This window comes from Bos javanicus, chromosome 6 (genome assembly GCF_032452875.1).
Source record: "Bos javanicus breed banteng chromosome 6, ARS-OSU_banteng_1.0, whole genome shotgun sequence".
In the NCBI taxonomy this organism is placed as follows: domain Eukaryota; kingdom Metazoa; phylum Chordata; class Mammalia; order Artiodactyla; family Bovidae; genus Bos; species Bos javanicus.
In genome coordinates this window covers 2,717,480-2,789,568 of record NC_083873.1, presented here as the reverse complement: position 1 = coordinate 2,789,568, position 72,089 = coordinate 2,717,480, and the positions used below count along the sequence as shown (strand labels likewise).

Below are 72,089 nucleotides of genomic sequence, written 5' to 3'. Positions count from 1 at the left end.
TCGGTAATCTTGGGAACAAACTGTGTGAACAAGATAGCACCTGAAGAAAGGCAACAAGGAGCTGACAAGCCTGCACACTGTGGGGGATAGTGATGACTCTGACTTCCATCTCAATGATTAGCTGGGGTCACTTGCCTGTTTCCTTTTATAAACCTTCATGGCCCAATGGAATCTTCAGAGATGATTATGGGGAACACCGAGTCCACCATCTCCCGGATGTCGGCATTCTGATTAAAAGCAACTTTACTTTCTACCAACATTTCTCTCTCTCATATGCTGCTTTTCAAGTGGCAAGCAGTCAGACCCGAGTTTGGTAACACCTTAGTCAAAGGAAGGAGGGAAAATTATCAGTGGAAAGGGATGTAGAAGAGTTAACTACTTTGGTCTTGCCAAGTTGTCAACCCATTTGAAGTACTGAAACCCAGAGAATTTCTCCTAGGATATTGGAAAGTAGCTTGCTTCTCTACCTTAACCATCATTCCCTCCCCATCTCTGAGCATAAAGTAAAATATGCAATCCGTACTGATTTTCTCTTTGGCTTGTTTTGAATCAGGTATCTGAGGCTTGAGTCACTGGAAGGATGGAGTTATCACCACTGAGAAAGCAGACCCTTCTAGTGGAGCAAGTGAGAACAGATAACTCAGAGGTGGTGCATTAAGGACACTTTAAGGTGCTGATAGGTCATCCAAGTGGAAATGTCAGGAACTCTGTGAAATTCCAACATGGAGGGAAGTCTGGGGGAGAGATGAGTATAACTGGGGAATAGAAATGCATCAAGCACAGAGCTCTGTCACTCTGCCCTATAAGACTCAGAGCAAAGAGCAAACCAGCAAAGGAGACTAACAGCAAAGCCCCTCCCTACACATTTCCAGGACACCGGGTGCTTTCATCCAGGCAAATTGTGGAACAGGTGCCCCATCTGAGAAAGCCAGTGGCCAGTGAGGTAGCATAAACAAGAGAACCTGACATCCTAGAAGCCAACTGGAATAAGTTGCAAAAAGCAGAAAATTATCAACCATGAAAAGAAGTGAAGTATGAAGGCTGAGGTCAGACCATGGTAGTTGGCATTGTAGGAGGCATGGGATGGTTTTAACAAGAGTGGGAATATCAGTGGGAGCAAAATCCTGATTAGAATAAAGAGAGATGAGAGAACTGGGGACTGGGATTATAAATCATGTTTAAAATCTTTTTTTTTTTTTTCTTTTTTTTACAAAAGAGAGCAGAGAAATAGAGCAGTAACTGGTAAAGTGGGCCAAAAGAATGATTTCTTTTTAATTATAGGATGGGACAGACAATAGCAATTTTTTCAATAAGGAAAGATTGATGATGTCAGAGGCGAGAGGAGAGAATTGCTAGAGTGATGTCTGAGTAAGCAACAGAGCACAAATGATGTGATTGTTTTAAATAAGAGCTCTACTTAAAGAAGATAGTCATAGGACTTTGCAACGGAAGAAGTGCAGTAGATGGACATGGTGATGGGAGTCTGGATGCTCTGTGTCACAGACAGTTCTCAGGAAGAAAATTCAGTTGGAGTTTGGAATGCTGAATATTTATGAGGGATCGACAGCTATATAGAGAAGCGGGAGGGAACAGGATTGGCTGGCAGGAAAATTCAAAGTACAGTGCATGCCTGGCAAAGCCGTATCAACTCCAAAGACAACTTTGGATTTGTCCCTTGGTGAAAGACTGATGTTGAAGCTGAAACTCCAATACTTTGGCCACCTGATGTGAAGAGCTGCCTCATTGGTAAAGACCCTGATGCTGGGAAAGACTGAAACCGGGAGGAGAAGGGGATGACAGAGGATGAGACGGTTGGATGGTATCACCGACTCAATGGACATGAGTTTGAATAAGCTCTGGGAGTTGGTGATGGACAGGGAGACCTGGCGTGCTGCCGTCCATGGGGGTCTCAAAGAGTCGGACATGACTGAGCGACTGAACTGAACTGTCTTTACATTGCTGCTACCCATTTCCCCCAAAACTTTTCTTTTCTTTCTTCCCTCTTCCCTCCCTCCCTCCCTCCTTCCCTTCCTTCCTTTGCTGTCAGGTCCTAGTTGTGCCACATGGGATATTTGATCTTCATACGAGATCTTTAGTTGCAAACTCTTAGCTGCAGCATGTGGGATCTAGTTCCTTGACCAGGTATCAAAACTGGGCTTTCAATATTGGGAGTGTGGCGTCTTAAGTCCCTGGACCATTGGGGAAGTCTCAATGACTCTTCCTGAAGGGATGATGTGGATAATACATCTGTATGTCCACCACAAAGAATTTTTTCCATTTTCTCAGTACAGAGGCATTCAAAATCGGTATCCAGGACAGTGAAATATGGGGTGAGGGAAGTGGAGGGCTTGGAGACTGAGTGTTGTAAAATTGCCACCTAGGTGGGACTGGTGAATAGTCTTGGGAAATATGGTGCATTTCCAGGCAGCTCTAAGGGTGCATTTTAGGGGTAGTACTGAGGAATTTCAGCATGATAGTTTGGTTTTCTCCAGTCACATTCATGTGCAGCTTCAGGAACAGAATGAGAAAAAAGGAAGAACTGAGAAATCATTTGGGGGGGGGGGGGGCGGCAGATCATTAGGGACTTGCAAGTCATTTAAGGACCTTGTCTTTTTTCTCTGAATGGGATGTGAAGCCATCCAGGGTTGTTTAATCCTTTTGACTTTGAACAATAATACACACATCTGGAATTTCATAGAACATAAATGTACAGCCAAATAAATTATCACAGAGCAATCACCCACATAACTCTATCCGGAGGAATAAACAAGGTATAGCCAGCAACATAGAAGGGCCCCCCCACCCTTGCCCTTCCCCAACAGTTATTCCCTTCCTCACTGTAAATGACATTTACTTTCCTAACATTCATAATTATTTTCTTGCTATCTTTTTTCCCCCCATTTTTAATAGCTGTGCTACCAAAACTTGTATCCCTGAAGTCTAAAGATTCGAATAGGTGGTTTTAACTTTGCCTTTTTCATCTTTTCTTAAGTGGAATCAATGTACTTTTACTCTTTTTGTATATGGCAGTTTTGCTTTACCGTTTTTGTTTTTCTTTTTAATTTTTTAGATATGGGCCAATGTTTTCTAAAGTCTTTATTGAATTTGTTACGATACCATTCCTGTTTTATGTTTTGTGTTTTTTTTTTTTTTTGGCCTCAAGGCATGCAGGATCTTAGCTCCTTGACCAGGAATCAAATCTACACGCTCTGCATTAGAAGCAAAGTCTTAACCACTGGACCATCATGAAAGTTCCTACAATATGTTTCTGAGGTTCATTCACAGTGTTGTATTTTTAAATTCAGGCAACCACAGGATCAGTCCTAGGTCTGGTTTCCAGCAATCCCAGTGTTGCAGTTATCAGGAGATAGCTTTGTGAAGGCAGTTGGCTTTGTCTTTGTTTACACCAGGATAAGAACAATTTTCTTGGTCCTTACTCAGGTTGAAGGATTAGAACTTAAAGCCCTGAGTTTATCTCTTTTTTCCTGCAAACTCTCCAGTCAACTTACAATAATTGCCTAATGCAAAGTCCTTAATCTTTACTTCCACGGTAATGTTTTCTGTCAGCAGCTACTTGATCAATTAAAACTTTGTCTTCTCTAGACACCAGCTGTTTAGTTACCACATGAACTATTGTTTTGTTGTTCTTGTGCACAGGCATTTTTTGTCTTTGTAGAATGTTCTTAGATTTTGCAAACACCCAAATATCACTCCTCATCACAGTATGCCCGGAGAGAGCTTTTTAAAATGGAGACTGACAATTAAATTTGTTAAGCTATAGATGATTCTCCTTTCTTTTAGTGTAAGAATGACTTCCTGTTCAGTCTAAATCATAAATTCACCATTGGGCAGAAACATTGGGAAGACATTATCTAGATGTGTAAGACCATTAAATATTTCCTTTTTCCCTGGCTACAATTATTTGGAAGTTTTGCTTATAAAGCCATTTGAAATCCAACATTGTTCAGGCCAACGTTTCTTTAATTTGAATGTATCCACAGATACAGTTTTGCAGATATAAAAATTCTGTAAGAAATCAGAAGCATTTTTATAGAGATTTTAGCTTCGTAATTCAATGTCTCCCAATGTAAACTGTGAATACAGCTTTGGGAGTTCATAATTTTTTTTTTAAAGGACTTGTGAACTATCAAATCTAAAAACCATTTGTTATATATACTTGCTCTAAAAGGAGAAAAACTTGAGACTCTCTCCAGCCCCTTCTCTCTTTACAAACAAAAGGAAAGAACTGCCTGAACAGGCAGAGCTACGGAGAAAGACTGGACAAAGAGGCCTTCTGATCGCCAGCTACAAGAGGCTCAAGAAAAGACTCAGATAGGGCCGTAATTCCTGTGGTAGAGGCAGGCTGTGTCGCTATACACTTGGCACTACCAGGGTCCCTGCAAGCCAAGCAGCTGCGCCACCTTCACACTCAACTCTCACTGGGGCACAGCTGCCACAGGCAAAAAAAAAACATCTTTTGTCTATACACACAGGGTCACTTTGGTCGTGTCCAACTCTTTGTGACCCTGTAGACTGTGGCCCTGCCAGGCTTCTCTGTAAGGGGGGGTTCTCTAGTTAAGAATACTGGAGCGTATTGGCCAATACTGGTTCCCATACCCTTCTAGAGCACTATATTTCCTATTGCCCTAGCCACCAATTCACCTGAATATCTGGTACTGCCAGAACCCCTGCAACCCAAGCAGCTGCACCACCTCCATACCTGGCCTGCACAGAGGCAAACTCAAGTCCTCCAGGGCAGCCTCAGGAGCAAACCCCAGTGGATGACCCACATGCAGAGGTGGAAATAAAACAACTGAAACCCAGGGGCAGTGTGGCTAACAAAGAAGATCCAAAACCTTCCCACCAGCTGTACAAGCTGCAGATTAAATCCACATGATCAACTAGGCTTAAATCCACATGATCAACTAGGCAGACTCTGTGTCTATGGAATATATAAAAGGACATTGAGAGCTCCCACAAAAAAAAAGGCACTAGTTCTGAGAGCTGTGGACACTGGAGGCAAGAACACACAGGAGTAGGACCAGATTAGAATCCGAGCTGCCCCCACAGCAGGTCCAGAGATCAGCACAGTGTTGGGGGGCATCCTAGGGAGGTGAGGTGGATTGTGACTCCCAGAGAGGGAAAGGATTCTGACAGCAGTGACTCAAGAAAAACATTTATTATTCTTATGGTTTCACTTGTTCTGTAGATTCTTGTGGATTTTTTTCTTTTCTCTCCCTCCCTCTGTTGTGGTTGACGATTTTATTGGCACTACAAAGTCTATTAAGCTTTTGAGCTTTTTCTTAGTCACACTTTTTTATTGTTATTATAAACCTCTGCCTCTACTTTGGGCTTTTGCAGTTCTGTGGAATCTTTTTTTTTTCCCCCCTCTCTTTTTTTAATTTTTTTAAAACCTATTATCTTTTCTACATTTATTACTGTTTGCTTTTCCTACTCTTCTTTTCCCCTTGCAGTTAATCTTCAATGTATATAAATCTTTATCTACCTCTATTTAAATTTATATATTTTTCTTTCTTTTCTTTCATTCCTTTCTGCTCAACATATTTGTTAGTTTTATTTTCATTGCTTTACTCCCCAATTGGCACCTTACTTTAGTTTTGTTTTCCAGTTTGTGCTTTAGTTTTGTTCTTAACTGGTAGATATAATCTTTGGTTTCCTTTGTTTACAGGGTCAATCTATTGTACTTTATTTTTGTTGGAGTGTTTTGACTTTGCTTATGGGTGTATATGTATATTCCATTATTTTAATTATTATTTATCTGATTTTGTAAATACCATTTGTCTGGGGCTCATCTTTGGTTTCTCATTTTTGGATATTTGTTTTAATCTCACTTAATGCCATAATAAACCACTTGTGGAATCTTCGTTCCTGATCAGAGATCAAGCCCCGAGCCTTTGGAGTGGGAGCACTGACTCCAAGACCTTAAACTACCAGAGAACTAACCCTGCTGCTGCTGCTGCTAAGTTGCTTCAGTCGTGTCGGACTCTATGCGACCCCATAGACGGCAGCCCATCAGGCTCCCCATCCCTGGGATTCTCCAGGCAAGAACACTGGAGTGGGTTGCCATTTCCTTCTCCAATGCAGGAAAGTGAAGAGTGAAAGTTAAGTCGGTCAGTCGTGTCTGACTCCTAGCGACCCCATGGACTGCAGCCTACCAGGCTCCTCTGTCCGTGGGATTTTCCAGGCAAGAATACTGGAGTGGGTTGCCACTGCCTTCTCCAGAACTAACCCTAGGGAGTATCAAATAGTGAGGACTCACACAAAGGAAACCACTTGAAAATAAGACCCAGCATCACACAACCACCAGTAGCATCCTGTGCAGGATGCCTCATCTAAGCAACAAACAAAACAAAAATACAAACCCAATCATCAGCAGACAGGATTAGCACCTCACTCAGCCTTGCCCTTTAGAGGAAAAACAAGCAAACCAACAAAAAAATCTCAGCACAAATCTCATCCTATATAAAGCTTACAAAAACCACTGGACCAACTTTCAGAGGGTGGAAATTAAAAGGAAGAAAGAATTCAACCTTGAAGCCTGGGAAAAGGTGACCTCAAACACAGTAAGTTAAATAATAATAATAATAATAATGAAAAGGCAGAGAAATACTACACAAATGAAGGAACAAATTAGAAACACAGAAGTCAAAAAAAAAAAAAAAAGAAGAGGATCTAGGCAAACTACCTAAAAAAGAATTCAGAATAATGATAGTAAAGATGATCAAAAGCCTTGAAAACAAAATGGAGAAAATGCAAGAATCAATTAACAAAGCAAACAACACAATTACTGAAATTAAAAACTACTCTGGAAGGAATCAATAGCAGAATATCTGAAGCAGAAGAACGAACTGGTGAGCTGGAAGATAAAATGGTGGAAATAACTTCTGAAGAGCAGAAAAAAGTAAAAAGAATGAAAATAACTGAGGAGGGTCTCAGAGACCTCTGGGACAAGGTCAAACACACCAACATTCGAATGATAGGGGTCCCAGAAGAAGAAGAGAAAAAGAAAGGGTATGAAAAAATTTTTGAAGAGATTATAGTTGTTGAAAATATCCCCAACATGGAAAAGTAAATAGTCAATCAAGTCCAAGAGGTGCAGAGTCTCATACAAGATAAACCCAAGGAAAAACACACTAAGACACATACTAATCAAACTAACAAAGACTAAACACAAAGAAAGAATATTAAAAGCAGCAAGGGAAAAACAACATGTAACATACAAGGGAAACCCCATACGTTTAACAGCGGATCTTTCAGAAGAAACTCTGCAGGCCAGAAGGGAATGGCAGGATATATTTAAAGTACTGAAAGGGAAAAAGCTAAAACCAAGGTAACTGTACCCAGCAAGAATCTCATTCAAAATTGATAAAGAAATCAAAAGCTTTTCAGACAAGCAAAAGCGAACTCAGTACCACCAAACTCGCATTACAACAAATGTTAAAGGGACTTATATAGTCAAGGACTACAAAAGAAGAAAAAAAGATCTACAAAATCAACCCCAAACAATTAAGAAAATGGCAATAGGAACATATATATCAATAATTTCTTTAAATATAATTAGATTAATTTTTCCAACCAAAAGACACAGAGTGGCTGAATGGATACAAAAACAAGACACATATAGGCTGAAGGTGAGAGGATGGAAAAATATATTCCATGCAAATGGGAAGCAAAAGAATGCTGGGAGTAGCAATTCTCATATCAGACAAAATAGACCTTAAAATAAAGAATATTACAACAGATAAGGCAGGACACTACATAATGATCTAGGGATAAATCCAAGAGGAAGACATAACAATTGTAAATATCTATGCACCCAACATAGGAGCACCTCAATACATAAGAGAAACACTGCTGCTGCTACTGCTAAGTCGCTTGAGTTGTGTCCAACTCTGTGAGACTCCATAGACAGCAGCCCACCAGGCTCCCCCATCCCTGGGATTCTCCATGTAAGAACACTGGAGTGGGTTGCCATTTCCTTCTCCAATGCATGAAAGTGAAAAGTGAAAGTGAAGTCACTCAGTCGTGTCCAACTCTTAGTGATCCCATGGACCGCAGCCTACCAGGCTCCTCCATCCATGGGATTTTCCAGACAAGAGTACTGGAGTGGGTTGCCATTGCCTTCTCCAAAGACAAACACTAACAGACATAAAAGGAGAAATTGACAGTAACACAATAATAGTAGGAGACTTTAACACCCCACTCACACCAATGGACAGATCATCAAAAAAGAAAATTAATAAGGAAACACAAGTCTTAAATGATACATTAGATGAGATCTCATTGATAGCAAGAGATCTCATTGATATCTTCAGGACATTCCATCCAAATACAGAAGAATACACCTTCTTCTCAAGTGCACATGGAACATTCTCCAGGATAGCCCACATCTTGAGTCACAAATCAAACCTCAGTAAATTTAAGAAAACTGAATCGTATCAAGCATCTTCTCCAACCACAACACTATGAGACTAGATATCAACTACAAGGAAAAAAAATGTAAGAAACACAAACACATGGAGATTAAACAACACTTTTCTAAATAATCAACAGGTTACTGAAGAAATCAAAAGGGAAATTTAAAAATTTCTAGAAAAAAATGACAATAAAAACACAACACAAAACCGACGGGATGCAGCAAAAGCAGTTCTAAGAGCATAGTTCATAGCAATACAATCCTACCTCAAGAAACAAGAAAAATCAAATAGACAGCCTAGCTTTACATCTAAAACAACTGGAAAAAGAAGGAAAAAAACTCCAAAGTTAGTAGAAGGAAAGAAGTCTTAAAGGTCCAAGCAGAAATAAATGAAAAAGAAATGAAAGAAACAATAGTAAAGATTAGTAAAACTAAAAGCTGGTTCTTTGAGAAGATAAACAAAATTGACAAACCTTTAGCCTGATTCATCAAGGAAAAAAAAGAAGAATCAAATCAGCAAAATTAAAAATGAAAAAGGAGAAGTTAAAACAGACAATGCAGAAATACAAAGGTTTATAAGAGAATATTAAGAACAACTATATGGCAATAAAATGGATAACCTGGAATAAATGGACAGATTCTTAGAAAAGCCCAATCTTCCAAGACTGAACCAGGAAGATATAGAAATTATGAACAACCCAATTATAAGCAGTGAAATTGAAGCTGTGATCAAAAATCTCCCAAAAAACAAAAGTCCAGGACCAGATGGCTTCACAGGAGAATTCTATCAAACATTTAGAGAAGAGCTAATGCCTATCTTTCGCAAACTTTTTCAAAAATTTGCCAAGGAAGGAACACTTCCAAACTCATTCTACGAGGCCACCAGCACCCTGATACCAAAATCAAACAAAGACAACACAAAAAAAGAAAATTACAGGCTAATATCTCTAATGAACATAGATGCAAAAATCCTCAACAAAATTTTAGCTAACAGAATTCAGCAACACATCAAAAACCTCATACACCATGATCAAGTTGGATTTATTCCAGAGATGCAAGGATTCTTCAATATACGCAAATCAATCAATGCGATACAGCTTATTAACAAACTGAAAGATAAAAACCATATGATAATCTCAATAAATGCAAAAAAGCCTTTCACAAAATTCAGCACCCATTTATGATTAAAACACTTCAAAAAATGGGCATAGAAGGAATCTACCTCAACATAGTAAAGGCTATCTATAAGCCTATAGCAAACATTATTCTCAATGGTGAAAAACTGAAAGCATTCCCCCTAAGATCAGGAACAAGACAAGGGTGTTCACTTTCACCACTATTATTCAACATAGTTCTGGAAGTCCTAGCTACAGCAATCAGAGAAGAAAAATAAATAGAAGGAATCCAGATTGGAAAAGAAGAAGCAAAGCTCTCACTGTTTGCAGATGACATGATACTGTACGTAGAAAACCCTAAAGATAGTATCAGAAAAATTACTAGAGCTAATCAGTGAATTTAACCAAGTCGCAGGATGCAAAATCAATACACAGAAATCACTTGCATTTCTATATACTAACAATGAAAAATCAGAAAGAGAAATTAAGGAATCAATTCCATTCACCATTGCAACCAAAAGAATAAAATATCTAGGAATAAACTTACCTAAGGAGACAAAATAACTGTACAAAAGCTCAACATTCAGAAAACGAAGATTATGGCATCTGGTCCATTACGTCATGAGAAATAGATGGGGAAACAGTGGAAACAGTGTCAGACTTTATTTTTTGGGCTCCAAAATCACTGCAGATGTTGACTGCAGCCATGAAATTAAAAGACGCTTACTCCTTGGAAGAAAAGTTATGACCAACGTAGATAGCATATTCAAAAGCAGAGACATTACTTTGCCAACAAAGGTCTGTCTAGTCAAGGTTATGGTTTTTCCTGTGGTCACGTATGGATGTGAGAGTTGGACTGTGAAGAAGGCTGATCACCAAAGAATTGATGCTTTTGAACTGTGGTGTTGGAGAAGACTCTTGAGAGTCCCTTGGACTGCAAGGAGATCCAACCAGTCCATTCTGAAGGAGATCAGCCCTGGGATTTCTTTGGAAGGAATGATGCTAAAGCTGAGAGTCCAGTACTTTGGCCACCTCATGCGAAGAGCTGACTCATTGGAAAAGACTCTGATGCTGGGAAGGATTGGGGGCAGGAGGAAAAGGGGTCGACAGAGGATGAGATGGCTGGATGGCATCACTGACTCGATGGATGTGAGTCTGAGTGATCTCTGGGAGTTGGTAATGGACAGGGACGCCTGGCGTGCTGCGATTCATGGGGTCGCAAAGAGTCGGACATGACTGAGTGACTGAACTGAACTGAACTGAATGAAATAAATCAAAGATATAAACAGATGGACAGATATTCCATGTTCCTGGTGAAAATGACTATACTACCAAATGCAATCTATAGATTCAATGTGATCCCTATCAAATTAACAATGACATTTTTCACACAACTAGAACAAAAAAATTCCACAATTCATATGGAAACACAAAAGATCTTGAATAGCCAAAGCAGTCTTGAGAAAGAATGGAGCTGGCGGAATCAACCTTCTTGACTTCAGATTATACTACAAAACTACAGTCATCATGGAGAAGGAAATGGCAACCTACTCCAGTATTCTTGCCTGGAGAACCCCATGGACAGAAGAGCTTGGTGGGCTACAGTCCACGGGTCGCAAAGAGTCAGACACGACTGAGTGACTTCACTTTCACTTTCACAGTCATCAAGACAGTATGGTACTGGCACAAAAACAGAAATATGGACCAATGGAACAAGATAGAAAGCCCAGAAATAAACCTATGGGCACCTTATTTTTGACAAAGGAGGCAAGAAAATACAATGGGGCAAAGACAGCCTCTTCAATAAATGGTGCTGGGAAAACTGGACAGCTCCATGTAAAAGAATGAAATTAGAACACTTCCTAACAACATACACAAAGACAAACTCAAAATAGATTAAAAACCTAAATGTAAGACCAGAAACTATAAAACTCCTAGAGGAGAACACAGGCAGAACACTTGATGATATAAATCAAAGCAAGATCTTCTTTGACCCACCTCCTAGAGTAACAGAAATAAAAACAAAAGTAAACAAGTAGGGTCTGATTAAGCTTAAAAGCTTCTGCACAGCAAAGCAAACTACAAGCGAGGTGAAAAGACAACCCTCAGAATGGAGAAAATAATAGCAAATGAAACAACTGACAAAGGATTAATTTACAAAATATAGAAGCAGCTCATACAACTCACTACCAGAAAAACAAACAACCCAATCAAAAAGTGGGAAAAAGACCTAAACAGACATTTCTCCAAAGAAGACATACAGGTGGCTAACAAACACATGAAAAGATGCTCAACCTTCATCATTATTAGAGAAATGCAAATCAAAAGTATGAGATATCACCTCACACCAGTCAGATTAGCCATCATCAAAAAGTCTACAATGATTGATGCTGGAGAGGCTGTGGAGAAAAGGAAATGATCTTGCACTGTTGGTGTGAATGTAAATTAATAAAGCTATTATGGAAGATGGTATGGATACTCCTTAAAAAACTAGGAATAAAACTACCATATGACCCAGCAATACTACTCTTAGGCATATACCCTGAGGAAACCAAAATTGAAAAAGACACATGTATCCCATTGTTCATTACAGCACTATTTGCAATAGCTAGAACATGGAAGCAACCTAGATGTCCATCAACAGATGAAAGGATAAAGAATTTGTGGTACATATACACAATGGAATAATACTCAACCATAAAAAGGAATGCCTTTGAGGCACTTCTAATGAGGTGGATGAACCTAGAACACATCACAATACAGAGTGATGTGAATCAGAAAGAGAAAGATAAATACCATATTCTAACACATATATACAAAATCTATAAAAATGGTACTGAAGAATTTATTAACAGGGCAGCAATGGAGAAACAGACATAGAGAATAGACTTATGGACATGGGGAGAGGGGAGGAAAGGGTGAGATGTATGGAGAGAGTAACATGCAAACTTACATTACCATATATAAAATAGAGAGCCAAGGGGAATTTGCTGTATGGCTTAGGAAACTCAAACAGGGGCTCTGTATCAATCCAGTGGGGTGGGATGGGGAGGGAGATGGGAAGGGGTTTCAAAAGGGAGAGGATATATGTGTACCTATGGCTGATTCATGTTGAGGTTTGACAGAAAACAACAAAATTCTGTAAAGCAATTATCCTTCAATAAAAAGATTAATTTAAAAAAAGAGAGGAAAGCTTCTTTTCTAGAAAAATGTAAATGTCCCAGGCTTTTACTGGGTTCTAGTACACTGTGGCCAGAGAAGGCAATGGCAACCCACTCCAGTACTCTTGCCTGGAAAATCTCATGGATGGAGGAGCCTGGTAGGCTGCCGTCCATGGGATCGTTAAGAGTTGGACACAACTGAGTGACTTCACTTTCACTTTTCACTTTCATACATTGGAGAAGGAAATGGCAACCCACTCCAGTGCTCTTGCCTGGAGAATCCCAGGGATGGGGGAGCCTGGTGGGCTGCCATCTATGGGGTCACACAGAGTCAGACACGACTGAAGTGACTCAGCAGCAGCAGTACACTGTGGGGGACAGGGGGTGAGAACAGGTTAAGAACCAAAGAGTCTATATTAAATAGTGGTTTCCTAGCCTAATACAAAGTATTTAACATTACTGCCAGACTCCAGGATCAGCTGTAACTCCAATAAATTGTCTTAGCAAGACCAGGTGTATCTGAGAAATGTGCTCCATCATGAGCTTCCCCAGTGAATGTCTGTGACAGTGTTTCTAAAATGTGTCCTGTAGGATATGGGACAGGGAGATGCTCACTGGAGAAAAATAAATGTGGGAAGTAACACATTCTAGAGTCCATATATTAGATTGAACCAAATGAATTTTGTAGGCAATTTCATAGATTTCAAAAAGTATCTGAACATATTAGTTAATGCCTATAGATTATTTTCTTCTGCCCTTGTATTTTAAACCCCTAATTTTGCTGGACAGGATTTATTTTGAAATTATGATACTGGCAATAAAGTACCAGGAATTATTAAAAAGCAGAGACATCACTTTGCTGACAAAGGTCTGTACAGTCAAAGCTATGGTTTTTTCCAGTAGTCATGTATGGATGTGAGAGTTGAACCATAAGGACTGAGTGCCAAAGAATTGATACTTTTGAACTATGGTGCTGGAAAAGACTCTTGAGAGTTCCTTAGACAGCAAGGAGATCAAATCAGTCAATCATAAAGGAAATCAACCCTGAATACTCATTGGAAGGACTGATGCTCCAATGTTCTGGTCACCTGATGCAAAGAGCCAATTCACAGGAAAAGACCCTGATGCTGTGGAAGACTGAGGGCAGGAGAAGCGGTCAACAGAAGATAAGATGGTTAGACAGCACCACCAACTTAATGAACATGAGTTTGAGCAAACTTTGGGAAATAACGGACAGGGAAGCCTGGTGTGCTGCAGTCCATGGGGTTGCAGAGTTGGACACGACTTAGCGACTGAACAACAACCAGGAATTACAGTTGGTCAAAAACCAAACTGCTATTAAATAAAATTAATCATTTGCTTTGAATGCATCAACCACTAAGACAGCTGGCACACCCGAGGCTGACACTGCCATGTCCTGACACAAAGCACTGCAGGATGCATGGTCAAGCAGACATTTGGAGAGTGGTGCAATGGGGAAGAACACTCTCCTGTGTGTCACAGGAGCACACGTGAAAGGTTTCAAGAGCTGCAGCAATGGTTCTGCCAGTGGCTATGGATACTGAGAACACATTAGTTCACTTCTATCATCTAAACATTACAGATCACCACCATCTATACATCACGTTTTGATAGGGATTCTCTGCTAAAAAGTTTCATTCCTTTGTATCTGTCCCAGTATTGGGCCATATTTTGTGTTAGTCTTCCCTCGTGGCTCAGATGGTAAAGCGTCTGCCTGCAATGCGGGAAACCCAGGTTCGATCCCTGGGTCCTGGAAAAAGAAATGGCAACCCATTCCAGTACTCTTGCCTGGAAAATTCCATGGACCAAGGAGCCTGGTAGGCTACAGTCCATGGATTGCAAAGAGTCAGACACGACTGAGCAACTTCACTTTCATTTTCACTTTGTGTTAGAAACAATGTTTAGCCCTTGTATTTTCAATGTAAATAAAAAGCTTTTACCCTATCACATCAGTTTGCTCTTTCTGGGGGATGTTACAGTGCAACTAACTACAAAATAAGTCAATGTAACATTTATTCCCATTTCATCAACCTTATGAGTAGAAATAAAAGGTACTGAACTAAAATATGCATAATAATCAGGCTTTGGCACTAACTTTCAAATGCATATATTTGCAAGTATACATATAAAATATAATTAAGTATACTTCTTTATTGAATGTGCAGAAGAAACTTTTCATTGTTTTCATTTTCATTCATTTTCATTATTTTACCATTTGATACACAATTGTGTACCTCATTTCCAGAACACTAAGTAATTGTACATGTCTGGAGTGCAGAGTCAAAGATGAGAGAGAATTTTATCGCTGCTAGTAGTTCAAAACAAGTACTTTGGCCTGATAGGTGGTATTAAGAAGGTATTTCTCAACTTTAATTTCAGAACAGTATAGTAAATGTTTCCATGGTTTTCTGGAACATAATCGCTACATAAATTTAGGATCTGGCTGGGTCAGATTGATGAGTAAGGCTTTTGGAATAAGGGCAATTTATCTGCAGAAAAGGACACAAATGTGTACTGCTGTTGCTTTTACCCTGAATGTACTGTCATAAATATAGACAGTATTAAATCATAGAGTACCTGCAACATAACTGGACAATTTCTCATAATCATTTTATTTTCCAGCTTGCATTCATTCTATTGTCTCTCTTTTTTTTTTTATAGACCTGAGAGTTTATTCATTGGAATCAAATAGGCAATGTCAGAAAGATTTTATGAACACATATTGTAAGTACAAACTGACTCTGCAGAACATTCATCTAGTTTTTAATTCCTTTCTTAAAAAGACCTAGTGTTTAACAACATACTTACTTTCCCTTGGGTTTCCCTGGTAGCACAGATGGAAAAAGAATCATATCTCAACAATGGGATCATTAAACCAGTTAATCATATCATCTTAAAATGTTTAAATTCATAGTACTGAAAGCAAATGCCAATGATTGCTGCAATAGAATATATCTAAATGATACATTATGTCCAAGATTTTCTCCCTCCCCAAATCTTTAAGGAAACTTGTTCTTAAGAAACACTAAGATTTTTAGCATATGGGGATTTTAAATGCATTTTTTTTAAATCAAATAGTATTAAATTATAGACTGGAACTCAAGATTCTATTCATTATTAACTGAAGTCTTTACTGAATTTGTTACATCACTGTGTTATGTTCTTAGCTTTTTGGCTGCGGGTTTGTGGGATCTCAGCTCTCTGAACAGGGACTGAACCCACACCCCCAGCACTGGAAGGCAAAGTCTTAACGACTGGACCTCCAGGGAAATCCCTCTACCCTTTTCCTATGTCTTGAAATTTTAATGTACTTGAGTTTCACCAACTCTAAACAAGCAAGGAGAAAGTAGCACAAGACGAGGCGGGGGTTGAGGGTGGGGAGTAACAAGTCAGAATGAATGGGTAGGAGGAGGGGAAAGGAAAGAGGGAAGAACAAGCATCTTGCAGTCTTCAACGTTCGCAAAGGTGAGACCCCTGTACACAGGCTCTGCCAGTGCATCCAACTGGTATGACAACTAGGCCCTACTAATCATTCAGTTACACAGCAGGATGGGTGCATTTTAGAACTTAACTTTATGACTTAACCATAAGGCTTCTGAAATGTATTTTGCAAAGTTCTGTACTGCACCTCCTATTCTAGGTCTACACTAGAGTCTCAACCCAGTTCTTTCAGTCTTTATTCCTAACATGAGGACAAGTCATCCAATTACCAAGGACTTCACTATATTTTCCATTAAAGAAAGGAAAAGGAGAAAGACACTCATCTAATAAAATAAACATATTAGCTTAGGCTATAATTTTTATTTCATTTTATCATTATTTATAACAAGACATGCAAAAGGCTTCCCTGATGGCTCAGATGGTAAAGAATCTGCCTGCAATGCAGGAGATTCAGGTTCAATCCCTGGGTCAGGAAAATCCCCTGGAGAAGGAAATGGCAACCCACTCCAGTATTCTTGCCTGGAAAATCCCATGGACAGAGGCGCCTGGCGGGCTACTGCCCATGTGTTGCAGACTCAGACAAGACTGAGCAACCAACACACACAGACATGCAGAAGCATTATCTGTATGCTATAATGTGAATGACTATCTATTTCATTGTAGAAAAAAGGCTTAAAGAATAGCCTATTTCAGATGACAAATGGCATGTGAAGAATATTCTAAGTATTTATATTGGCTAGTAATTTAAGGATCTAAGACAATATGATTTTAAAAACAGCACTCTAAGATTAAGGTAATGAAAATTATAATATTTTTTTCCAAACTTGGGTTCCTCCTCTTAAACTCCAAAGATGTGTACAGCTAAAAAAATATATATATAACAGAACCAAGTGAGTGAGTTGTCATGAACAATTCAGGCAGCCAGTTTTATTTCTCTCTTCTTCCCCAACTCCCTCCACAGCCTCACTACCACCCTAAACAACTCCCTTCAGTCCCAGAGGGAAGGGTGTAGAAGTTGCAATAGACATGTACCCTGAAATCCACACAGACCAAGAATAAATCCTGAAATTCATCACCTGGGGGTACCTGTTAAAAGTGGTTTCCTAGATCTTATCTCAGATCTACTAAATTTGAATCTTAGGATAAAACTCAAGAATGTGTACTTTTAATAAATCATTCAAAGCTTAGGTCATTTCTGAAGTTTCAAAGGCCTTGAAATAAGTATAGGGAGGAAGGCAAGTTGGACCTAAGTACCTAAGGTAGCAGCTTAATTGAAAGCAGAAGTCAAATGGTATCACTCAGCTCTAAGTTTCTTCAGGTATTAAATAGATATTGTCAAATCTACAGTCTACTTTTGAACAGAGGTCTAAAGATTTTTTACATACCTTGAGGATTATAACAGCTCACTAACTTGTTGCAACTGAATGGCAACATCTCACAATTTCTGTTTTGGGGTTTCCTCAGTGCTTTTAGATATAGCCTCATGTAACTCTTAAAATATTTCATCAACCAAAAGAAGACTGTGTCTTACTATGCTGTAAGACTGTGCTGTGATCTATAAAGGCAACTCCTAAACAGAAACTGCAATAAATATCATTTCAAAAAAGAAACATGAAATACAACACATGTTTAAGCCAGTGTTACCACCAAAGCAAGAACCTCTCATCTCAAGACCCAAGAACCTGAAGAGAGTCTCCTCAGCCTTTGGGGGTGGCGGGGGGAGGGGGAAGAAAATGGGGACCTGCAACTAGAATCCACATGCTTGTGATAAATTACCCGGTTACCCTAACCAGCACACAAGTATTATTTTCTAAGACTGCCAAGGAATGAAAGATTGGAAAACACCAATTTAATATTAAGTACAGGTCTGAAGATCAGAATTCAGTTTATCTTCTTGCTGCCTCACTGGCAACCTTAGTGACTTGACTTCTCTGGAGTCCTTAGGCCGCTCCAAGGTTATTAAATCAGGACTACTCTAGGCTACTTTTAAAGCCTCTTCTATCTCTAAAATTCTAAGATTTCCTTACACTTATGTTTCATGAGTACATAATCATGTAAAATAACATTCACTGGTTATTTAATTAAAAGTCTACATTCAGTCTGTCATTTAATAGGTTTTTTTTTAAGCACTTAATCTGTGCCAGGCATCCAAGAATCTGGGAAATCCATATGGACACACAAGTCTCCTTGCTGTTGGTAAATGCACATTACTGTGAATGAATAATGCATTTTACTGTGAATACTCTTTGTGTCTCTTTAAGCAGTTAAACAGTAAAGTTTACTGGATCATGCCTGAATAATGGAAATCTGCACAGATAATGGAAAGCCTGTCAATGCAAAATAAATAAATATTAACTTTAATTATACACATGACTTCTGCCAAGACATAATAATGCTTTTCTTCTCTGTATTTTCACCTGCTTTAAAAAAAAAAAAAAAAAGGTACATTTTAATTTATTGGTAAACTGCATTTACAACCAGAGTCAATTTTTAAAATATATTTATAAAAATAGTTTATTTTAAAGGCTTTCAATAGGACTTAACATTTTATTTTCAGATATACCAAGAAGATAATCAGTATGGTCAATATATTTTAATCCATGATGAAAGGTGCCCCAGATTATTAAATTGAGGCATACTATTTAATTAGGCAAGGTTCAAAGAATTAATTAAATATTACATAATTGGATTCCCCGCCACAAGTTTAACATTAAATTTTCATAAAGGTTACAATACATATCAACCTAAAACTGAAGGAACTATTTTTTAATTTACAATGCTTTAAAAATCTAGCTCTATAATCTCTTTTTAAAAAATGCTTCCACATATATATGCATGTGTGTACATAAAAGTCCACATTTCTCAGGAATGTATCAGATCAGATCAACCTAATAGTAAGGTCCAAAATGAGCAGAATTACCATCTCCAGAAGAGGAGGGCAGAGGCAGGGGTGGCGGGGGCGGAGGTGGGGCTAGGGAGTAGGGCAGGGGGATTATCGGGTGAGGGGCCACAGCAGGGGCAGCCCAGCCCATGTTTGCAGAGGCAGGCGGTGGGGGTGGGGGGGGTGGGGGGGGAGGGAGGGAGAAGTTATGCATGTCAAACCCTGGAGGAGGGAAGGGATACTGTGGCATCATGGGGCTATCCTGTCTCTGTGGCGCAAATCCTGAAGGGTCCTGAGGGACCATGTGTTCTGCGTTATAAAACTGTGGAGGTGGGGGCCTGCTAGGGCAAGATTGAGGATATCTACCCTGGGAAAATCCTCTTGTGAATTCTCTGTTATGATATCCTTTGGAATGCTCTGAAGCAGAGCTATGAACATTCCAATTGTGATGTACTTCTGCAAAATCTTCACCTTTGAAGGAAAGAGCACAAAGACAAAATTAAAATTAATTTTCATACATCAAAATACAGTGTTTAAAATTTCAGGAATGCCTTAACTTCCAGTATATCTTACAGTCGTTATAATTTTGTAAGGCTTACAATGATCAACTTTAAATGAATCCTAAAGGTCAGAGGATCAGGAGAAGGAAAGTTTATCAAGATAAAACTTTGAGACAATAACCACTTGATTTCAGCCAAATACCACACAGAAAACTGGACACCACTTCCACTCACATGTTCAAAGGTGGTCAAAGAGGCTGAGCAGGGAGCCAGTCAGCACGTCCCCTCAATGACAATGCAGATCACATGGGGAACATAGACTTTTGTCTCTACTGGCAATAACTCCCTAAAAGCCTTCCTCCACTTCCTGCACTTGCAGTGGAGTCAGAGAAAACCCAGGACAGTCAAGACATTCATCACTGCCCAGCATAACAAGGCCAGTCCCAATAGTGTCAGGAGCAGTAATGAGGCACTCTTACATTCAGCAGACACAAGAGGAGGCCTGCCTGTGCCCAGGAGTAATGAGACAGCCCCAGGCTCAGATGTCAACTGAAGCTAAAAAGAAAAGCTTAACTCTTATACTCACCTGGACGTAAACAGTAATAATGCAACCTCCTTCCTTTCCCCGAAAGAACAAAACAACGTATTAGGTTGGTGCAAAGGTGACTGTGGTTTTGCATTGTTGAACTTTTGCCATTTCACATTGGAATACATTCTTAAATAAATGTGGTTATGTTACACATCATTAAATGCATATTTCTCACTTTATGTTTTTTCCCTAATGACTTATTATTTGCTGTTTATTTTATATTTATTTTAGACTGGAGAAATGATGTTTGACAAAAAGCAAATACAAGCAATTTTATTCTTCGAGATCAAAATGGGTCATAAAGCAGTAGAGACAACTCACAACATCAGCAATGCATTTGACCCAGCAACTACTAATGGACAGTGCAGTGGTGGTTCAAGGAGTTTTGCAAAGGAGGCTTGAAGATGGAGTGCAGTGGCTGGGTATTGGAAGCTGACAATGATTGAGGATCATCAAAGCTGATCCTCTTAACAACTGTATAAGAAGTTGCTAAAGAACTCAGTATCAACCGTTTTATGGTCATTTGCCATTTGAAGCAAACTGGAAAGATGAAAAAGCTCAGTAAGTGGCTGCCTCATGAGTTGACTGAAAAAAAAAAGTCATTGTTCTGAAGTGTTATCTTCTTTAATTCTATGCAGCAACAATAAACCATTTCTCAGTCAGATTGTGACATGCGATGAAAAGTGGATTTTACACAACAGCTGGCAATGATCAGCTCAGTGGCTGGACCAAGAAGCTCCAAAGCACTTCCCAAAGCCAAATCTGCACCAAAAAAAGGTCATGGTCACTGTTTGGTGGTCAGCTGTCGGTCTGATCCACTACAACTTTCTGAATCTCAGTGAAACCATTACATCTGAGAAGTATGCTCAACAAATAGAACTGATGCACTGAAAACCGCAACACTTGCAGCCAGCACTGGTCAACAGAAAGGGCTCAATCTTTTTCCACGACAATGCCCAACCACACGTCACACAACCAACGCTTCAAAAGTTGAATGAATTGGGTTATGAAGTTTTGCCTCATCTACCATATTCACAAAAGCTCTCGCCAACTGAGGACCACTTCTTCAAGTAGCTCGACAACTTTTTGCACAGAAAATGCTTCCACAGCACAAGGCAGAAAATGCTTTCCAAGAGTTTGTTGAATCCCAAAGGACAGATTTTTATGTTACAGGCATAAACAAACTTGTTTCTTCTAGTTGGGAAAATATGTTCATTTTAACAGTTGCAATTTTGACTAATAAAGTTGTGTTAGAGCCTAGTTATAATGATTTAAAATTCACAGTCATAGATTGCACTCTAGTTGTAAAACAACAACAGTAGATTGTGATAATTAAAGACCTAAACAAACCACTGAAAAAGCTATACTCATACAATCAACACTGCAGATAAATGCAAACAGAATTGTAAAACAATTTATAACCACAGGAAGGCAGAAGAAAGACAACAGAGAAATAAAAATTAGAAAGAATACAGAAAAGAGCAGATTTAAGCCCAAACATATCAATAATTACATTAAATATAAATGGTCTAAATATACCAATCAAAACACAGTAGTTGGCAGAGTGGATTAGAAAACAACTATAGTCTGTAAAAAGCTTATTTCAAGTGATAGTCACGTTGAATGTAAGAGAATGGAACAAGCTACAATATGCAATATAACTAATTATAATAAGATCAGATAAAACAGGCTTCAGAATAGGGACATTTTATGATAAAACGGTCACCTACCAATTCTGTGCAATTAAAGACAATAGGAAAGGCCTGGAGGGAGGGGAGCCTGGTGGGCTACAGTCATTGGAATTGCAGAGTTGGACATGACCAAGCAACTAACAATGAAAGTGAAGTCACTCATTCGGGTCCGACTCTCAGCGACCCCATGGACTGTAGCCCACCAGGCTCCTCTATCCATGGGATTTTCCAGGCAAGAGTACTGGAGTGGGGTGCCATTGCCTTCTCCGAACTCCCACCTTAAGAATCTATAAAAACCAAAACAAAATAAACTCAAAGCAAGCAGTAGAAAGTTAATGATAAAAAGTTAAAAGAATGCAAATGCTAATAGAAAAATAATAAATAAAAATCAATAACAAAGAATTGGCTCTGTGAAAGATCAATATAATTTGCTATCTTCTAAGCAAAACTGAAAAAATACAAGCCACAAATGATGAATATCAAAGACATCAAAATGAAGACAATCTTGCAAAGCAACTCTACATACATAATTTGACAAATTAGATGAAATGGACCAACTCCTTGAAAAATAAAAGCTACTATAACCTATCCAACATGGAAAAGTAAGTAAACTATTAAGTAAACTGAATTTGTAATTAAGTCTCCCCAAAAAGCTATCTCCAGTCTGAAGTGGTTCACTGGAGATTTTTTTTACCAAATATAAAAAATTAACAGCAAGTCTACATAATGTTTTCAAGTATACCAAAAACAGAAAATCTCAATTCATTTTTATGAAACTACTCTGCTGACAATAAAACCAGTTAAAAATAGTCTGAAAGAAAACTAGACCAATACCTCTCATGAATATAAACATAAAAATCTTTATCAAAATATAAGCAAAATTCAGCAATATTTACAAAGAATTACACGCCATGGTTAACTGGTTTATTCCAGTGATGCTCATTCAATATTCTAAAACCAATGTAATCTACTTTATTAACAAGTTAATGAAGGAGTCTTGTGATATTATCAATCAATGCAGAAAAATAATTGTCAAAATTATTATTCGTGATTTCTGAAAAAATGTTTAGGATGACTAGACAGAAGACTAAACAGAAACTTCCTCAACTTGATAAAGAACACCTACAGTAACCCTATACTAATATTATACTTAATGGTGAAATACTGAATGTTTCCTTCTATGATCAGGAATAAAACATACGTACTGAATATAGTGCCAGATATTACAGCCAATTCAGAACTGAAAGAGAGCTAAAAAAGCATACAGATTGGGAGGGAAAAGACAAACACTATTTCTATTTGCCACTGACATAACTGTCTACATTGAAATCTCAGGAGAAAAACTCCTAGAACTAATGAGTTCAGCAAAGCCACAAGACACAAGCTAAACATACGAACAATAATTATTTCTATATTCTAGAAATGAACACATGAACACAAATTAATGCAATAGCAGTTACAATGATTTCCCCCAAACTGAAATACTCAGGTGTATATATAATAAAAGATGTACAGAACTTACATTCTGTAAACTACATAATGCTGGTGAAAGAAATTTTAAAAAAATCTAAATTAATGGAGATGTATACCATGTTTGTGGAACAGAAGACTCAATCCAGTTAAGACGTCAATTCTCCCCAAACCAACACACAGGTTCAATCCAATTTCTATCAAAATCCAAGTAAGACTTTCTGTCAATATAGGGAAGTTTATTTCAAAAGTCATATGGAAAGGCAAAGGAATTAAAATGGCTAAAAATAATTATGAAAACTTTTAGGAAATAAAAAAGAGAAAATCTTTGGAATATAAGTCTAGGAAAGGAATTCTCAGACTCCATCAAAGCAAAGCAGATAAATTGGGCTTCATCAAAACAAAAAAATTTCATTCTGCAAAGCTCCTTTATAATGATGAAAACTCAAGCTAAAGAAATATTAGCAATTAAATATAAACTCTCATAACTCAAGAGTAAAGCAGAAATACAATTAGAAAATGGGCACAATATGAACAAAAAAGCATTGAAGGGATATAGATAGCAAATGAACACATGGAAAGCTGGTCAGTATCACTAGCCATTAGGAAAATCCAAGTTAAAATCACAACTACGTATCATTCACATACTGATTAGAATGGCTAAAATAAAAAATGATGACAATGACAAATGCTTGTGAGAACGCAGACAAACTGGGCAACTCATACACTAGGGATAAGAATGTAAAGTGGTAAAGCCACAGGAAAAACAATATGAAAGACTCTCAAGAAACTAAACATGGAACTACAGTGGGCCCTTAAATAACACAGGTTTGAACTACATAGGTCCACCTTTAAGCAGATTTTTCTCAATAAAAACATACTATACAATCCATGCTTGGCTGAATCCACGGATGTATAACCATGGGTACAGAGGGCCAACTTTAAGTCATACAGATTTTCAACTGCATGGAAGGGAGGGGGATGTCAGTGCCCCTTACCCCAAAGTTGTTCACTTGTCAACTGTATTATATAACCCAACTGTACTCTTGGACATTTATCCCAGAGAAATGTGAACATTTGTGTTCACATAAAAATCTGTGCACAAATGTATAAAGCAGCTTTATTCATAAAACCCAAAACTGTAAACAATACAAATGCCCTTAAATGGATGAATGGTTAAACCACCTGCGGTATACTCATACCACAGACCACCACCCTGGAATGAAAACATACTTATTATACATACAACAATCTAGATGATTTCCAGAAAAATATGCTCAGTAACAAAACCCAACTGATAATTTATATGAACCATTCTTGACAGGACAAAATATATCACAGAAATGGCACACAGATGAGTGCCTGTCGGGAGTTGAGGAAACGGAAGAAGAAAGGAAATGGGTGTGGATATAACAAGGCAACATGAGGACCTTCTTCTGTGACTGCACTGGTGTTAAAAGCTAACAAAACACCTTGATTTTAGCTTAAGCACTATATCATTTAATTCTAAAAATGGAAGCAAACAGGTTTCTTGAAAAAAAAAAAAAAGGACTGATAAGCACAAATGATTCTTTTACTTTTTATCCCAAGGGGCCATTTTTTACACCCCCAAGCTTGAAAACTACCCGAGTGTCCCTTGTGCCTCTCCTACCACACCCCACCCCACGCTGTGCGATGCCTCCAATACTGGCAGATGCCAGAAAGTACAAGAAAACCCCTAGATAGCTCCCTCAGTTTTCTTACTGAGCAATTTATACAGATGTAAATGAAGATTAAAAATACTATATACTACACTTAGGAGTGCCAAAGAATGCTCAAACTACCACAGAACTGCACTCATTTCACACGTTAGCAAAATAATGCTCAAAATTCTCAAAGCCAGGCTTCAACAGTACGTGAACCATGAACTTCCAGATGTTGAAACTGGATTTAGAAAAGACAGAGGAAACAGATCAAATTGCCAACATCCAGTGGATCATCGAAAAAGCAAAAGAGTTCCAGAAAAATATCTACTTCTGCTTTATTGACTATGCCAAAGCCTTTGACTGTGTGGATCACAACAAACTGTGGAAAATTCTTTAAGAGATGGGAATACCAGACCACCTGACCTGTCAAGAAGCAACAGTTAAAACTGGACATGGAACAACAGACTGGTTCCAAATAGGGAAAGGCATACATCAAGGTTGTATACTGTCACCATGCTTATTTAACTTATATGCAAAGTACCTCATGAAAAACGCTGGACTGGACGAAGCACAAGCTGGAATCAAGATTGCCGGGAGAAATATCAATAAACTCAGATATGCAGATGACACCACCCTTATGGCAGAAAGAAAAGAACTAAAGAGCCTCTTGATGAAAGTGAAAGAGGAGAGTGAAAAAGCTGGCTTAAAGCCCAACATTCAGAAAACTAAGATCATGGCATCCGGTACCATCACTTCATGGCAAATAGATGGGAAAACTGTGGAAACAGTGACACTTTATTTTTTGGGGCTCCAAAATCACTGCATATGGTGACTGCAACCATGAAGTTAAAAGATGCTTGCTCCTTGGAAGAAAAGCTATGACCAACCTAGACAGCATATTAAAAAGCAGAGACATATATTAAAAAGCAGAGACATCCCTTTGCCAACAAAGGTCTGTCTAGTCAAGGCTATGGTTTTTCCAGCAGTCACGTATGGATGTGAGAGTTGGACTATAAAGAAAGGTGAGCACTGAAGAATTGATGCTTTTGAGCTGTGGTATTGGAGAAGACTCTTGAGAGTCCCTTGGACTGCAAGGAGATCCAACCTAAAGGAGATCAGTCCTGAATATTCATTGGAAAGACTGAAGCTAAAGCTGAAACTCCAATACTTTGGCCACCTGATGGGAAAAACTGACTCATTGGAAAAGACCCTAAGGCTGGGAAAGATTGAAGGCAAGAAGAGAAGGGGATGACAGAGGTTGGATGGCATCACCAACTCAATGGAGAAGAGTTTGAGTAAACTCAGAGTTGGTGATGGACAGGGAAGCCTGGTGTGCTGCAGTCCATGGGGTTGCTAATTTGTGATTTGTGATTTTGCTTCAGACACGATTGAGTGACTAGACTGAACTGAATGCTGAGGAGGGCACGGCAACCCACTCTAGTATTCTTTCCTGGAGAATTCTATGTACAGAGGAGCCTAAGGGGTCGCAAAAGTCGGACACAACAGAAGAGACTTAACATGTATGCACATTTTCTACATTTAACTCACCAGGTTCATTAAATTCAGATCTGAATTTTTTCCGACCTTGAATCTGAGATTTTTTCCTCTGTTTGGCTTCTTTTTCCTTTTCATCATCACTGAAATCCAAGGCCTTACACGAAAAAAATAGATTTATGTCATATGCATTTACCAATCCAATGGTACATTATCAGAGGTAAAGAGAATAAAGCACTTATTTAAGTGACCCTGAAAGTTAATACATGTACACATGACACAAATCAGAAGGCATAATGCCGTGGCAACGTGAATGCTAAAATAGGACTGCTTCTGATTGCGTAATCCTCTAAGTGGGCATCCACTGACTCACACAGCGTCAGCAAAATCACAAATTAACACAGATCATGAACCTTTAGCACTGCTTGAGAATCTACAATGACCAAAGTTAAATCTATAAATATCAAGAATTTACAAAACTGAGAAACTTCATCAGAACTTATGAGCACATTAAAAAACTCTCTTATAACTGTATTTTTGTTTTATAAAAATGCAAAAGTATAAATTCATGCTATTTTTAAGAATGTATATACTCATTGCTGTAATTTTCATGTTTTAATAAAGACCATATATATCAAGCTACTTTGAAATGTAAATTATTATTGCTGACAAGAAAAAGAACACTCTTTTTAGGAAGGTGAGTATCCTGTAAAAAATGGAGAAGTAGGCAGACTGTAATTATTTTCTACCTCCAAAAGAAAAGTAGCTTATTAAAAGTACCATCAATAAACATCTTCATGTCCCATGTGGTGAATATACTAAACTAAAAAAAAATATTTTAAATGATAATTTTGCCTTTACCAGGTATCAACAAAATTGATAAAAACAGGACACTATAAGGAAAACGATAATCTCATAATAATTAAAACGTGATTGAAAATATTTTTTTCTGAAATGACCACAATCTCTAATTGTGAGGTATAAAAGGCGTCAGAGGGAGGGGAGAGCACGTGGGCTGGCAGAAGGCAGTGTGACTAGTGAGCAGTTTCGAGGACATCCTTCAGGTCAGGAATGAGGGATGTATAAGACTGAGTCCTGTCTTCCTTTCTCAAATACTGTGTGAAAAGACACTTACCTCTGGTGGTGGTTCTTGATCATTCTTCCACGATGCATCTGATCCCCTATCCCTAGGGGAACAAACAAAGGTCAAAGGGTCAAAGTACTTATTAAGATTCTGTTAAGTGCTTATAACCTAATAGCATGGAAAATAAAAAAGCAAAAGACCTAAGCTCAATCTTAATTTGCAATATATAAGACAATAAGAGAAAAGAATAAAGGTTCATTTCTCTGTTCTTTATTTAAGAAAATGTGGGAAAAGCACACATATATATTAGGAGTGGAGAATCAGAATGAGAAGTCGACACCACGCTGTGCAGGGCAAAGTGGTTCTGCAATTCTTCAGCAGCTCCAGGTGCTCTGACTCTGACTGATACTCTTGTAATACCTGAGCTCAGCTCATAAACTTCCTTCAGTAAATACCTATCCAAGACCACCATCAGACGTTCAGGTGCCAAGGACACGAAAAGGGAATATGAGGTATTTCCTTATGTAAGACTTTACAGGTTCAACAACAGAGATCATAACATGAAATGCTTCTTCCTCAATTCACCTGAGAATTATCAGTGATCCTCCATGAGTAAGCAAGGCTTGTTCCAAAAGTGACTCTCAGAGCAGAGGGTGAGACAAAGGCATCTAGAGTTTGGGGAGGAGGAGCTGTGAAGATCCGATAGGACACTAACTCTTCTTGGTGAAAAGTTTTATACTCTATGACCAACAAAAGCATGTAGATCTATTATAATTTCTGACAGCTCATTTTTAATTGTATCTGTTTGATCCTGATTTCACAGTTTGACAGTATTTGTTATTCAATTACATTAAAATATTACAAAGTATTAGGAGTAGATGTTGTCCTCATTGCTTGACACCAAATCTCAAAAATAAATGAAAGTCTCAGGAATTAATTAATCCATTAATCCGTTAAAATCAATTTACAGATCTCAGTGAGCTCACACAACATGAAATCTTTTTTTCTGAGTCTACTCTACTGTTTTAATTTGGAATTCTGTTGTTATACATAAAGCCTTATCAATGACTTTTTCCATTTTTAATTATTATCTTCTACCCATGCATTTATCATAGCTCCAGGGCTCCTTTTTGCATGGATACCATCTCACGGCCTGAAGTGACCTAAGAATGAAATCTTCTAAAGGCAGAAATGGGAAAAGTTCCCCAACTGGGGCATTACCACAGAAAATCAAAAACTACTAAACAAAAGAACAAGCAAGATTTCCAACAGCACCTTTAACAAGAGTAAGTTCATGGGAAGCTAAGATTAAATTAACCCAACTAAAGGCAGGCAAGCTGGAGATAAGTTCAACTTCTCCACCTCAAAGGAAAGGAATTCCCTTGACCAACAGAAAAAATGCAGTCTAGAACAGAATGGACTTCATCAGCGGGGGCTTCTGCAGAGTGGGCTCAATTTCCAGATTCTTTAGTTTCTTATTCTTTCTTTGCAAAAAAAGACAAAAAATCTTGTTCTTGCAAATCAGAACAAAGACTGCTTCTAAATCTATCTAAAAACACCTTCAGAAAAATCTCTTCATCCTATATTTTAAGCTAAAATAGTTTACCCCTTTAAAGCTAATATATGGAATATCCAAAGCAACAACTTAATATTTAAACAGAACAAAATGCTATTTAAGGCATGATTTTAAAGCATATTAAAATTTTTATAACTTTGCTATATTTAATTCACCTTTCACGTTAATGGTTATTTAGAAAAATTAACCTTACATAGCCTGAAGAACAACTTAAGTTCCTGTAGGTACTTCTGTGTTTTCTTAAACATGAGTTTAACAAATTATCAGGAGCAAAATATTCATCTCATTTCAGAGATTTCCAAATATTAAAACTCAGACTGGATTTAGTATGTAAGTGGTAAAGAGGCCTTCTCCCAGATGGGACTGGTATCATGGTTTGACAAGCACCAAAGTTACTACTCACGATATCTTCTGCAAAAACAACACTCCTAATGCTTCACCTGTATTTCAAGTTTCCAACTGAAACACAGTTAGAGTTCAAAGGGACTTTTGTGTCAAACTGAGTACAAAATCTTTTCAGATTTAAGATCTCTTCCCCAATCCTTTGCTGTATTTTTCTCCACTCCTAAGTGGGCAACATTTTATTGGTTCATATTTATTACATCCTTCCAAAGCATTCAATTTATATTTACAGAAAAAGTTATTCTACTTTAATTCATATGCCACTGGCTTGTGCAAAAATTAATTATGTAATTATAATAACAAATCTGATAAAAATAGCTCTACAGCTAACATCTGGCAACAAATTTATACCTGACAAATATATAGCTCATCAGTGGAAACAAGAAATATCACCAGATACATACCACAGGGTATCATACAGCACATTTACAGACAGAATGGAGATCGCTGGTTTGCTTGTTAAGTCAACTCTGTTAATTGCAGCTTGATACATAACACACAAATATGTTCTTCTATAAATTCACAATTTATAAGCAACCTAAAATTTACTCATTTTCTTTTTTCTTTTTAAGAATTATAAAGTTGCATTAAATAATGAAGCTTATGGATGCAATCCAAAGAAATCTTTCTTTACAATGGAAAAGTTGTAGCACATATATGCACGAAAGTATATAATGGAAAAGATAATGAATTAAAATTCAGAAAATGTATATGGCCCAAATGTGCTCTTACCAGTTGATCCTGTCATTTTGGTCAAAAAATACAAATGATCTCTACCTTGTAAAACCTGATAACAACTGTAGCTTTCAGAGATGTTACCAGGAAGACAAATGAGCTCTTGGGAACACAGATATCAGCATAACTGCAAGAAACTACATCACTAAGAATTACTCCTAAAACACAAACACCAGATAAGCAAAGAAGTAACATGCCAATAAAGTACTTACTGTTTAAGCTTCTCTGTGAATATATACTGGGTGAAGTCTTTCATTGATGGAGCAAAATACATAGTGTCCTTTATTTTAATACCTTTATTTTCAATATGCTCTGAAGAATTAAACCGTAATACATAAAATGGATGTGCAACAGGTCCAAATATCTCAAATATCTATAAAAGAGAAGAAACATAAAGTTCTCCTTCGACAGTAAAATAAGGACTTCAAAAGTTCATACTATTGGGACTTCCCTGGCAGTCCAGTGGTTAAGCCTTCACTTTCCAATATAGAGGGTGCAGGTTGAATCCCTACTTGGGAAATTAAGATCCCACAAGCCTCTTGACCAAAAAAACAAAACATAAAACAGAAACAATACTGCATGTGTGTGATTTTTCAGATTCCAGTCATCTATCAATGGGCATGTACGTGGCTTCCACGTGTTGGCCACTGGAAATAGTGCTGCTATGAACTCTGGCATACATGTACCTTTCCAAATTATAGTTTTCTCTGGATATACACTCAGAAATAAGACTGCCGGATCATACACTAACTCTACAGATTTTTAAGGAACCTCCATACCACCGTCCATAGTGGCTGCACCAATTTACATTCCCACCAACAGTGAAAGAGAGTTCCTTTTACTCCACACCCTCACCAGGGTTTATTATCTACAGACTTTCTAGTGATGGCCATTCTGACTGGTATGAGGTAATACTTCACTATAGTTTTTTTGTTTTGATTTTTTTTTTAATTGGAGGCTACTTATTTCACAATATTGTGGAGGTTTTTGCTGTACGGTCACATGAATCAGCCACGGGTGTACATGTGTTCCCCATCCTGAACCCCCCTTCCATCTCCCTCCCTATCCCATCCCTCAGTGTCATCCCAGTGCACCAGCCCTGAGCACCCTGTCTCACATATTGAACCTGGGCTGGCGATCTGTTTCACTTATGATAATATATATGTTTCAATGCTATTCTCTCAAATCATCCCACTCTCGCCTTCTCCCACAGAGTCCAAAAGTCTGTTCTTTACATCTGTATCTCTTTTGTTGTCTCGTATATAGGGTCATCATTCCCATCTTTCTAAATCCCACATATATGCGTTAATATACTATATTGGTGTCTTTCTGACTTACTTCACTCTGTATAATAGGCTCCAGTTTCATCCACCTCATTAAAACTGATTCAAATGCTTTCTTTTTAATAGCTGAGTAATCCATTGTGTATATGTTGACCTGAATTTCTCCAATAATTAGAGATATTGAGTATCTTTTCATGTGCCTCTTAGCCATCTGTATGTCTTTAGAAAAATGTCTATTTAGGTCTTCTGCTCATTTTTGATTGGGTTGTTTGATATTGACTTGTATGAGCTATTTGTGTATTTTGGAAATTAATCCCATTGGTAGCATAAATTGCAAATATTTTCTTCCAGTCTACAGGCTTTTTGTTTTGTCTATGGTTTTCTTTAATGTGTAAAAGCTTTTAAGTTTGATCAGGTCCTGTTTGTTTATTTTTGTCTTTCCTTCCATTACTCTAGGAGACAGAGCTAAAAAAAACACTGCTGTGATTTATGTCAAAAAGGGTTCTGCCCATGTTTTCCTTTAAAAGTTTGATCATATCCTGTCTTGTATTTAGGTCTTCAACCCATTCTGACTTTACTTGAGCAACATGGTATTAGAGAATGTTCTAATTTCAATCTTTACATATAGCTGTCCAGATTTTCCACCTACTAAAGAGACTGTCTTTTCTTCATTGCCTATTCTTGCCTCTTTCATTGTAAATTAATTGATCATAAGTGCATGAGCTTATTTTCCGGCTTTCTATCCTGTTCCACTGATCTACTGCTCCCTTTTAAAGCCTAAAGTTTTAGTTTTTTTCATGTTAAATATATTTTTCATAATATATAATTTCTGTGGCTATTTAACACTCCTTTACAGATCTAGCAGAATTTAACCTATCTTATATTGTAGAATATTGAGACAAGCTCCCAATTTGTTCAGAAATGATGCCATAATGAACACCTTTATCTGTAAATCTCTGTACTTCAGAATTCCTGAAAACTAGTTCATAAGGGATGGAACTATCAAAGCCAAAAGTATGATTACTACTAAAACTCTTGATGCAAATTATTAAATAACATTCCAAATAATAATTTAAATCAACTGCATTAAAAGTACCTATTTTATTACATCCTCAGTTGCTGATTGACTGAAAAGTCCTCATTTGTTAAAAAGTAAAACAAAAAAACAATAAAAACAACAAACACTCGAACAAATATTCAAAACTAAAGGTAGAGACAATGATCAAGAAATCCAACTTATAGGTGGCATAAGTTGTTAATGTTTTAAAAATTCCCTAATATAAGAATTCAACATTAAAAATGGAATTCATTCATTAATTATCAACAGGAACTAATCGTTTCTAGGATTAAAGTGCAAAAGGCAAAATTTCAAATCTGAAGTGGCCCTCCTTTAAATCAGTGGGAAACAAGGAAGGAGATGGGACGGGGGCAAAAAAAAATTAGACCACCTGTGTTATAAATTGCACTTTGCTCCTTTTTAGCTATTGTGATTTCTGAATAAATCAGGATAATTCTATTTCCTTACAGTTTCAGTGAATTTAAAAAGATACCGAAGATATCTGACACTGTAGCTGATTATTACTGTTACTGAAAAGGAGAGGGAAAAGGAAGAATGTCCTAAATAAAAGGAATCATGGAAATAATCAGTTTTAATTCAGTCAGAAAAGCAGGAAGTACGTTTCCCTAGCCTCTTCTCCCTGGTCTCCCCAAGAGGTACAGCAGCATCCCTGTGCTCAAGAGCTCCCCTCCCCAGCCATCTCCACTCACCTCCATTCCTCTCTCTCAACAGCTTCCCAGGCTAAGCCCCTAGACTCTCTCTAGGCCCTTACAAAGGTACCAGCAGTAAATAGGGTTTATTCTGTATTTCAGTACTTCTTCCTCTGAACCAAAAGTACTGAGACCCATACTTGAAACAAAAGTATTAAGCCTAGGTATTTGAAAGAGAAAAGTCAACACCACCCTTCAGGTATTAAAGTCTTTCTTCTCTTCACAAACTTTTTCAAAAATTGCCAAAAAGTATTAGCTCTGGACTCCAATTAATTCTGTCACTGATTGCTTTGCAGTTCTAAGAGACTCATTTATTTTGGTAAATTAGTCTGTCAACCTAAAAAGTAGGCAGTGCAGGGTGGCATGGCCCTCATAAAAGCCAAATCCCTTTCTAATCTGTCAGAATGGAACAGCAGGAAAAGGCACAGAAAAGGGAAAATTATGTGAGTTGCTCTAATAATATAATTCAAAATAAATGCTTTTTTTCGGATTAAACACGAATTAATTCTATTTCTTAAAATAAAAAAGATATCAACTGTCACTTATCTAGGAAAAAGTAAAGCCCAATAAGTTTTCTCCAGAGACAACATCTGGTTTCTTAATTGTCTGTTATCAACTCAATACTTATTTACTTAGCCCATATAATCCACAAAGGACTCTAACTATACACAGTGGAATATCCCGAGGTGAATAAAACTCTGCCCCTGCTGCCAGAAAGAGAATACTTGGTTGATATTTATATTCTTCATCTTGGAAGATTTTCTGTCCTCCGATGACCACTCAGAATTACATATCTATTGGGTAAAATGCAGCCATCCATCATGCAGGGTTGCTCCCTGCATGTAAGGATGTTAAAAGGGACCTAATCTTATAACAGTACTAAAGTACATATTCACAATTCTCCAGAAAGTGCTTACAGTGACACTTTACTGGTGTCACCTAAAACTTTTTCCACTTGAAAAGATTCCACTCTCAGCTTCCAAGTGAGGAAGTCAAAGTCTAAAAAGTTTCAAGAGCCACTATTCAAAGGGCCACAAAAAGCAAAAAGGTTTATGAACTATTATGCATTGGAAAGTCTCCTGCACCCAACTGAGTACCTGGAAGAACTGTGTCTTATTCAAAATACAGACCCACTGCCTGGCAAAGAACCTGACAAATGTCAGGAAAAAAATTCTATACAAAAACAACAACAAATTAAACCAATTTACAGACAAACACAAATTACTGAAGAAAATCAGGAATGTACTAAAATTTGAGAGCTCTAAATTGCTCACATACTTAACTAATAAACTTAAGATACTAAAGTCAGAAAATCCAATCAACAAAGAAACAGGGTAATTAGTAGGAATTGAGTATTGTTTTACAAACCTTTCCTGCTGCCTGTCGATCAGTTTTAAAAATTACAGTCTCCTCATTAACTGGAGGTACGTTAGTCATAGATTCAATTATTACTGAAAATGAAACAAAATAGATTATTTCAAGATTTAATCAGAAGATAATGCAGAATTCAAATCAGAATCTTTAAAGAAGGCTTTAATCTCCACATAATTTAAAATGAAATTTAAGGTGGGATAATATACCTTGGTAACCATTCCTCCTGGATAAACAAGTAGCATAAGGAAATATATTCTACATTATTTTCTTTTATATGAAAGCTAAAATTCTCGGAAAAAAGATTAAAGTACAAAATCTCACAGAAAGCTGGAATTACCCATTAGTCAAAAGTCAACAAAGTCAAGCTGTGTACATTTTCTCAAGCAATTTTTATCCAAAAAATAATAATCACATTTAGTCACATAACTTCCTGTTTTAGAAGAAATTAGTCTTGTTTCTCACCCTAGAAATCCTTTTCTGAAAAGTACTGATTACATACCAATATATGAAAAAGTTAAAGAATTCACAAAAATATTTTCCTCTGAACAGATGAAGAAAGAAAGATAGAGTTCCCAGTAATGTGACTCCTAGGTGCACTGGGACGACCCTGAGGGATGGGATGGGGAGGGAGGCGGGAGGGGGATTCAGGACAGGAGACACATGTACACCCATGGCTGATTCATGTACATGCATGGCAAAAACCACTACAATATTGTAAAGTAATTACCCTCCAATTAAAATAAATAAATAAAATAAATAAAAAGACAAAAAGCTTATCCCCCCAGTCTAGCACATTCTCCTGTTCTTGTTAAGTGCCACAATGTCAAACTAACAATATACAACAGCAAAACGAAAACAAACACACATATACATTCACACAGATACACATACACACTAGATTCTTAGAAAATTAAAGCTACAACAAAAATACTCCATCACATCATACAGATAATGCCATCTCCACTTGGAATATGAAATATTAGTTGATTATTAAAATCCCTTCAGAAGATGGTGAAGGAACAGGACGGGGAGACCACTTTCTCCCCCACAAATTCATCAAAAGAACATTTAAAAACCAAGTAAATTCCATAAAATAATTTCTGAATGCTGGCAGAGGACATCAGACACCCAAAAAAGCAGCCCACTCTCTTCGAAAGGAGGTAGGAAAAAATATAAAAGACAAAAAAAGGGACAAAAGGGAGGGACGGAGCTCCGTCCCGGGAAGGGAGTCTTAAAAAGAGAAAAGTTTCCAAACACCAGGAAACACTCTCACTGCCGAGTCTGTTGAGAGATTTGGAAGCACAGACGGCAACCTAACAGGGAGGAAAAATAAACAAACCATTAAAACCCACAGATTACAAGCCCAACGGTAACTCCCCCAGCGGAGAAGCAGCAGAGACGCCTGCATCTGCCACTAGCAAGCGGGAGCTGGACAGGGAGGCATGGGCTGCATCGCTTAATGTAAGGATCTGGCCTGAATGCCTGGAGCACTATCTGAGCAAACTAACTTGGGCTAGCAAATCAGACTGTGGGATAACTATCACGCGAAAAGCCAGCCTTAACCTAAGACACTGCCAGGCCCGCGCACAGAACAAAGGACTGAACAGAGACAGCTGGCTGCAGACCATCCCCCTCCAGTGACAGGCAGCCAGAGCTGGAAGGGGGCAATCGCAGCCCGAGAGAGACATTATCTACAAAACTGTAAGCAGGCTTCTTTGCTAACTAAGACTTCGTGGGGTTCTGAACGGTCAACATCCGCCTGAGAAGGTGCGCCGGTTGTATACCCAGAAAACCGAGCGGCAGGGATGGAAAGGTGATAAGTCGCAGCGAAGGCGCTGGCCAAAACACCTCATCACCTGAGCTGCTCGGACCTGGGAAGGGCACAAAACGCAGGCTCAACTGAGTCTGCGCCTCTGAGGACTACCCGAGTGCCTGAACCTGAGCGGCTTAGACCTGGGAGGTGCATGCAGCCCAGGGCCGGCCTTGGATGGTTCCCAGAGGAGCAACCTAGAGCCTGGGCAGTGTGGGCAGGGAGGGTACATGCGCCATGAGCGGGGGCAGGCCCAGTGTGGCTGAGGCACTGCAAGCACACGCCAGTGTTATTTGTTTGCAGTGTCCCTCCCTCCTCACAGCGCCACTGAACAAGTGAGCCTGAAAAAAAAAAAAAAAAAAAGTGTCCACCATCGCCCCCTTTGTGTCAGGGCAGAAATCAGACACTGAAGAAACCAGCAAACAGAAGCTAAAACAGAGGGAACCACCTTGGAAGCAACAGGTGCAACAGATTAAAACCCTGTCATTAGTACCGACTACATACGAAGGGATCTATAGATCTTGAGAAATATAAGCCGGACCAAGGAACTAGCCGAAAATGAACTGACCCCACAATACCCACAACACCACCAGAGAAAGTCCTAGATATATTTTTATTATTTTTACAATCATTCTTTTTTTTTTTTTTTAATTTTTTAAAAAATTTTAAGTCCTCTATTACTCCTTTAATTTTCACTTTTATGCTAAAGCTGAAACTCCAGTACTTTGGCCTCCTCATGCGAAGAGTTGACTCATTGGAAAAGACTCTGATGCTGGGAGGGATTGGGGGCAGGAGGAGAAGGGGACGACAGAGGATGAGATGGCTGGATGGCATCGCTGACTCGATGGGCATCAGTGTGAGTGAAGTCCAGGAGTTGATGATGGACAGGGAGGCCTGGTGTGCTGTGATTCATGGGGTCGCAAAGAGTCGGACACGACTGAGTGACTGAACTGAACCTACTATTACTTTGCAAAAAAAAAAAAAGTCTCTATTTTTTTAAAAGCAAACTTCATATATATATTTTTTATAATTTTTGTGACTTTGTTTTTTCTTTTATTAATTTTTTTTCTTTTCTTTAACATTGTATTTTTGAAATTGCAAACTCTACTCTAGATTTTTAATTTTTGCTTTTTGGTATTTGTTATCAATTTTGTACCTATATATTTTTTAATAATTTTGTGACTTTTTTTTCTCTTTTTCTCTTCTTTAACATTGTATTTCTGAAATACCACACTATAGATTTTTAATTTCTGCTTTTTGGTATTTGTTATCAATTTTGTACTTATATTTTTTTATAATTTTTGTGACTTTTTTTTTCTCTTTCTTTTATTAAATTTTTTTCTTCTTTTCTTTAACATTGTATTTTTGAAATTCCAAACTCTACTCTAGATTTTTAATTTTTGTTTTTTGGTATTTGTTATCAATTTTGTACCTATATTTTCTTTATAATTTTTGTGACTGTTTTTTTTTTTTTTTGTCCTCTTTTTCTTCTTTTCTTTAACATTGTTATCTTTGAAATTTCACACTCTACTGTAGATTTTAATTTGCTTTTTGGTATTTGTTATCAATTTTGTAACTTTAAGAACCCAATCTTCAGTACCCATTTTTACTTGGGAGCGAGATTACTGGCTTGACTGCTCTCTCCCCCTCTGGACTCTCCTTTTTCTCCACCAGGTTGCCTGTGTGTCCTGCCTAACCCCTCTCTGCTCTACCCAACTCTGTGAATTTCTGTGTGTTCCAGACGGTGGAGAACACTTAGGGAACTGATTTCTGGCTGGATCTGTCTCTCTCCTTTTCATTCCCCCTTTTATCCTCCTGGCCACCTCTGTCTCCTTCCTCCCTCCTCTATTCTCTGTATAACTCCGTGAACATCTCAGAGTAGTCCACCTGTGGAGTGCACATAAGGAAGTGATTACTGGCTAGCCCGCTCTCTCCTCTATTGATTTCACCTCACCTCGTTGGGGTCACCTCTAACTCCCTCCTCCCTCTTCTCTTCTCCATGTAACTCTGTGAACCTTTCTGGGTGTTCCTCACTGTGGAGAAACTGTTCATCTTTAACCTAGATGTTTTATCAATGGTACTGTATAGAAGGAGAAGTTTTGAGACTACTGTAAAAATAAGACTGAAAACCGGAAGCAGGAGGCTTAAGTCCAAACCCTGACTCCAGGGAACTTCTGACTCCAGGGAACATTAATTGACAGGAGCTCATCAAACACCTCCATACCTACACCAAAACCAAGCACCACCCAAGGGCCAACAAGTTCCAGAGCAAGACATACCACGCAAATTCTCTAGCAACTCAGGAACACAGCCCTGAGCTCCAATATACAGGCTGCCCAAAGTTACTACAAAACCATTGACATCTCATAACTCATTACTCGACACTTCATTGCACTCCAGAGAGAAGAAATCCAGCTCCACCCACCAGAACACCGACACAAGCTTCCCTAATCAAGAAACCTTGACAAGCCACCTGTACAAACCCACACACAGCAAGGAAACTCCACAATAAAGAGAACTCCACAAATTGCCAAAATACAGAAAGGACACCCCAAACTCAGCAATATAAACAAGACGAAGAGACAGAGGAATACGCAGCAGGTAAAGGAACAGGAAAAATGCCCACCAAACCAAACAAAAGAGGAAGAGATAGGGAATCTACCTGATAAAGAATTCCAAATAATGATAGTGAAAATGATCCAAAATCTTGAAATCAAAATGCAATCATAGATAAATAGCCTGGAGACAAGGATTGAGAAGACGCAAGAAAGGTTTAACAAGGACCTAGAAGAAATAAAATACATAATGAATAATGCAATAAATGAGATCAAAAACACTCTGGAGGCAACAAATAGTAAAATAACAGAGGCAGAAGATAGGATTAGTGAATTAGAAGATAGAATGGTAGAAATAAATGAATTAGAGAAGAAAAAAGAAAAACGAATTAAAAGAAATGAGGACAATTCTCCAGGACAATATTAAACGCTACAACATTCGAATCATAGGGGTCCCAGAAGAAGAAGACAAATAGAAAGACCATGAGAAAATACTTGAGGAGATAATAGTTGAAAACTTCCCTAAAATGGGGAAGGAAATAATCACCCAAGTCCAAGACTCCCAGAGAGTCCCAAATAGGATAAACCCAAGGCGAAACACCCCAAGACACATATTAATCAAATTAACAAAGATCAAACACAAAGAACAAATATTAAAACCAGCAAGGGAAAAACAACAAATATCACACAAGGGAATTCCTATAAGGATAACAGCTGATCTTTCAATAGAAACACATGTATACCTGTGGCGGATTCATTTTGATATTTGGCAAAACTAATACAATTATGTAAAGTATAAAAATAAAATAAAATTAAAAAAAAAAAAGAAACTCTTCAAGCCAGGAGGGAATGGCAAGACATACTTAAAGTGATGAAAGAAAATAATCTACAGTCCAGATTACTGTACCCAGCAAGGATCTCATTCAAATATGAAGGAGAAATCAAAAGCTTTACAGACAAGCAAAAGCTGAGAGAATTCAGCACCACCAAACCAGCTCTCCAACAAATACTAAAGGATATTCTCTAGACATGAAACACAAAAACGGTGTATAAACTCAAACCCAAAACAATAAGTAAATGGCAACGGGATCATACTTATCAATAATTACCTTAAACGTAAATGGGTTGAATGCCCCAACCAAAAGACAAAGACTGGCTGAATGGATACAAAAACAAGACCCCTATATACGTTGTCTACAGGAGACCCACCTCAAAACAGGGGACACATACAGACGGAAAGTGAAGGGCTGGAAAAAGATTTTCAATGAAAATAGACCAAAAAAAAGCAGGAGTAGCAATACTCATATCAGATAAAATAGACTTTAAAAGAAAGGCTGTGAAAAGAGACAAAAAGGTCACTACATAATGATCAAAGGATCAATCCAAGAAGAAGATATAACAATCATAAATACATATGCACCCAACATAGGAGCACCGCAATATGTAAGACAAATAAATGCTAACAAGTATGGAAGGGGAAATTAACAATAACACAATAATAGTGGGAGACTTTAATACCCCACTCACACCTATGGATAGATCAACTAAACAGAAAATCAACAAGGAAACACAAACTTTAAATGATACAATAGACCAGTTAGACTAATTGATATTTATAGGACATTTCACCCCAAAACAATGAATTTCACCTTTTTCTCAAGCGCACATGGAACCTTCTCCAGGATAGATCACATCCTAGGCCATAAACCCAGCCTTGGTAAATTCAAAAAAACTGAAATCATTCCAAGCATCTTTTCTGACCACAATGCAGTAAGATTAGATCTCAATTACAGGAGAAAAACTATTAAAATTTCCAACATATGGAGGCTGAACAACACGCTGCTGAATAACCAACAAATCACAGAAGAAATCAAAAAAGAAATCAAAATTTGCATAGAAACAAATGAATATGAAAATACAACATCCCAAAACCCGTGGGACACTGTAAAAGCAGTCCTAAGGGGAAAGTTCATAGCAATACAGGCATACCTCAAGAAACAAGAAAAAAGTCAAATAAATAACCTAACTCTACACCTAAAGCAACCAGAAAAGGAAGAAATGAAGAACCACTGGGTTAGTAGAAGGAAAGAAATCTTAAAAATTAGGGCAGAAATAAATGCAAAAGAAACAAAAGAGACCATAGCAAAAATCAACAAAGCCAAAAGCTCGTTCTTTGAAAGGATAAATAAAATTGACAAACCATTAGCCAGACTCATCAAGAAACAAAGGGAGGAAAATCAAATCAATGAAATTAGAAATGAAAATGGAGAGATCACAACAGACAACACAGAAATACAAAGGATCATAAGAGACTACTATCAGCAATTATATGCTAATAAATTGAACAACGTGGAAGAAATGGACTAATTCTTAGAAAAGTACAACTTTCCAAAACTGGACCAGGAAGAAATAGAAAATCTTAACAGCATGGAAATCACAACTGAAATCACAATTTCACGGAAATTGAAACTGTAATCAGAAATCTTCCAGCAAACAAAGCCCATGTTCAGACAGCTTCACAGCTGAATTCTACCAAAAATTTAGGGAAGAGCTAACACCTAACCTACTCAAACTCTTCCAGAAAATTGCAGAGGAAGGTAAACTTCCAAACTCATTCTATGAGGCCACCATCACCCTAGTACCAAAACCTGACAAAGATGTCACAAATAAAGAAAACTACAGACCAATATCACTGATGAACATAGATGCAAAAATCCTTAACAAAATTCTAGCAATCAGAATCCAACAATACATTAAAAAGATCATACACCATGACCAAGTAGGCTTTATCCCAGGGATGCAAGGATTCTTCAATATTTGCAAATCAATCAATGTAATACACCACATTAACAAACTGAAAAATAAAAACCATATGATGATCTCAATAGATGCAGAGAAAGCCTTTGACAAAATTCAATATCCATTTATGATAAAAACTCTCCAGAAAGCAGGAATAGAAGGAACATACCTCAACATAATAAAAGCTATATATGACAAACCCACAGCAAACATTATCCTCAAAGGTGAAAAACTGAAAGCATTTCCCCTAAAGTCAGGAACAAGACAAGGGTGCCCACTTTCACCATTACTATTCAACATAGTTTTGGAAATTTTAGCCACAGCAATCAGAACAGAAAAAGAAATAAAAAAATCCAAATTGGAAAAGAAGAAGTAAAACTCTCACTGTTTGCAGATGACATGATCCTCTACATAGAAAACCCTAAAGAATCCACCAGAAAATTACTAGAACTAATCAATGAATATAGTAAAGTTGCAGGATATAAAATTAACATACAGAAATCCCTTGCATTCCAATACACTAATAATGAGAAAATAGAAAGAGAAATTAAGGGAACAGAAATCCCTTGCATTCCTATACACTAATAATGAGAAAACAGAAAGAGAAATTAAGGAAACAATTCCATTCACCATTGCAACGAAAAGAATAAAATACTTAGGAATATATCTACCTAAAGAAACTAAAGACCTATATATAGGAAACTATAAAACACTGGTGAAAGAAATGAAAGAGGACACTAACAGATGAGAAATATACCATGTTCATGGATTAGAAGAATCAATATAGTGAAAATGAGTATACTACCCAAAGCAATTTATAGATTCAATGCAACCCCTATCAAGCTACCAACGGTATTCTTCACAGAGCTAGAACAAGTAATTTCACAATTTGTATGGAAATACAAGAATAGCCAAAGCAATGTTGAGAAAGAAGAATGGAACTGGAGGAATCAATCTGCCTGACTTCAGGCTCTACTACAAAGCCACAGTCATCAAAACAGTATAGTACTGGCACAAAGACAGAAATATAGATCAATGGAACAAAATAGAAAGCCCAGAGATAAATCCACGCACATATGGACACCTTATCTTTGACAAAGGAGGCAAGAATATACAATGGATTAAAGACAATCTCTTTAACAAGTGGTGCTGGGAAAACTGGTCAATCACTTGTAAAAGAATGAAACTAGAACACTTTCTAACACCATACACAAAAATAAACTCAATGTGGATTAAAGATCTAAACCTAAGACTAGAAACTATAAAACTCCTAGAGGAGAACACAGGCAAAACACTCTCTGACATACATCACAGTAGGATCCTCTATGACCCACCTCCCAGAATATTGGAAATAAAAGCAAAAATAAACAAATGGGACCTAATTAAACTTAAAAGCTTCTGCACAACAAAGGAAACTATAAGCAAGGTGAAAAGACAGCCTTCAGAATGGGAGAAAATAATAGCAAATGAAGCAACTGACAAACAACTAATCTCAAAAATATACAAGCAACTCCTACAGCTCAATTCCAGAAAAATAAATGACCCAATCAAAAAATGGGCCAAAGAACTAGACATTTCTCCAAAGAAGACATATAGATGGCTAACAAACACATGAAAAGATGCTCAACATCACTCATTATCAGAGAAATGAAAATCAAAACCACAATGAGGTACCATTTCACACCAGTCAGAATGGCTACGATCCAAAAGTCTACAAGCAATAAATGCTGGAGAGGATGTGGAGAAAAGAGAACCCTCTTACACTGTTGGTGGGAATGCAAACTAGTATAGCCACTACGGAGAACAGTGTGGAGATTTCTTAAAAAACTGGAAATAGAACTGCCGTATGACCCAGCAATCCCACTGCTGGGCATACACACTAATAAGGAAACCAGAAGGGAAAGAGACACGTGTACCCCAATGTTCATCACAGCACTGTTTACAATAGCCAGGACATGGAAGCAACTTAGATGTCCATCAGCAGATGAATGGATAAGAAAGCTGTGGTACATATATACAATGGAGTATTACTTCAGCCATTAAAAAGAATACATTTGAATCAGTTCTAATGAGGTGGATGAAACTGGAGCCTATTATCCAGAGTGAAGTAAGCCAGAAAGAAAAACACCAATACAGTATACTAACGCACATATATGGAATTTAGAAAGATAGTAATAATAACCCTGTATACGAGACAGCAAAACAGACACTGATGTATAGAACAGTCTTTTGGACTCTGTGGGAGAGGGAAAGGGTGGGATGATTTGGGAGAATGGCATTGAAAAACATGTATAATATCATATATGAAACGAGTCGCCAGTACAGGTTCGGTGTATGATACTGGATGCTTGGGGCTGGTGCACTGGGATGACCCAGAGGGATGCTACGGGGAGGGAAGCGGGAGGAGGGTTCACGATGGGGAACACGTGTATACATGTGGAGGATTCATGTTGATATATGGCAAAACCAATACAATATTGTAAAGTTAAAAAATAAAATAAAATATATTAAAAAAATAAATAAATAAAAATTAAAAAAATAAAATCCCTTCAAGGATTTCAATTGTATCCCAATTAATTTCAAGATTTACTAGTTCTAAGTTGGAACATGCACTAAGGAACGGGCAACAATTTTTGAGCTAGATCTGCTTTTGGAATAAAGACGACAAAGACTGATAATAATACTGAATAATGACAGAATTTCCCAGGGTCAAATTACATGAAAATTAAAAACTAACTAATTCAAAACCCTCACATTTGATAGAAAGGTAAGAGTGCCTGAAGAACTATGGATGGAGGTTCGTGACATTGCACAGGACGCAATGATCAAGACCAACCCCAAAAAAAGAAATGCAAAAAGGCAAAATGGTTGTCCAAAGAGGCTTACAAATAGCTGAGAAAATAAAAGACGTGAAAGGCAAAGGAGAAAAGGAAAGATATACCCATTTGAATGCAGAGTTCCAAAGAATAGCAAGAAGAGATAAGAAAGCCTTTCTCAGTGATCAATGCAAAGAAATAGAGGAAAACAATAAAATGGGAAAGGCTAGACATCTCTTGAAGAAAACAGGAGATAACAGGGGAACATTTCATGCAAAGATGGGAACAATAAACTACAGAAATGGTATGGACCTAACAGAAGCAGAAGATACAAAGACGAGGTGGCAAGAATACACAGAAGAACTGTACAAAAAATTCCTCATGACCCAGATAACTATGATGGTGTGAACACTCACCTAGAGCTAGACATCCTGGAAGGTGAAGTTAAATGGGCCTTAGGAAGCATCACTATGAACAAAGCTAGCGGAGGTGATGGAACTCCATTTGAGCTATTTCAAATCCTTAAAAATGATGCTGTGAAAGTGCTGCACTCAATATGCCAGCAAATTTGGACAACTCAGCAGTGGCCACAGGACTGGAGAAGGTAAGTTTCATTCCAATCCAAAAGAACGGCAATTCCAAAGAATATTCACACTACCAAACAATTGCACTCATCTCACACACTAGCAAAGTAATGCTCAAAAGTCCCGAAGCCAGGCTTCAACAGAACATGAACCATGAACTTCCAGATGTTCAAGCTGGTTTGGAAAAGGCAGAGGAACCAGAGATCAAATTGGCAACATCTGCTGGATCATCAAAAAAGAAAGAGAATTGCAGAAAAACATCTTCTGCTTTATTGACCACATAAAAGCCTTTGACTGTGTGGATCACAAAAAACTGGAAAATTCTTAGAGATGGGAATACCAGACCACCGACCTGTCTTCTGAGAAATCTGTATGCAGGTCAAGAAGCAACAGTTAGAACTGGACATGGAACAACAGACTGGTTCCAAATCAGAAAAGTACATCAAGGCTTTATATTGCCACTCTGCTTATTTTACTTATATGCAGAGTACATCATGAGAAATGTTGGGCTGGATGGAGCACAAGCTGGAATCAAGATTGCCGGGAGAAATATCAATAACCTTGGCTAGGCAGATCACATCACACTTATGGCAGAAAGCGAAGAAGAGCCTCTTGATGAAAGTAAGAGAGAGAAAAAGTTGGCTTAAAGCTCAACATTCAGAAAACGAAGATCATGGCATCTGGTCCCATCACTTCATGGCAAATAGATGGGGAAACAATGGAAACAGTGATAGACTTTATTTTGGAGGGCTCCAAAAATCACTGCAGATGGTGACTGCAGCCATTAAATTAAAAGACACTTACTCCTTGGAAGAAAAGTTATGACCATCCTAGACAGCATATTCAAAAGCAGAGACATTACTTTACCAACAAAGGTCTGTCTAGTCAAGGCTATGGTTTTTCCAGTGGTCATGTATGGATGTGAGAGTTGGACTTGAAGAAAGCTGAGTGCCGAAGAACTGATGCTTCTGAACTGTGTTGTTCGAGAAGACTCTTGAGAGTCCCTTGGACTGCAAGGAGATCCAACCAGTCCATCCTAAAGGAAATCAGTCCTGGATGTTCATTGAAAGGACTGATGTTGAAGCTGACACTCTGATACTTTGGCCACCTCATGCGAAGAACTGACTCACTGGAAAAGACCCTGATGCTGGGAAAGATTGAGGGCAGGAGGAGAAGGGGACAACAGAGGATGAGACGGTTGGATGGCAACACCAACTCAATGGACATGGGTTTGAGTAAGCTCCAACAGTTGGTGATGCAGGGGCGCCTGGCGTGCTGCAGTCCATGAGGTCACAGAGAGTCAGACACGACTGAGACTGTGAACTGAAGAAAAGAGTACATAAGAGATTTTAACATGGTCGTATGGTGAAACCCACACAGAACTATCACCACAACCTAGCTGACTGATATTTAATGTTATTTTCTTTTTTGTAAAAGGTCTAAATAATGTTACATGTTTCAAGTTTCAAAACAGAGTGTGTAACAAGCATGTTCAATAGCAGCACATGCTCTGTTTGATTCATTAATCTTTATTCCCAGCAGGTTGAGAATTTTGTTAGTCTATTAGGATGTGTTAGTCAAAACAGTATCTTTTAAAAGCATTATTTCACATGTATTACATAATTTACTTTTCTTTCCCTTGAGAATGAACATTATGACCTAAACTTTTTCTATACACATCAAGTCCAATAAACAGCTGACTCATACTATATAATCAAGAAATTACCTCTCTGATTTATTTTTGCATATTATTAAATACCATAAGGTAGTAAATGTAATGACTCAAGAATCCTGTAAAGTTTTAGTAATTATGATTTTTATAAAAAGGTTTCATTTAATTGGAATTTTCATTAATAAACTGCCAAATTGTAAGTAAGACTTATTTTTTAAAATAGTGATAAGACAATTTAAAGAAAAGATGAAAACAACAGTTTCAGAAGGATAGGTGTTTTAACTCTTCTCTTAATGTTTGATAAAATTCACCTGTGAAGCTGTCATGTCCTGGACTTTTGTTTGTTGAAAGGTTTTTAATCATGGTTTCAATGACCCTGCAATTACACTCCTGGGCATATATCCAGAGAAAAACATGGCCCAAAAAGATGCATGCATCCCAGTGTTCACTGCAGCACTGTTTACAAAAGCCAAGACATGGAAGCAACCTAAATGTTCAGTCACAGAGGAATGGATAAAGATGTGGTGCATATATTCAATGGAATATTACTCAACCATTAAAAAGAATCAAATAATGTCATTTGCAGCAACTTGGATGGACCTAGAGAGTGTCATACTGAGTGAAGTCAGACAGAGAAGGAGAAATAGCATATGACATCCCTTATATGAGAAATTTATAAAGAAATGATACAAATAAACTTACTTATAAAACAGAAAGAGACTTACAGACTTAGAAAACGAACTTCTGATTGCCTGGGGAGAAGGGATTGTTAGGGACTTTGGGAAGGTCATGTACATACTGCTATATTTAAAATGGATAACAATGATCTACTGTAGAGCACATGGAACTCTGCTCAATGTTATGTGGCAGCCTGGGTGGGAGTGGGGTTTGGGGGAGAATGGATACAGGTATATGAATGGCTGAGTCCCTTCCCTGTTCACCTGAAAGTACTAGAACACTGTTAACTAGCTATACCCCAGTACAAAATGTTTTTGATGTTAAAAATAAATAAATAAAAAGATCAAAACATAAATTTTCATTTCTACCACTGATTGATTATACAACAGATCATAGGAGCAAGTGACTCAAATTCTTCTATGTCCCGTAAGTCATAAACTATGGACTGGTGGACCATTTAGGCCTTTTTCTCAGTTCAAAAATCCTATGTCTTTGTCAACTTGCAGTCCTATTTTTTGGTGTTGCTTACTAGAGTTAATAGTAGCAACATTAATTTCAAAGTCTCTCCTGTACTGACATCATATCTTAGGGCTAAAAGAAATCGGTAAAATTTAGTTCTCATATACTCCAATGGGTTCATATTTCATGGCATTAATGTCAGTATTAAATCACAGAACTTTCTAATTTACTTGTTTGTAAGATAAAATCAAAGGCAGTAGGCAGAGTAACAGCTCTCTACCCACAAAAAAAGATATCCACACACACAAATCCCTGAACCTGTGAATGATATTTTATATTAAGAAGACAGACTTTGCTGATAAGAATAAGGCTAAGCACGTTGCAGTACAAAATTACCCCGGTTAACAGTGGGTAGACCCAATCTAAGGAGTCCTTAGAAACAGAGAATCTTCCCAGTCTATGGTGATCCATCAGAGGGGGATGTGATGATAGAGAAGGTCACAGAGAAGCTACATTATGGATTTTGAAAATGAAGGGAGGGGGCCATGAGCAAAGGAATGTGAGAGACCTTCAGATACTGGAAAAGGTCAAGAAATGCATTATCCCTCAGAGCCTCCAGAGAGCAACTTGGGCCTGAAGGACCCCTTGACTTTAGCCAGTGGGACCCATCACACTTCCAGCCCACAGTACTATAAAGTAATAAATGTGTTGTTTTAAACCACTAAATTTGTAGCAACTTAACAGCAACAGAAAACACATGTATCATTCAAATAAATTTTGGAGAAATTTCTATGTCAGTAAAAGCACACTTTAAATTTTTAAAAAGACATTGTATTTATGTACTACTTCCCTGGTGACTCAGATGATAAAGCGTCTGTCTACAATGCGGGAGACCTGGGTTCGAGCCCTGGGTTGGGAAGATCCCCTGGAGAAGGAAAAGGCAATCCACTTCAGTACTATTGCCTGGAAAATCCCATGGACAGAGGAGCCTGGTAGGCTACAGTCTATGGGGTCACAAAGAGTAGGACACAACTGAGCAACTTCACTTTCACTTGGTGTAAGTAAAAACTGAATATATCTGTTCAAACCTAAGAGCTATAAAATGAAGTATTATTATATATTTTGGAGAAAATTCCCTAACCATAAGTCTTTGATTATTAGTATATGCTTGCATATAAATTATAATTATTAATAAAAATATATACATACCTAATTGTTCAATAATACTTGAAACCATCCCAAGAGGCTTTAATTCAATATCTTCAGGCAGAACAATAGTGAGTTCTTCAACAGAAGGTAGTTCCTGTAATACAAAAAAGCAGTAATCTTCCACCAGCTTCAAGGACTTAATTTTTTTTTTTTTTTTAAAAGATGGCTTCCATGTAGTATGCTGTTTCTGTTTCTGAGATGTAACATTAAGTATTTTTCATCTCTTGGATCTCGTCCTTTCTAGTGTCTGAACATTTCTCCCCTCTCCAACATCTCCCCACCTAAGTGATTCAAGAGATCTAGTATCTACACCCTAACCGATAATGCAGACCTAAATACCACTCTAGATTTTTCCAATCGACTTGAACAAGAGACCATCCTAAAAGAGACAATATAAAATAACTCCCAGAGACATTCCACTTGAAGAGAATTAATTCTATTGGCTCTGATTTCTCCACAGAAGAGTTCTCTGATCTGTCTTAATGTGGTTAGTTAATTAATTTGACTATGACTAAACAATTTAACAGAGGAACAGCTAACTTTTCTGAGGCTGTGTGAAAGAAAGATGAATTTCTGGTCTCTTCAAGACAAAATACATAATTCCTTGAAATGATGTAGTAAGTTTCAGCTCAAGAAGCTGTGAAGCTGTTACCTGATTATCTTCTTCCCTGTCTAGGTTAAAACCAAATTTCTTTACATTCTGACCCAGGTGCTGTTTGTCAGTTGTACAGAAACTAGATACTGAAGTGGAGAGGATACTGAAGAAAAATCTAAGAAAGCAGACCTTAGGTTTTAAATTAAATAAAAAGAGCTTTCTGTTCACCTTTGTCAAATGATCACAACTGACTCTCCCAAGTAAAGTTTTTCCCTAAGAAGGGCTTAAAGGAAAGTGCAAAGAGCCTACTAATGGTATACCAGGGTTAAGTCTGGGAGAGAAAAAAATGACTTTTGGAGAACTGTTAAAAAAGACAGGAAAACCTAAATCATACAGAGCATTTTAGATGAGTGTATCTCAGATACTCATTTTCCTCTACAGGATCTCCAGTCCAGGCTTTTAGCAAAAACAAGACTGGGAGCTGACTGTGGCTCAGATCATGAACTCCTTATTGCCGAATTCAGACTTAAACTGAAGAAAGTAGAGAAATCCACTAGACCATTTAAGTATGACCTAAGTCAAATCCCTTATGATTATACAGTGGAAGTGAGAAATAGATTTAAGGGACTAGATCTGATAGATAGAGTGCCTGATGAACTATGGACGGAGGTTCTTGACACTGTACAGGAGACAGGGATCAAGACCATCCCCATGGAAAAGAAATGCAAAAAAGCAAAATGGCTGTCTGGAGAGGCCTTACAAATAGCTGTGAAAAGAAGAGAAGCAAAAAGCAAAGGAGAAAAGGAAAGACATAAACATCTGAATGCAGAGTTCCAAAGAATAGCAAGAAGAGATAAGAAAGCCTTCCTCAGCCATCAATGCCAAGAAATAGAGAAAAAGAACAGAATGGGAAAGACTAGAGATCTCTTCAAGAAAACTAGAGATACCAAGGGAACATTTCATGCAAAGATGGGCTCAATAAAGGACAGAAATGGTATGGACCTAACAGAAGCAGAAGATATTAAGAAGAGGTGGCAAGAATACACAGAAGAACTGTACAAAAAAGATCTTCATGATCCAGATAATCACAATGGTGTGATTACTCACCTACAGCAAGACATCCTGGAATGTGAAGTCAAATGGGCCTCAGGAAGCATCACTATGTACAAAGCTAGTGGAGGTGATGGAATTACTGCTGAGCTATTCCAAATCCTGAAAGATGATGCTGCAGAAGTGCTGCACTCAATATGTCAGCAAATTTGGAAAACTCAGCAGTGGCCACAGGACTGGAAAAGGTCAGTTTTCATTCTAATTCCAAAGAAAGGCAATGCCAAGGAATCCTCAAACTACTGCATAACTACACTCATTTCACATGCTGGCAAAGTAATGCTCAGAATTTTCCAAGCCAAGCAACAACACTACATATATACTAAGAACTTCCAGATGTTCAAGCTGGATTTAGAAAAGGCACAGGAACCAGAGATCAACTGCTAAAATCCACTGGATCATAGAAAAAGCAAGAGAATTCCAGAAAAATATCTACTTCTGCTTTATTGACTACATAAAACCCTTTGACTGTGTGGATCACAACAAACTGTGAAAAATTCTTAAAGAGATGGAAATACAAGACCCATATATAAGAAACACATATACAGGTCAAGAAGCAACAGTTAGAACCGAACACGGGACAACAGACTGATTCCAAATTGGGAAAGAAGTACATGAAGGCTGTATGTTTTCACCTTGCTTATTTAACTTATATGCAGAGTACATCATGCGAAATGCCAGGCTGGATGAAGGAAGCACAAGCTGGAATCAAGATTGATGGGAGAAATATCAATAACCACAGATATGCAGATGACACCACCCTCATGGCAGAAAATGAAGAACTACAGAGCCTCCTGATGAAAGTAAAAAGAGGATTGTGAAAAGGCTGACTTAAAACTCAACATTCAAAAAACAAAGATCATGGCATCTGGTCTTAACACCTCATGGCAAATGGGGAAACAATGGAAACAGTAAGAGACTTTATTTTCTTGGGCTCCCAAATCCCTGCTGTGGTGATTGCTGCCATTAAATTAAAAGACACTTAATTCTTGGGAGAAAAACCATGAAAAACCTAGACAGCATATTAAAAAGTAGAGACACTACTCTGTCAACAAAGGTCCGTCTACTCAAAGTTATGGTTTTTCCAGTAGTCATGTATGGATGTGAGAGTTGGACCATGAAGAAGGTTGAGCTCTGACAAACTGATGCTTTAGAATTGTGTTGGAGAAGACTCTTGGGAGTCTCTTGGACTGCAAGGATATCAAACCAGTCAATCCTAATGGAAATCAATCCTGAATATTCATTGGAAGGACTGATGCTGAAGATCCAATACTCTGGCCACCTGACTGGAAGAGCCGACTCATTAGAAAAGACCCTGATGCTGGGAAAGACTGAAGGCAAGAGAAGGGGATGACAGAGGATGAGATGGTTGGATGGCATCACCGACTCAACTGACATGAGTCTGAGCAAACTCTGGGAGATGGTGAAGGACAGGGAAGTCTGGCATGCAGCAGTCCATGGGGTCAGAAAGAGTCAGACACAACTCAGCGACCGAACAACAGCAATGCAACCACACAAGGATGAAAACTGCTTGCTATTTCACCAAATTACAGTAAGGTATAGAGCAAAATCTTTCATTACTTTTAGACTGTAACAAAGTCTGCTGGTTAAATAAAGCTAAGAGTTTGTAGATAGAGGAAAGGAAGAAAAGCAGAAATGCTATGAGATCTTTTATGGAAACCTCCGAACCAGGTAGGAGGGCAGATCACATGCCAGTAACACTTAAGACACAAATCAATGCTATTCTCAATAAATATATGCTATTTTGACTACAAAATGGAAGGCTCCTTAATTTGTATTTTCTATAAGGAGGAATAAAGGCCCATGCAATATAATTACGTTTTGATCCAAACCAAAACTGATACTGTTTTCATCGTTTTTAACTTTAAATATAGAAGTTACATATGTTCCTTTTTTTTTTTTAATAAAAACTTCAGTAGTACAAAAGAACACAAAAATATTTAAAACATGAACAGCAAATAAATTTAAAAAATAAAAAGCAAAATAAAAAAAAAAGCAAAAATCTCCCCTATCCTATTCCTTTCAACCTTGTTCCAATTCCTCTCCACAGACAGCTGTTAACAGATTTTCAAATATGTTTACTAGGCAGACACAAACTTTACATTTAACTTTAATATGTCTCATTCAAATAAAATATCCATATTGTAATATAAGCTATCCTTTTCATGTTATATCTTGCACGTCTTTCTACATCAAAAATAAGTATCTATTTTATTTAAACTCTTATGGTGTTCCACTATATAAATGGACTATAACTTAGTATACCAATCATCCTATATAATAATAATCTGCACAGCTTTAATTTTTATTATTACACAAAATGATACAATGAACATTCTTTAATACATACGTTTGTGTAACTCTCATGATAAATTCTTCTAAGTGAAACTGCTAGATCCAAAGGTATAAACATTTTTAATTTTGACAAATACTGCTAAATCTCCTTTCAAAAAGGCTGCATCAATGCACACTTCCATGAATGATGTATGAAGAGATTTTCCTATTATCGATGTCATCACTCAGGAGCAAACTTTAAAGCCCACCCAATAGGTCTAAAATAGTATCCTGCCTTAAATCCAAATTTCTTCATTAATCAGGACAACATGATTCCTGGCTATCTGAATGTATTTATGAATTGTTTGTATACTTTACATATAGTTCTTCTGAAAGGTTTATCTTTTTATCAGTTTGTAAGAAAATTTGGGGTCTTTAAGAACATTTGCCCGTTATCAACTATACAGCAAATATCCATTCCCTTATCTCCCAAATATATCAATATTTTCCTTTTTTCTGATTTTAACCCTGTATCACATTTATGAAGACCTCTATAACAAGATCACGTTTGAAACATTGTTGCTGTCCTTACTTTGCTGCTGCTGCTAAGTCGCTTCAATCGTGTCTGAACATTGTTGCTGTCCTTACTTTGCTGCTGCTGCTAAGTCGCTTCAATCGTGTCTGACTCTGTCTGACCCCATAGACGGCAGCCCACCAGGCTCTGCCGTCCCTGGGATTCTCCACGCAAGAACACTGGAGTGGGTTGCCATTTCCTTCTTCAATGCATGTAAGTGAAAAGTGAAAGTGAAATCGCTCAGTTGTGCCTGACTCTTAGCGACCCCATGGACTGCAGCCTACCAGGCTTCTCCATCCATGGGATTTTCCAGGCAAGAGTACTGGAGTGGGTTGCCATTGCCTTCTCCTTCCTTACTTTAGTTTCACTTTTAAAATTATATGTATGATGGAGAGAGTAACATGGAAACTTACATTAGCATATGTAAAACTGCCAATGGGACTTTGCATTCTGTCTCAGGGAACTCAAACAGGGGCTCTGTATCAACCTAGAGGGGTGGGATGGGGAGGGAGATGAAAGGGAGGTTCAAGAGGGAGGGGACATATGTATAACTATGGGTGATTCATGCTGATGCTTGACAGAAAACAACAAAATTCTGTAAAGCAATTATCCTTCAATTAAAAAATTAATAATAAATAAAGTACTCTTATCAAAAAATAAAATTACATGAACACAATATCATGCTGAAATTCATGTCTAGTGCTTTTCTTGTGTAGTCACTCTATTATCATATTTTCAAAAAAATAAGTTCTCCTACTTTTCAATATTAGCACATTGTATTCTGAACTGTTCAAGTAACTATGGTTGGTATGACTACAATACAAATGTCAAGCAAGTGTGATGATTGTGGGCTTGTATCTCTATCAGGAATGTTTCAAATGTCAAGCATAAGAATGAATTTTGATTGGGATTTTTTTTTTAATAAGGTTAAGAAAGGTATACATATATTCCTATTTTTGTGTTTCTTTTTTAAGTGAGACATGATGACTGTTAAACTTTACCAAATGCCTTTTCATCATCTTTTGAGATTATTATCACATAAATCACTCTGAGTTGAGCATGTCAAACTATACAGGGTCTGACAGAGTCCTGACATCCTGCTTCAAGGATGTCTGTGAGACAGCCAGCATGAGAGACAAGGCAAGGTAAATAAAGCCAGACTATTTGCAGTGAGGTGGGGACTTACACCTGTGTTCAAAATACAGGCTGGCAGGCTCCCTGAACTGTTACTACCCCATTTTCAACCTATGTATTAATAAAACAGCAAGTTTTGCCTACTAATGGGAAGGATTTCTGATCTCACATAGAACCAAACTTAGAATACAGATATAATACTTCTAATTCCAGCTCACTGACCCCAGGACTCTGAAATGTGGAAATATATACAGTTTTCTGTGATTCCTACAGAAGGCCAATGAAGGCATTCAACTGCTTCTTGATGGTAAAAGACCCTACCTATAAGAGCGATATGCATGAAGTCTCTTATCACAAACGCTCTACAAAACACAGAAGGTATGTATAGTACATATAACTTAAGAGATAAATGGAATCAGCCTATTACAATTCCAGGTTAACAGCCTGTTTTGGAATTTGCTTTTGAAAGTCTAGTTAAGCCAACCAGTATATTTGCTTTGGAAATGGCAGATATTCTGGAAATGGAATCAATGGAGAAAAGAGATATTTGTCCTTTTCAAATAAGCATGCTAGGAAACAAGGGATAAAAGATAAAGGGGGCAAAAATCTCCCAAACTCCCTCAACAATTCATCCAAGGGATGTGCTTTCCATGAAGACTTTTGACAGGTTTGAAGGCATAATTTTAGAAGGTTCAAATGGAAAGCTTCTCGGACTGCAATGTCACACCGTCAACATGAAATCCTGTCTCAACATGTAGATAGATGTCTCAAGTTATGTTAACTTCCCTAACCATTAAGCTGAAGAACTGCACCACCACCAAGCCTAGTCAGTCTTTATCAAATTATCCTGTGGTTTTGTTTTCTTGTGAATATATTAATGTCTAACATACTATTCTTTTACCGGCTTAAAATCTATGTCCCAAACTAGACAACAAATCCAACAAAAACTAGGACGAGGTCTGCCTTGCTTCTTACTATGGTAAGAACAATGACTATCACAAAGTATTTAGTATATACTAAATAGTATATACTAAATGATATTTAGTATATATCACAAAGGTATTTAGTATATATTTATTACATGAATTGACTTAGCTCAACAACCCAAGCTAAAAACAAATAAACAAACAAAAAATTTAAATTGGAGTTTTTCAGTCAAAGCACGAATCAGATAATGAAACTACAATTCTTAAAATTCAAAAAAGAATCCTCAAGGAATGAAAAGGATCTCAACCCAGCCTTCTCAAAAAGAAAGTAAAAAAGGGTGGCTTCCAATTAAGCTTCACTGCACAGAACTGACACACAGATACCTCAGGTTTGCAGCAGCAAGTATTATTGTAGCCAGGAGAGTAACTAATACAGCAGTTGCCCTGGTACAAAATTCAATCTGCTTAGTCTCATAACCTCCTTCAAATAAAAACCAAAACTTTGTTTTCCACAAGTGGAGAAAGGATGTGTATGTGTGATAGAGACGAGGAGAAGCACACTCCAGTGACAAAGAACAAAAGAAAGGGACCAAAACACACAGTAAATGACACCAGTGACTTGCCAGTGGAGAGTATATAGAGTCAGAGATGAGACACGTAACAACGACAAACCAAAAGGCTGAGGGCAGACATGATGAGGGAAATCCAGGCCCTTTATCATATAAACAAAACCGAGTCTCATGAAAACAAAAAGTTAGAAACCTATTTACAGCTAGTTAGGAAGATTCAAACATGAGCCTGGTTTACCTATGACCCTCATAGAAAGATTAATGAGTGAGTAGGAAAGACTCCTACTCTGCTTATCTAATACAAGATGTTAATTAATTTGATTATTTAAATTTAATTAATTAAAATTAAATAAAATTTACAATGCAGTCTTCAGGAGCACTAGCCACATTCAAGTGTTCTGTTGCTGTGGTATAAAGACAGGGTTAATATAATAGGACATGTCCATCACTGCAGGAGGACTGGCTGGATAGCACTGCTTTACACTCTCATACATCCAAAGAGCCCTCCATTACTAAATATATACCCAAGTATAAGCGGACCATCTATTTTTAGCCATTAATACAAGTATAATTTTAGGACCACATTCTAACAGTATGCACCATATTAGGTCTTGACGTTAACCTGAATACCTGGGAAATGAAGGTGTGTGATCAATCTTTGTCATTATTGTTATTTGCTACTTTCCAAAATTAAAAAGAAACTAACAACTTATTTTGGATATATACAATCTGCAGCTAAATATAAATATCTATGCTTTCATGCGTGCTTAGTTGCTAAGTTGTGTCTGACTCTTTGTGACCCCATGGACTCTAAGCCACCAGATTCCACTGTCCATGGGATTTTCCAGGCAAGAATGCTGGAGTGGGTTGCCATTTCCCACTCTGGGGGATTTTCCTGACCCAGGGACTGAATCCACATCTCCTGCATTGGCAGGCAGATTCTCTACCACTGAGTCACCAAAAATAGGCATAGCATTCAGCAAAATGCTGAAAGTCAACATACTAATGAAATCCAATCCTCTACTTCTGGCGCATCTACAGATCCAAATCAAAGGCTTTATTAAAGGGCAACAGAGGGTTTCTTACAATAATGTAGGAAAGCTTAAATTAGATGACAGAATCATCTTTCACCATTACAAATTATGCTCATTACTCAAAAACCAAATAATCGGGAAGTTCAAATGATCAAATTCCAGTGCTATGAAAAAGTCCTAAGCAGGAACTGAAAAACAGAGCTGACTAGACTCCATCTGATGCCAGATCTGAATCCGCTCTTCCTCACTCACTGCATCAGGAAAGTCATTTTTGGGTTATCAGTTTTCTTATCTATCTATAAGTAGTGAGAAACTAAGCAAAAAAAAAAAAAGTTCTCAACAATTCATACAAGTGATTAATAGTACAATTTTTAAAAATGTTTAACAGCATGCAATCAAAAAGACAGAATATTAATACAGAAATTACATAACAGACTTGAATAAAGTTACTCTGATTCTGAAGAACAGATGTTATGCTCTTCAGCTATGGCATTAAAGAAATGCAAGGTCCCAACCACATCTCAAGTAACTGTGAAAGATCAACAACAGTCTATCATTGCTCAGTTAAACAAAATATTCAAATGTGTAGCATCTAACATTAAAATTCATCCTATTAAAAATTAAACTGTAGATACGCCAGTCAAAAAATGGTGTCTAAGACTTTCATCAGAAAAATGGAAGGAGCTAATCAGTCAGAAATGGCCCTCTGAAAAAACAACAATATCTTACAATGGCCCTGACTTCCCTAGCTCAAGGAAGGCTTATCACTGGGGGAGGGGGAAAAAATCAGTAATTCATGATCTTTTCAGGTAAAATTATCTAAAGAACCTTGTTTTGGGTTTTCACTCACAAACACAGAAAAAGGGCAGCAAATAGTGAGAAAGAAATCAAACATTCCAAATGGCAACTAACCCATTTGATGCCAGTTTGGGGAGAACTTTAAAAACTGAGGAAAGTGGAACAAAACTATCCCACCACTCTCTCCTGTTAGCCAGGAGCAGAGGACTGCACGTGGCAGCCAACTGTGTCTCCAGCCAAGCTGGAGTCTTCTTTACAGACATTGGTCTTTATCCTCTAAAACAGCCACAACTCACTCATTAAAATCTACAGGGGTCAGGGAACCTAACAGAATGTTTTTCTGTAATAATGATCATATACATGTATATACAGAAGACACATATGGGTACTCTACTGAATAAATTAGTATTTATCCAGGATCAGTTGTGCTTCATAGAAGCTTACTGAAGTAACTGTGCAATGAAGTACAAAATTTTAATTTTTAAAAAAATGTGAGCACTGTTTTTAAAAAGCACCAAATATTACTGAAAACCTACCTCCTTTCAAGTATATAAGCCATTTAAATATCAGGCATTTTGAGAATAATATTAAAAAGTGTCATCAACAGTCTTAAGGTATGATATGATAATTCCACATATACTAGACTCAACAAAAGCTGAAGCTAAATAAGGTCTACACTTTTAGGATAAAACTTTTAAATCAAGTTAGGCCCTGAAAACACCGTAGTCAATCAACGATATTAAGAGTAGAACAAGGTGCAAGACAATTTCAAGACTGTGAGAAGTAAAAAAAACTGAAATAATCCACTGTAACTTCTGATCACTTCAGGTGGCCTAGGTATTTCCAGATCCTCACATTAGGAAGTTTCATGATACGGGTCTTCACTGTCACAATCAGAAAAACTGTACTCACCCTAATTACAACTACACAAAGTGCCAACCTAATTACACTGCATAATTATATTGCCTACTGTATACTCCATATAATATATAATATAGGCAGTCTCTAAATTATGAAAGTAAATTTACCAAGAGTTACCTACAAGTACTTAAATGTTTTTCTTGGTCATGCTATATTACACACATAAATACACATTATCTCTAATGCAGTATTATTCATATTTTATCCCCATAAACACTGCAATCATAATTTTTAAATATGTAACTTCAGGTTTTCAGAAGAGAAAACAATGGGCACTAATTTATACAATTAACTTCTGATTAAGACTTAGAAATGTCACAATCCTATAAATGTCCTTATGATTCTAAATCTTCATCACATCTAATTTATTTGAAAGAAGAGTTGAGGACATTCTCAACTGAGAACTGAGAGAAAATTCTTCAAAAAGAATCTAATTTTCCAATTCACTGAAACACTTCATAAACCCTATGTGGTTTAAATGTAGTTCCAAAACTGTAACATGTGTGCTGCTTTACGTTTATTGTATAGATTATATATAAATCTTCTCCGCTTTCAAGTGTTTATGTTTTAAAAGAATGATTCCCCTTGGTTAACTTTAAGTCCTATACTGCATTCCTGCACTAAGTAAAGAGATGATTACAACTACTCTCCTTTCCAATGTGTCTATGGCTGACCAATCCCTCTTTCCTCCTCTTCCTCTCAACTTTTTTAAATCAGGTTATAACAACATTTTGTCATCCCAAAGGACCGCTGCAGCTCTGTTTAACTCTAAAAGGACAATCTTGAGGTCACTTCACTTTAGTTCCCACATACTTACAAATATAGATCTGCAATAGTTAGTAGGTAGATCATCAGGATCTAACTGTCCAACAATAGAAACGATTTAAAAAGTTAGACCCAGGAAGGCAACATTCCTGCTTAACAGACTAAAGAGGTAAAAGTTAAGCTCAGCATGCCTAAACAAAAGGTAACAGAGTTTTGCCAAGAGAACACACTGGTCATAGCAAATACTCACTTCCAACAACGCAAAAGACGACTCTACACATGGACATCATTACATGGTCAATACTGACATGAGACTGATTACACTCTTCACAGCCGAAGATGGAGAAGCTCTATACAGCCAGCAAAACAAGACCTGGAGCTCAGTGTGGCTCAGATCATGACCTCTTTATTGAAAAATTCAGGCTTAAATTGAAGAAAGTAGGGAAAACCACTAGACCATTCAGATATGACCTAAATCATCAAATCCTGTATGATTATACAGTGGAGGTGACAAATAGATTCAAGGGATTAGCTCTGGTAGACAGAGTGCCTGGAGAATTATGGGCAAACTAGGTTCATAACATTGTACAGGAGGTGGTAACCAAACTCATCCTCAAGATAAATAAAGGCAAAATGGTTGTCTGAGGAGGACTTAAAAATAGCTGAGAAAAGAAGAGATGTGAGATGAGGAAAGATATACCCCACCGAATGCAGAGTTCCAGAGCACAGTAAGGAGAGATAAGAAAGCCTTCTTAAATGAACAATGAAAACAAAGAAGAAAACAACAGAATGGGAAAGACTATCAATCTCTTCAGGAAATTTGGAGATAAAAAGAGAACATTTCATGCAAACATGGGCACAAGAAAGGACAAAAACAGTACGGACCTAAGAGAAGCAGAAGATATTAAAAAGAAGTGGCAAGAATACATAGAAGAACTATACACAAGGGTCTTAACGACCTGGATAACCACGATGGTGTGGTCAATCACCTAGAGCCAGACACTTGGGAGTGTGAAGTCAAGTGGGCCTTAGGAAGCATCACTACAAAGCTACTGGAGGTTATGGAATCCCAATTGAGCTATTTAAAATCCTAAAAGACGATACTGTTAAAATGCTACACTCAGTATGTCAACAAATTTGGAAAACTTAGCAGTGACCCCAGGACTGGAAATGGTCAGTTTCCATTTCAATTTCAAAGAAAGGCAATGCCAAAGAACATTCAAAGTACCAGTTGTGCCCATTTCACATGCTAGTAAGATAACGCTCCAAATCCTTCAAGCTAGGCTTCAACAGTACTTGAGAACTTTCAGATGTACAACCTGGTTTTAGAAAAGGCAGAGGAATCAAAGACCAAATTGCCAACATTCCTTGGATCATGGAAAAAGCAAGGGAATGTGAGAAAAAAATATATTTCTGCTTCACTGACTACGCTAAAGCCTTGGACTGTGTGGATCACAACAAACTGGAAAATTCTTAAAAGAGATAGGAATACCAGACCAACTTACTTGTCTCCTGAGAAAACTGTATATAGATCAAGAAACAACAGTTAGAACCAAACATGGAACAACAGACTGGTTCAATATTGGGAAAGTAGTATGTCAAGTTTGTATGGTGTCACCCTACTTACATTATGTGAAATATAGGCTGGATGAATCACAAGCTGGAATTAAGATTGCCTGGAGAAATATTAACAACCTCAGATATGCAGATGATACCACTTTAATGGCAGAAAGCAAAGAGGAATTAAAGAGCCTCTTGATGAATGAAAAAGGAGAGTGAAAAAGCTGGCTTAAATCTCAGTATTCAAAAACCAAAGATCATGGCATCTGATCCCCTCACTTCATGGCAAATAGGGAAAAACTGGAAACAATGACAAATTTTATTTTGCGGGGTTCCAAAATCACTGCAAATGATGAGTGCAGCTAAAAGACGCTTGTTCCTTGGAATAAAAGCTATGAGGAACCTCCACAGCATATTAAAAAGCAGAGACATCACTTCACTGACAAAGGTCCATATAGTCAAAGCTATGGTTTTTCCAGTAGTCATGTATGGATGTGAGAGTTGGACCATAAGGAAGACTGAGCGGCAAAGAATTATTTGATGCTTTCGAACTGTGGTTCTGCAGAACTCTTCAAAGTCTCTTAAGATGCCAAGGAGATGAAAACAGTGAATCCTAAAGAAAATCAACCCTGAATATTCACCGGAAGGACTGATGCTGAAGCTCCAATATTTTGGCCACCTGATGAGAAGAGCTGGCTCACTGAAAAAGACCCTGATGCTGGGAAAGACTGAGGGCAGGAGGAGAAGCAGGCAAAAGAGGATGAGATGGTTAGATAACATCACCAACTATGAATTTGAGCAAATTCTGGGAGATAGAGAAGGACAAGGAAGCCTAGCGTGCTACAGTCCACAGGTCACAAAGAGTGGGACGTGACTTAGCATCTGAACGACAACAAATGCCTCAACAATAGGAAACAGTCCAGAATATAAGAAACTTTATGAAGAGTTAGGCCATAACACCAGTAAAGCTGGTCTTTGTTCTAAAGATCTCACAGATGTATCACAAACTCTGAAACTGGTACTAAATATTTGATCCATTTGAATTTATGCACACCTTTTTGCAAAGACAACACAGGATATTTCACTGGTTTTCTTCAGAATTTCATTAGGAAATTAAAAGACTACACACAGCAAACAGTTCCACTGCACAGCCCTGCTGCCTGAGAAGATACACACCAGTAGACCTACAAAGGCACATTCAATACCAGCTAGAGCTACTTTTCACTTTCATGCATTGGAGAAGGAAATGGCAACCCACTCCAGTGTTCTTGCCTGGAGAATCCCAGAGATGGGGGAGCCTGGTGGGCTGCAGTCTATGGGGTCCCACAGAATCGGACATGACTAAAGCGACTTAGCAGCAGCAGTAGAGCTACTTTATGTAACAAAGGAGGGGGCTCGTCCCAGGAAGCATGAACAGTCATCTGAAAAAAGACAAATTCAAAGCTAAGTAATAGGACTGTCTCAAAAGTCAGCAAAGAATATGGTATGAATAGCCAGTTCATGGAGAAAGTGAGAGTAGAACATATCAAATTTTCTACAGAGCCAGGAACAAGAAACCCAAGTGCAAGCTAGAGGTAAAATGATTGAATCTACAGGCAAACAGAAGTGAGTCAGCAAATAAAATGACACTCAGAGCTTTGAGAATGCCAGGAAGCACATAAAAGAAACAGCACAGCCATCCTCAATAGCTACCTTGGTTCCCAGTGGCTTTCCTAGCCAAGGAAGTTTACAGTACATCTCCTTCTCCTAATGTAATCTGGTCTCTGTTGCAGCTCCAAGAGTCCAACCTATGTCATATGTGATTAACTGCTTCCACGTATTTCCCTCTTTCCCTCCACAGAAGATAAATGTTATTACTGACTGAACAACAGCTGCCATGTTCTAAGCCTCCCCTTCCCATGAACGCATCCCTTGTGGTTTGTATGTGGCTGATACTACCCATACTCTTCAAAATTCACACCCTTTCGCACTCCCTTTCTGTCACTTATCACATACACTCCCACCCTCACACTCTCCCATTCGCTTTCTCTCATTTACACTTTCCTATACACTCTCCACATGAGAGTATAGGAGTGACCATGCAACTCATGTCCAGGCAATCAGAATACCCATCTCACTAGCTTCAATTATTTGTTCAGACCCACGAACCAGGCTCCCAGTAAACCAATCCAAGTTCTGTCCATGACGTTCATTCAGGAGTATCAGAGGCCCAGCCACCAGCCACGTGCAGAAACATCTTCTGAATAACAAAGAGTAGATCCTAAAGACAATGAGTACTTGAAGCCACACCATTCTTGAAATTCAGGGCCAAGTCATTCTCTTCCCTTGACCTTGAGAGCGCAAGTCCCAAAAGAGTCCTCATATACTCTTCTACAGCCCTAAAAGATTTACAGCAGACCAGGGAACTCATTCCTCTACATATCTCCAAAACCATATGTAGGAGTAGGAACTTCTAGTACATTTGCTTTCTAATCCTAAGAATATAAAATAGTGTGAGGAGCTAGTTAAGAATTCAAAATTTAAAAGAAAAAGAAAAGGCTACGATTACCCCTTCCATCCTTCCCAAAGATCCTTCAGAACTAGCACAAAAAGGAAGACACCCTCTCACTATTTCAAGTTTTAAAAACTAATATATTTTCCCCAGCAAAAAAAGGAATTTTGATATGAGCTAAGCATACATTCACACAATTCAACAGCACTTCCAGCACTTCTCCCCGTCATTTACTGTCTGCCTCTCCAGTAGGTGTATTTAGAATAGAAACCAGATGGGTCTTGTTTCTGGCACATGGCAGGCGTGTTGTAATAGTTTAAACATGAGTGAATGTCACATGCCCACTCACTCACCCACTCCACAAGTCACATATTACTCTTGACTGACAGCCCGATATCTGAAAAGCACTCTGCTGGGCACTACATGAGCCACAAAGATCAGCTATGAACCAGTCCTCAAAAATGTGGACACAGACTCTTTTTGACTTTCTGATGAAAATATGGGCACTCTATCCAGAAAAATACCTAAATAAATTGACTAAGATTTTGCATTAAATTTCAAGAATTCCCAAGGGAAGAATTTCAGATCCAGTAGGATAAATAAGAAAATGAAACACGTGTACACACCAAAGTACTATGATCCTTTATTTGTTGATTCTTATATTCTAAGAGAGATTTAAGTAGAAAAGTGATTAAGATACAGGGACAAGACCAAACAAATCTGCCAATAACTTCAGAAAATAATCATAAGTTGGGAGAGCCTCTGTGTAAAAAACCACTGAGATTAAGGTCGGCAGTATGAAAACATAAATCACTAATGAATTCACACACAAATTCCAGGGTTCCCTCAATACACAAGGCATAACTGAGATAGAAAATTCCTTATTACAAGCAGAGAAAAAGGAAATAATCGATCCAGTATGGTCATGAAAAGGTTCCTGAATGTCTCTAGGCTTTAAAAATTTCTCTCAAATTTTGCTTTACTACTTCACTGGTTTAAGCGTTTTATAACTATAATTAGGGACCACTAAATTTCTTAAAAACATTAACAATAATTAAAAGTACACGTGGGAGTTGTTAAAAAAAAACCATAAGGCAATACAGCCCATACTGTGAAATTCTGAGAAGACTTTCCTCTTATACCATAAGGCTTCAACAAGACTATCATTAACCTCCTAGGAACAGCATACAGTCTAAGAGGAAATAACCATGCATTCAAATGCCAATAAATATCTATCCACAATAAACAAGTTTTCTCCAACTGTAATAATGATAACGCTCCAAAAACTTCCAGTAAACAGAAATCCTCAAAACTGCAACCGATCTAATTTTACTTTCTATTTCTCCAAATCCAATTGATTAAAAAAACAGTTTCAACTGCTACTGAACTAAAGTTTCTCTGAGTTTTGGACCCCTTCCCAAAAAAAGAATTGTACATCTTACAATCTTTAGGGAAGATAAGAATGAAAGGCAGCAAGCTAAACTAGATGCCCAGCACATTATCAAAAGTTAGCATTAGAAACAAACCTGAAAAATTATTCAGAATCAATTCTTTCTTTCACTTAAGAAAGCCAAGGCATGGCACAAGTATGACCAGTAAAAGTTGAGAGTGGTCTTCAAATTCATGGAGCAGACACAGACCAAATGAAATGATAACAGTATCATAAAATATTTCAGAACATATAAATTAAGTTTAGTAACAAATCTAAGTACTTACACTAAGAAGTAACTCATCTTTTGTTTTAAGAGGAAAATTCTTATTTTCCTTCTCAACTAGTAAGTCATCTTCTCCATCTGACAGAACTGGAGGAAGGGACATACGAGAGGAAGACGATGAAGACGATGATGAGGAAGAGGAGGAGCTTGAACTATCGGAATCTGTTTCACTATAGAGAAGAAAAAGTTGAAAATGATACAAAAGCATTATTACAATGGTATTAAAATATGATTATTCAACTAGAAAATATCTGCGTTACTAGATGCTTATGATTGCTGGTATAATTCAAAGGCTAGCATTTTGAAATTGACTATAGTGTTTGGAAAGCACTCTAATCAACTGATCACTCTAATCAACTGATCACAAACCCTGCTCTAACCCAAACCCTCTTTTTACAACTGTCTCTTATGTGATGCATCAGTCTGAAGCACGTGACAAATCAGTGACCAAAGAGAATTCTGGGCCAGGCACCTGTCTTATTAGTCACCAAGGATCAGATCAATTAAGCAAAGAGACTTGCTTCTCAGTCTTCAATTTGGAAACTTTTCCAAGTTACCATCCATGCTGAACACTCCGCTCTCTGAAAACCCCTTTAGCCCTTGACTTCCACAACAATTCTCAGAGCCAAAAACTATCCTCTTAGCTTGAACTGTTCACTGGTACCCCCTTCAGCTCCTTTTATGTGCTGTTTCTACAAGTCCCATATTCATCTCTTCTCTCCGGTACTCTTTCCATGTACAACCTCCAATGAGTTCAATCATTACCAATGTGCAGATAACTGCTAAATCTTCAGTCTTGATATCCCTAAGCTCCACCCCTAAACTCTTAATAGCTGCCAAATTAATGACCTACAAACTCACAAGTTAAAAACAGTGCATTCTCCCTACTAATTCTGTTTTTCTCTTTCAGTTTCTCTTGTATTTCACTGTTTAGTCCTGAATCCAGTCACTAGAGGTAGAAACCTTGGAACTGTATCAAAGTATTGCATGCTCAGTCAATGATGAAATTGGTAAACATGACTCCTATTCCACTAGAAAAATCTAAATACAGAGTGCTACTAGCTGATGTTAAGGAATTAGGGTTCATTCTACTACAGCTGATAATGACATGGTTGTTATGTAAAAAATATTTTATCAGAAATGCACAGTAAAGAATTTACAGGAAAGGTGGCATGCTGTCTGATACTTGTTTTAAAACTATCAAGTTAGAAATGTTAGGTAAAACAAAGTTAAGGGGACTTCCCTGGTGCTCCAGTGATGGGGAATCCACCTGCCAATGAAGGGGACATGAGTTCAATCCCCTGTCCAGGAGGATTCCACATGCTGTGGAGCAACTAAGCCCAGAGTACCACAACTACTTAGTTTGCACACCTAGAGTCCACGCTCTACAAGGAGGCCACCACAATGAGAAGCCCACCTACCACAATCAAGCAGCGCCCGCCCCTCCAACCTCGCCTAAGTAGAGGAAAGCCATGCCTGCACAACACAGCCAAAAATAACTAAATAAAGCTAGGAAATAATGGAAACTGTGAAACTTGGTGATGGCTATGTGTACAGTCATTATATTACTCTGAGTCTGAAAATGTCCACAATAAAAAGTTTGAAGTAGGGTGGGATAGGGTGGGAGGGAGGTTCAAGAGGGAGGGGACAAACGTATACTGGTATACTGTGACTGATTCATGTCAATGTACCGCGGAAACCAGCCAACACAACATTTTAAAGCAATTGTCCTTCAATTAAAAGTAAATAAATTTAAAAATACATATCCAAAAAAAAGTTTAAAGTAAGTTTTACCTGTAATCTGATGCTCAAATTTACATTTCCATACCTGAATTGTCCTCCTACTGCTTCCCTGACATCTTCAATTTGTTGACAGTGAAACCTCAAATTAACTGTCTCAATTTAACATTCCTATTGGTTTACAGCCCCCATCCCAGAAAGGTTTCTCCCCATCTCCGTAAACAGCACCGCCATACACCCAGTTGATGCCCCTCTTCATAGGCCACATCTATTGGCGATCCAAATCGGGAAAGTTTCAAAATATTCAATCCAAACACCGTCACACGGTGGACTAATACAACGTCTTTCCCATTGCTTTCACACTAAGCCAACCACTCTGCTTTCACTCTTGAACACACAGTTCAGTTCCTTCTCCACAGAGTAAACCATTAAAATGCTAACTTGAGCATGAAAATCATCTGCTTAAAATTCTTCAAATTTCTCTAGCAGTTAGAATGAAAATTCACATGGCCTGAGGGTCCCACCTGGTTGGGTTCTACAACAAGTGCCTTGCTTGGTCCTTCCTTGTAATTTTCAACAACTCACTTTTTTTTTTTTTACTTCATTTTTCGTCCCTCTCACCAGAATGTAAGGCAAGGATCGTGTGTATATTGTTCACCGACACAGCATGGCATAAAACACACTCAAACACTTGCACACAAGATTCAGCGTGGTTCAGTGAACTCTCCTCCCACCACAGAACTTTCCTATATAAAAGACAGGAGGTAGGGCTGGAGAAGCCTCAAAAGCTACGCAAAGCACGTAGTAACAGTTGAATCACTTTCCTCTAATTTCATGAAAAATTCATCACCAGAGAAATTCTACTACCAAAACTGTCAGGAGTCAATCTGGAAAGAAACAAAAATCCTTTATCTGATGCCCCATTTATCTGGTTCAACCAGCAAGAGTACACACTAAACTTGAGAAAAAGATTTGCCACAAACCTTAAATTATAACCCCCAAGGCCATACCACGTCGAGTGGTCACCGGAATAAGCCCCCACTCTCAGGTTTTCTACGTTCTAACTGCAAACGACAAACTGGCCACAGAGGGCTCTCGGACCGCCAGCCTTATTGGTGGGGCCCCGACAGCCTCGCTCCCTCCCGGGGACACTGCAGACGCGGCAAGGGACGCGCCCCGGCTCCCGCGCCCTCCTGCCTCCTTGGCCCCGGCCTCCCGCTACCAGAGCCATCCCCACGTGCCCGGCCGCCGGGGGCACGACCTGTCCGAGTCCGAATCTGAGTCGGAGTCCGAGTCCGACGTCTCCAGGCCGCTCCCTTCCAGAGGCGGCCCCGGGAGCGACGGCGGCAGGAGCTGAGGCGACGGTTCGCCTGCAGACTCCGGGGCCCCCTGGTCTGCCGGCGGCGCTGCGACCGGAGCGGGGCCCGGGGTCGGCGCGGCCACCTCCTGGCCAATTCCGACGCCGGCGCCACCGAATTTCAGTGTCTGCAGCTGAGCGGCGGAGGCCTCCACCACCTCCATGGCGCAAACTTAGGACGCTCGCGCCGGGAGGCTCACCACCTCGCCGACAGCGGCCGCGGAAACGAAGCACAGGCCCGCTTCACGCGCCGCTCCGATAACCACACGCGGGGCCGTCCGGAGACGCGCCCCCGCTGCAAACGCAGCGGCACTTCCGGGAAGCGTGTGACGTAACGGACGCAATGGCGATCCCTGGGGCGGGGCGATCCGGAGGCCTTTGCACGCGGAGCCGAGCGGTCCTAAAGCCGCTGATTTCCCTGCGTCCTGGGAAACGCTGCTCACTGTGAGAGGCCAGATGGAGAGACATTCCCGCTGCTAGATCTGGGGCAGTTACACGGAGGCTGAGATGGGAAGGAGGGATGGCAGGACTGGAAGACGCCTGATGGGGCGAGGCCCTGCAGATTGGAAACTTGAGTCAGGAAGCTTTGAACCAGCACTTTGAACCAACAGCAGTGGACAGGCAACAAACACAATGACCATCCATCCCCAAAATTACAACTCATATTTTTGTTTGTTTGTTTTCTCCAAAGCGCTCCCAACTTAAAGAGCGCTAATCGTGGGGGAAACATGTTGCTGCCTGTTGGTGTTTTAGTTGACACTTTCGTAGAAAGGGTGGAATGGGGGTGAAATGAGTAATGGCCTGAGAAACCATTATTCTAGGTCTTAAGGGAGGCAAGCAAGAAGTTCTTAGGATTGAAGAAGAGGTAGGAATTTTCTTGTTTTCCTGTTAGAACTTCAGTTTGAGGCTTTAGCCCCTCAGATAATAATAAATAGTAATCATTGTGACCATTTAGTAAGCGTGCGTATGTGCCAAGGACTGCCTAAGACACTATCAGTATTCACGCAGTTTCATTATGTGCCGTCCACAGTGCCAGACCTTCATAGAAATTACAAAAGTAATACATTGTCTCTAGTTCTAAGGAGTTTACTATTTAGTTGAAATAAAAAGGTCAATGCACAGGAGATAGAGATATTTGAAATGTGGAATAGAATTTGCTAGTTCAGCAGTGATAGAAAGTGAAAGACTGACATGATGTATCGTAGAAGTCTTCCAAGTAGAAGCAGGAATTTAAAGTTGAGGTACTACTTGCTAAAACAGTGATTAAGCACAAATTAAGCTCAGTATGTCCAGCTGAATTGACCTGTGCTTGAATCTTAGCTCTACCATTGCCATGTTGGTGTAACTGATTTGGGAAGGAAAGTCTGACATAACTAAATTTCATTTTCCTTATCTATAAAATGGAGGTAAAAATACTATCTCAATTTTGTTGTTGTTCAGTTGCTCAGTCGTGCCTAAGCTCTTTGCAACCACATAGACTCCAGCAGGCCAGGCTTCCCTGCCCTTCACTATCTTCTGGAGTTTGCTCAAATTCATGTCCATTGAGTCAGTGATACCATCCTTAAACCATGTCATCACTGTCTCCCCTTTCTCCTCTGCACTTAGTCTTTGCCAGCATCAGGGTCTTTTCCAATAAGTCAGCTCTTCACATCAGGTAGCCAGAGTATTGAAGCTTCAGCTTCAGCATCAGTCCTTCCAATGAAAATTCTGGGTTGATTTCCTTTAGGATTGACTGGTTTGATCTCCTGGCAGTCCTAGAGACTCTCAAGAGTCTTCTCCAGCACCAGAGTTCAAAAGCTATCAATTCTTCCCCTCTCAGCCTTCTTTTATGGTCCAACTCTCACATCCATACATGACTACTGGAAAAACCATAGCTTTGACTATATGGACCTTTGTGGGCAGAGTGATTGATGTCTCTGCTTTTTAATATGCTGTCAAGTTTCCTCATAGCTTTTCTTCCAAGGAATAAGCATCTTTTAATTTCATGGCTGTAGTCACCATCTGCAGTGATTTTGGAGCCCAATAAAATAAAATCTGTTGCTGTTTCCAATTTTTCCCCATTTATTTGCTATGAAGTGATAGAACTGGGTGCCATGATCTTAGTTTTTTGAATGCTGACTCTTAAGCCAGCTTTTTCACTCTCCTCTTTCACCTTCATCAAGAGGCTGTTTAGTTCCTCTTTGCTTTCTGCCATTTAGGGTGGTGTCATCTGCATATCTGAGGTTCTTGATATTTCTCCTGGCAATCTTGATTCCAGCTTGTGATTCATCCAGCCAGGCATTTTGCATGATGTGCTCTGCATGTCAGTTAAATAAGCAGGGTGACAATATACAGCCTTGAAGTTCTCCTTTCCCAATTTTGAACCAGGCCATTGTTCCATGTCTGGTTCTAACTGATGCTTCTTTAGCTGCATGCAGGTTTCTCATGAGGCAAGTAATGTGGTCTGGCACTCCCATCTCTTTAAGAATTTTACACAGTTTGTTGTGATCCAGACAGTCAAGACTCAAGTATCTCATTTAGTTCATATGAATATTTTTAATTAAGGTTTTATACAAAAGAATGGCATGTGTCATATACATGTTTAGTGCACAAAATTCCATGAAAAATAGACTAATACATGGATATGAATAAAATGATGCTTCAGTGACAATGATCTTGAGGATCTATGCAGTATAATTTTAAGCAGAGAACAAATTTGGGTCAGAGGGATCCTCCAGTTAGCCAAAAAAGTCTTGAGTTTTTCCAGGAATTGAGTGTTGAAAGTCTTAATGAACGATATAGTCAGTGAAATAGAGTAAAGGAAATCCCAAGCATCAGAAGAATCAAAGTACTCTAAACTGTCTAACTGAGAAAACTGGCAAGAAGTTGGCATTACTAATAAACATGAAGGACTTGGAACAAGATAATGAGTTTGTGATATTGAATTTGAGGAAAAACTGGACAATTGAAAAATACCCATAGTCCTTTGAGGGGAATTGAATAGAAAGGTCAAGACCAGAAGCCTAGGTTTAGGAACAATCCAGACACCTATTTGTTCACTCAGTGATCATTTACTTACTAGTGTGCCCATGCTTACATCATGAACTGGGCAAATAGAAAGGTGATTTAAACACAGGCCCTGCCCTTAACTAGCTAACACTTTAGTAGAAAAGACAAGTTGAAAACAAGGGATAAGTACTTTAGTAGAGAACTGTATTGTAGCACAGGCATGTACTACAGA

At 38.2% G+C, this 72,089-nt stretch overlaps 1 protein-coding gene and 1 long non-coding RNA gene across 2 annotated transcripts in view; one reads left to right on the top strand and one right to left on the bottom strand.

Moving 5' to 3' along the window:
* LOC133249200 (uncharacterized) overlaps positions 1–526 on the top strand; it is a 1,886-nt gene extending 1,360 nt beyond the window's left edge. Inside the window, exon 2 of the long non-coding RNA XR_009736868.1 lies at positions 1–526. This exon is cut by the window's left edge and continues 8 nt beyond it. This is a non-coding gene — a long non-coding RNA (uncharacterized LOC133249200).
* An 18,145-nt stretch (positions 527–18,671) lies between these two features.
* Positions 18,672–69,181, bottom strand: NAF1 (nuclear assembly factor 1 ribonucleoprotein). Its single transcript, XM_061419262.1, has 8 exons — positions 68,774–69,181; positions 65,774–65,942; positions 49,289–49,382; positions 34,701–34,783; positions 30,495–30,655; positions 27,621–27,672; positions 26,540–26,642; positions 18,672–19,527 (listed from the first exon to the last, which is right to left on the bottom strand). The coding sequence occupies exons 1-8, from the start codon at positions 69,031–69,033 to the stop codon at positions 19,064–19,066; spliced, it is 1,386 nt and encodes a 461-aa protein (XP_061275246.1). The 5' UTR covers positions 69,034–69,181; the 3' UTR covers positions 18,672–19,063.
* Positions 69,182–72,089: the final 2,908 nt, after the last annotated feature.

Excerpts from the sequence above, each read along its gene's own strand:
- NAF1 (XM_061419262.1), bottom strand. The coding sequence starts at position 69,033 with ATGGAGGTGGTGGAGGCCTCCGCCGCTCAGCTGCAGACACTGAAATTC. Across the intron at positions 49,383-65,773 it reads AAGATGAGTTACTTCTTAGT|GAACTACCTTCTGTTGAAGA; the intron begins GTAAGTACTTAG and ends TTTGTATTACAG. Across the intron at positions 34,784-49,288 it reads AAGTATTATTGAACAATTAG|TAATAATTGAATCTATGACT; the intron begins GTATGTATATAT and ends TTTCATTTTCAG.